We start from the raw sequence: 72089 nt of genomic DNA on the forward strand, positions 1-72089 counted from the left end.
TTCCAAATCCAACACCCACTGGGTCTCTGCCTTATCAGGATTCAGTCTCAGTTTGTTGGCCCTCATTCAGCTCATGACTGCACCCAGACCCTGGCTTAAATCATGCATAGCATCTCCTGATTCAGTTATTACTGAGAAAGAAAGCTGGGGGACATCAGCAAGCTGCTGGCACCCACCTATGAACACAGTGGGAAGCTGGAACACAGGAAAGTGAGCAGAACCAAATAGGAAAAGGTGCATGGAGTATGAACAAGTTTCGTGCAGACCCATTGAACCAATGCGTATTTCCACACACTACAGCAGGGATGGGGATCTTGTGGCCCTCCAGATGTTGGACTCCCAACTCCTCTCAGCCAGAATGGCCAATGGTCAGGGATGATGGGAACTGTAATTCAATGACATTTGGAAAGGCACATGTCTCCCACTGCTTGCATAAGGATATGAGAGAGAAAAACATGAAAATGTCACTCTAAAAATGTAATCAAGTCACCAGCACAAGCTCTTTGGAAACAAAATGGGGATGCTGATCCTTTACTACATAGCTGCTTATTATTCATTAGCCTGAAAAGTGCATTTGCTAAGCATACCAACCTCTGTCCTTGCATTAGCCTCTTCCTGATGTGTGTATGTGAGGCCCAAGACCATATAAATCAACTCATTCACGATAGGGAAAGATGAGTCATTTCTGAAGCTGTTCTCAAGTAAAGTATTAAAGTGGCTTTCCAACACTTGGGGTCTTGTTTCTGTTAGATATCAGTTTTCCACTTGAACATGAATACAGTATACAGTAGGGCCCCGCTTTACGGCGCTTTGCTAATGCGGCGGTCTCAATTAGGCGCAATTAGACTAAAGCCCCACTCATATGGCGCTTGTTCCACTTTTACAGCAGTTTTCAGGCATCGCACGCCATTCAATGAGTTCCGCTTTACGGCGGTTTTTGCTTTTCGGCAGGGGTCCAGAACATAACCCACTGTATGAGTGAGGCCCTACTGTATCTCATTTAAATATAGAACTGGTGATTGTTAGAATATGGAGTGTACTCTAGAGTTGCTTTTCCTCATCTTGTAGAGAGATACTACCCATATCTTTAAATAAGACATATAACGTGCCACCTATCTCTTTTCTCCATTGGACTCCTTGACCATGCTTTTTCCCTGCCTCTTGTAAGTATTGCTAACCACAGCATGAAAAAAGGTGATTGGAGAAAGGTGACTATGAAGAAGCAACTTAAGATTCCTGTGTGAGAAGAGAACCACTAAGGGAAGAGAATGAAAGGACCGGTAGCCTGCAGGTGGTGGTAGACTTCGAGATTCTCAGAGCATCTATTGATATTTGAAGTTCTCAGAGCATCTCTTGATACTGAAGGACTGCCTTGTCCATTATACACTGGCCAGATCACTTCGATCATCTGGAGGAGCCCTCCTGACTGCCCCATTGTTATTTGCATATAGTTTCTACACAAACCAAGCCTTTTAGTGTAAATGGCTCCAGTACATTGGAACACTGTTCCCACTGAAATTGAACAGGTAGCCACAATTCTGATATTTCACCTCCTGTTGAAAATGTTTGTTTTACGAAGCATTTTTAGACAGTTTGATTCAGTGTTGGGGCAGTATTCAATTACCGCATCCTGTCATGGCAAGGATTTCCACTTGCACATCTGGACTTCCCCATTTCTCCCCCTGAATGCCCTCAGGACCCTTCTCAAATCTGCTCCAGAGGGTTGGGGGAACCTCTAGAACAGATTTAGGGGTAAGCAGGAGGAGGAAAGGGGGAGAACATTCTGTTGCACAAGGAGAAATCCTTGTGCTGATGGAACAAGATACATTTGTTTTGTATTTATGATTCTCTAATGTAATGATGTTTCAGTGATTTTATTGTACACCACCATTTTTGAATGAACTGATGGATGAGAAATATTCTTATAAACATATTGTCATGTACACTCCAATCTGCTCAGTAAGAGATCCCAGGGATCTCAGCGCATACCTTGGGTTTGGTCTCCTTAGCCGAAGCGTCACTGGATGCTTGTGGTATGCCATTGTGATATACAGTTTTATTTATACGTAGATATAGGCTAAGCATAAGACAGAAGGTTCACAGTGTTAACACTCCCCACAGATCCTGCTTCGCATTAGGTTTCTTGGGGGGCTACCAAAGCCATAGCACAAAACACAAAATCAGGTTTGTCTCTCTTTCCAGTTCCAGTCCAAGACTGCCAGTTCTTTGTCCTCCTGCATGGACACACAGACATCACACACATGACTCTGTCTTTAGCCAAGGGAGCCATGAAGGCATACCCCTCCTCTGTCCATTTTCAGTTAATAGGTTCTCTGAGAACTGGTCACTCTTTAGTTATGCAAAGTGATACTTAACTGACTAGCCAGGGCAATTTACATAAGGAAGAAACTGGTCTGACCTCTTTTAATGGGCTCCCTTTCAGCAGGATCTAATTTCACACCTACAAGATAACAGGGTTGAAGGGATCCTTCAGAGGACATCCAGGCTGACCACCAAACCTATATTATAAAAGTCAGAAACAGAACCCATAACACAATAAATACCCTAAATCAGAGGTGAGGAAACTTTTAAAGCCCTTTTCAGACCCTTTTGGGCAACCTTCCAGGGCCCACATGCTACTGCTGGGTGGGGCCTACAGTTAAAGTGGGCAAAGCAACAAATGTTAATGTTACCTTTGTACAGTAGGCTAGTTTCTACACACTCACACACCCTCTCTAGAGGCATGATCAGAGTTCAAAGACACATTCTGGCCAGGCAAAAACAATCAAAGAGGGTGCAAAGTAGGGCTGGTGAAGGACATAGCCTGGGGAAAGGGTTTGGTCTGAGAAGAGTCCCAAGGGCCAAACAGAGAAGTCTGAAAAGCTGCATTTGGCCTCCAGGCCTGAGTTCCCTATGCTTACTCTGAATGATCTGGATACTCTGGATGTTGAATTAGGATCTGGAAGATCAGGGTTCAAATCCCCACTTGGCCATGAAATGGTGACCTTGGATCAGTCACCATCTCTCAGTTTAACCTAGCTCACAGGGTTGTGAGTATAAAATGGGAAATGGAGAACCATATAGAGTACCTTGAGCTCCTTGTGGGAAAGGTGGGTTATGTTATTATTATCATTATTAAACAATAACAACAGAAACTTATAAAAATGAGAAATCTCTCCAGAATGGGTCACCAACCTTTTTGGACCAGTGGGCACCAGTCACAAAGTTTTACAAATTTTGAGAAAGTGCTATGGGCACCAGTCACAAAATGGCTGCCATGGGAGGCATGGCATAACACAAAACTAGAGAATACAGTTATTGCTTCTGCCCCCTTCCATAGGCATGCTTGCTGTGGGAAGTCACCTATGTGTTGTTGGTCTTGATTGTGGAGATCACACAGTATTGATTTACACATGTATATAAAATGATGCTGTTGCTGTCTAATTATAGTGAGTATTCCACAGTACCAAGAGAAATATAAAAGATGTCCATACCACACTCACACACACAGCACATGTGTACATTCCACATAAACATAGAGCACAGACACACATGCATCTCTCATAAGCATACATTTCACATATACAGTCACACATACATCTCTTTCTCACACAGACCACACATACAAACAGAACAGTCCACTTCCACACATCTCCCTCCCTCTCTCACATACACCACACATGCATCTCTTCCACTCTTGCTCTCTGTCCAAGTGCATCTCTGTCTCTCATACACACACAGCATACTTGAACACCCCCCCATGGGTGAAGGAAGAGTCTGCCATTTAAATAACAAATTGACTCCCTGAAAAAACACAAAAAACATTTTTCCCACAAAAAAATCCCCCAAAATACATGAGGGCCATTTACCTGGCACCCATAGGTACCAGGTTGGCAATCCCTGCCCCAGAAGGTTGTTCAAAGATTGTTGGGGGATTGTTCAAAACCACAATAACAGAAGCTCAGCTAGAATGTATATCGCAGATTAGGAAAGGTACCAGCAGAGCCAAGAGGATGCCAATGTGGTTAACTAGCAGAGTCAAGGGAGATATCAGAGGCAAGAAGACTTTCAGAAAATAGAAGTCTTGTGCAAATGAGAATGGAAAGGAATACAAAGGGGGTGAAGTGCAAGCATAATAAGAGATGCCAAAAAAGGGGAGGTTGAAGAGCACATTGCCAAACACATAAAGACCACCACCAACATCTTTAAATACTTACCAGCTAGGGAGGTGGTTGGGCATTTGGCTGAAAATGGTGTGTCAAAGGAGGAAAAAAAGATTGCAGAGAAACTGAATGAATTATTTGCATTTGCCTTCACAGTAAGATCCCTGTGCCTGAACTAATTTTCTTGGGAAAGAGGTTTGAGGAACTGAGGCAGACAGTGGTGAAAAGAGACAAAATTGTAGGCCATACTGACAAAGTAAAGACTGACAAATCTCCCGATCTCGATGACACCCCAAAATTCCCAAAGAACTCAAAAGTAAAATTGTTGATTTTCTAATAAAGACGTGTAACTTGTCCCCAAGATCAGCCTCAATACCTGAGGAATGGAAAGTGGACAGTGTAACACCAATTTTTAGAAAGGGATAGAGAGGGAATCTGGAAAATTACAAGTAAAATTGATGGAAAGCATTATTACAGAATTAGCAAGCATATAGAAGAACAAGTCCTGCTTTCTCATTTTTTTTAATAGCACTTAAAAAATGTCAAGAAGCATATAGACAGAAGCGATCCTGTTGACATTCAGTACTTACACTTTCAAAAAGGGTTCGAGAAATTACTTCACCAAAGCTTTCTGAGTAAACTTTAGTAGTCATGGACTAATGTAAATGTACTGCCTTCAAGTCAATTCTGACTTATGGTGACCCTATGAATAGGGTTTTCATGAGGCTGAGAGGCAGTGACCAGGGCTGTGGAGTCGGAGTCATGGAGTCAGAAGCAATTTTGGGTGGAGTCGGAGTCGGTAGAAATGTACCGACTCTGACTCCTTCATAAATGGCAAATGTATATTAACTAGTAATAACAAATTTACTGTAGTAAAATGGTAGCACAAGGCATTTCATCACCACCACGTGAATCCAGAGCTTGGAAAAGTTACTTTTTTAAACTACAACTTCCATCAGCCCCAGGGATTGGGCGCGCGCATGCACACACACACACACACACACACGGATTCCCAACCCTCCCCAGAGATGGACGAATGGACACCTACCAGGCGATCCCAAACACATACACAGGGACACCTAAACACCCACAGACAACTCCCCAGATAGCCCTCCACCCTGCAAGCAAATGGCCCCCCACCCCACAGGGATAGGGTCCCATGCAATCATGGTTGAAATGGACTGCCTTCAAGTCGATTCTGACTTATGGTGACCCTATGAACAGGGTTTTCATGGTAAACGGTATTCTGACGGGGTTTACCATTGCCTTCCTCTGAGGCTGAGAGGCAGTGACTGGCCCAAAGTCACCCAGTGAGCTTCATGGCTATGTGGGGATTCAAACCCTGGTCTCCCAGGTCGTAGTCCAACACCTTAACCACTACACCACACTGGCGGTTATTTTCAATTGATTATCCTGCTGCTCCATAAAGTAAAGTCAGGGGTTACTTATTTTCTACCCGCTCCACTTTCAGTTCTTAACCCTTCATAACAGCTTCTTTCATACCACCTTTCCCCTGGTGCAATACTATAATTGAGTTTAACTCAATAAACATATGGATGATGTTGTGCACATCCCAGTCTGAGTGGGGAGAGACCCTGCACTTACCCAGGGTTTGGTTTCCTTGGAATGAAGGTTGGAATGTGCTATCTTTATGAGATATGGTTTATTTACACATATACAAAACCTGAGCTTAAGATGGAGGGGTTCACAGCATTAACTGTCCATCAGATCTTTCCCCCAAAACCCATAGCATACAGACAGCAAGCCAGCCTCTCCATACGTTTTCAGCTCCCAGCCTTTCCTCAGACTATACACAGACACACAAACTACTTCCTTGCTGGGGGGGGGGGGAGAGAGAGGTCTTTCTCCTGAAAGAATTCTTATGGCCCACATTGCTTGATCCTTACACATGGTAATGAGGGCACTTGATAGACTTGGCTGAATCCATTAACTTATGAATGGAACTAGTATGACCAGCAGAGTAGGTTTCTTCCTTTGCAGTCCTCAAATCAGAAGCTGGAAAGGGCATTCATAGAATTCATCCCTCTCAACCCTCAATCCCATAACAATAATTTCCTAACTCAACGAATATATGGATAATTTCCTAATTCATTCAAGAAGCATGTATTAAAAACAAAAACAGACAAGAAAGCATATAGTCTTTCAAATTGTTGTTGTTGTTATGTGCCTTCACGTCGATTACAACTTATGGTGACCCCATGAGTCCGCAACTTTCTGTAGCATCTGTCATCATGAGCCACCCTGGTCAGATTCTTTCAAATAACATGAGAAAAATCCTAAGCTATAACCACTTTACAAAGATTTAACTTCCCTTTAGGTCTTATATATATTATAGAAATCTATCCACCTTCTTGGAATTCAAATAATTCTATAAGAATGAAACAAGTTCATTGATCGAGTATGAAAAGGGAGAAAAAAACTTAGGTTGCAATCCAATAAATCTACTCAGAAGTAAATTCTATTGGGTTCAATGGGACTTACTCCCAGGTAAGTGTGTACTGGATTGCAGCCTTAGTTCAGTTCTGCTTTAGGGTCAGTTCAATCAGCTGCTTTGAAAAGCCTCTTCTATTAGCAAAACAATACAGAGAGCTGCCTTTCATTAAGGTTATCTGTCACATTGCTTTCAGCTCAGTAAATTTAAGGTGACTTCTCATAATTGATCGTCTCTGGATGTCTTCTTTTAATCACACCAGCAGTTTCCCCCGTTCTTTCCTCAACAAACAAGAAAAATATGAAAGGGTTCCTCCCAGCACCAAGCTGCAAAAGTTAGCTCTTCTTATCAAGCCGTTTGCCCGTGGATCTTTCAGTAATTCAGTCATTTTCAGAAACACGAGCAAGGTCCACTCCGCTTTCTCCACAGCAGGCAATTTCAGATAGTTTAACAATTGTCTCATCTACTTTCCTCGCTCACATCAGATTTAGGCGGGATCTGTGTCTCATTAACTCTCGCAATGCTGTCCACAAAACAGCTCGGATGTCAGATCATTCGCTGCTAGACCAAAAAGGCAAAATTCAATAGTGTCTCCTCTTGCTCAGTCGCCCGAGAATTTAACGGGAAAACCCGAGGATTCTTCCCACCTCCTCTTCCTTCGTCTTTGCCTCGGCTCCACCCGCTCCTAAAAGAAGACAAGTCCGTCCAGCCCTGCAGGGAGTTTGGAAAAGCAGCGGCTGACAGAACTTGCCAAGCAATCAACTCTTGCCGCGATAAATTGACGCTCCTCCTAAGTTGCAGTTCTCCGGCCAGCCGGAGAGCGGCATTGTGATCCCGTGAGGCGCCTGAGGCCTACCTGTCCCTCAGCCTCTCAACCTTCCCCAACTCCCGTTCGGAAACCGCCGCGGCGGAGACAACACTGGGGCGGAGGAATAAAGTGGCTACCGCCGTGACTACAGCTCTACCAACGCGAGCTGAAGGGAGAGAGGCTGGCAATTGGCTGGCCAGCTGGCCTAGGTGAGAGAGAGAGAGGAACCTGGTCGCGGCTTTTGTCTGGTCAGCCACTCCACAGTCACCTGGAGCGAACTATGGGGCCTTATTCCGCCCGCTTTAGAGGTTGGGCAGGGAAATACATAAACAAACAACGAATAGGACTGACGGTTTCTTCTCCCGTTTAGTTTTATCAGGCTCGTGAGCTCTCTTCATTCAGAGCGGGCTTCGTGGTTTTTGTTCCCCCTTTCTAGATGTAGGAGCAAGCCTTGCTTCAGACTGTGGCTCCCTTGGGCCCGGAACTTGTTTTTAGCGCCGTAGCTCAGCGCTGGGGCACACGGGATAATTGAGAAACGTCTCTGAGGATGGCCAGGATTTCTGTGCCTTCACGCCTGAATAACTATAGATCGACCGACCGACCGAAACCTGAGGTGCAGGGCTTCCATATTTAAATGAGATGGGTGGCTTCCAGGCAGGCGGTTTAAAAAAAAAAGGAGTGTACAGTAGAAAGGCGGAATGTTTATGTCCCTTTTCCTCCCCAGCATCGTGCTGAGACGTATTCTTGTTTTTCTTCTTCTTTCTTTTATATTCTGGTGTTTAGATTTCACAGCGTAAGCACTTCATAAATAAGTCTGCAATTCTGTACGTTTACTTATCTAGGAGTAAGACCTATTGAACTCGGTGAGTTTTATTTCTGAGTAGACATATATAGCGCTTGCATTGTAAGAGCGGTAAACAAAACAATAGTGTCAGACTCAATGAGTATAAAGTAGAAGGTGGGGGTACCAGAACTAAGAGAAATGGGGGGGGACTAAGGATGTAGCCCTAAGTACACCTACTAGAGAGCATGTCTCATTGAGTTCAGTAGAGCTTTCTTCTGAATAATCATGGTTACACTGAATTAGTGTGTTAAAAAACAACCCAACAACACAAACATGCAACCCCTGTCAGTAACGAAGTCTGGAAAGTAGAAGAGATGGACAAATGCTGCAGTATTTAGTTGTTGTTTATGTGTTTTGTAGAAAGTTTTTTGGCTTGTTTGGATCACTTTTGATTCCAATTGGTTCAGTTCAAGATACTTGAAGCTGTCATCCTAGATTTGTGTACACACCATAGGGGTAGTTTCTGCATGTCCCTTGTATAGAAGAGGGGGGCTCTTCTCCCTTGATAGATTCTTTCTTCCTCTATCCTTTGCTTAGGACACATCCAGATAGCCCTAATTTTGTGAATCTGGCATGCTGGTCTAACCAAAGTTGTGCCACTTGAATTTTTGCCACATCCATTTGTCCTGGGTGAGGGCTGAAAGAATCCCAGCCCCCAATCTGGATGGAAGAAAAACTATTGATTTTGGAGCTGCTGGGGGGGAAATGGTTAAGAAACAGCTTAGAAGGATATTGGGGCGTTGGGACAGTATGAGCATACCTTTTCCCCATCTGCTCAGCTTGCAGATTTGTAAATCAACAGTCAATTACAAAATACGCCATATGCCTCCAGTCTATACTCTTCATAAGGAAAGTGACCCTGGAAAGGTTTTGTTGCTGGGGAACGTGGTAAGTATCAACAGTGTTTTAAGTTCATGCTGCTTGCTTAGCGACTAAAGAAAAGGTTCTAACTAAAGATGTAAAATGTCTTGTAATTCTGAAGCCAAGATTTAAAAAAAATCTTGTATTTATTTTGAGAAGAATTGAAATATATACATTGCTTACTTTCTTATAAATTCTAATCTTGCCTTGTATGTTTAAATCATAAAATGTATCATGTATATCTTAGTACTTAAAACTGTATTTAGTATATTTAAGACATTTAGAAGTGTTAATATCTTATTTTTAGTCAAACAATAATTATAAACACTCCTAGTGTTGCAAGCTGCTGTAGCCTAAGGTACAGTGCAACCTTATCCTATCTTCTCAGAAGTAAATCCCACTGAGTATAGCAAGATATATTCCCAGTTAACTATATTTTAGATTAAAGCCTAAGTATATCTTAGGTTTTTGTCATTTCAGAAAATAGGAAAAAGAGTAAAATAAAAGTTGAAAACTACATCTTCAGTACAACTGGTATTGATGTTCTTGTTTGTTGGGTGTAAATATTGTTATAGGAGTGGGGGGTTGGTTTGGATGAAATTTTTGGGTCCCCTCCAAGCCTGTGATTTTGTATATGTAAGATGGTAGCATGTAGTAGAAGTAACTGCTTAATAATCTCTTTATTAAGTTAATGGCCCTAGCTGACCCTCTTAAGTGTCCTTTTTACATGTCTAAAGAGTTGGTTTAGTATAGATGTGTTCAGGAGAAACAACTAACTAGTGATGTCTCCAGAAGGAAGGGATGGGCTTCCCTCCACACCTGTAGATGCCACATCATCTTAGGGCATGGGGTGGGGAGCTTCCGCCCTGGGGCCAAACTTGGCATGCCAGACCTCCCCATTTGGCCCACCAGGTAGGGAACAGGTAAGAGGAACAATTGGGAGTTTAAAGTGGGCGCCTGATTGTTCCTTTGTTGGAGCAAGGCACGCTCCCAATCACCCATCAGCTGATGGGCAGTAGGAATGTGCCTTGCTGGGGGGGGGCGGGTGAAGCAGATTCTGTTCAATGGGAAGTGCTTTTCCCTCCCATGGTAGTCTGTGAAGCCACCCCATGTGGCTTCTTTCCACCTCCAACATAGGAGGTGGAAAGGAGTGTTGGATATGTGTGTACGTGCGTATGTGCCTCACATGAGTGGAAGAGCAAAAACTGTAGTTATGGGGTTAATCCAGCCAGGGTGAGCACCAAGGACGTTGGCAGGCAGCTGTGCCCAGCAAGGCCAGTCTTATCTACAAAAGGCTGGAGAGAAACCGAAAGAAGCTCTGTGGGGGAAGAAGTTCTTGCTAGGGAGGTGTTGTAATTGTGAAGGGAAGAGAAAAGCCTTGTATGCTGTTTTGCTACTTTAATGTCCAAAGTAAAGGGCTCTTAAACAAGTTCTCTGTCTGTGCTTGGATTTCTTGAACGTCTTGCTGTTCACCTGTAAAGACCCGGACATGCAATTCCACACGCACCAACAAGAAGTTGCGATCCTCCCTGCTGTTCACCTTTGCATCTCCAGCATCAGAGATGGAGGGAGGTTTACAAAGCCTCTTCCCGTGCTCCCCCCTTCAACCTCCAATGACCCAGGTTGAAAGGGGGAGCATGGGATGGGCTTTGTAAGCCTTTCCGTGCTCCCCCTTTAAGCCTTCGATGTTGGAATTTTGACAGGTGGGAGGGTCAACCCACTTGTCAATCATGTGACATAGGTTTCCCTACAGAGTGGGCTGGCCCCAGAGCCCAAAAGGTTCCACACCCCTGTCCTGGGGTAGAAGAACAATAGGCTGGGGCTAGTCTCATCTGGAGCTGGGAAGAGGTATCGCCTTCCTGGAAACCTAACAGGGAGCAAGATCTGTTGGAGTGTTAATCCTGTGAGTTCTTCCATCATATTCTCACTCTGTATCAGTCTATCTAAAATGAAATATACTAGGGGCTTTGCCCTGAGCTCTTCATGCAGCAATCTCACATACATATACACATAAGGACTCCCAAACACACACAGGGACTCCCAGTCACACACACATAGGGACTCCCAAACACACACACACACACACACACGGATTCCCAACCCTCCCCAGAGACGGACGAATGGACACATTCACATACCAGGCGCTCCCAAACACATACACAGGGACACCTAAACACCCACAGACAACTCCCCAGATAGCCCTCCACCCTGCAAGAAAATGGGCCCCCACCCTACAGGCAACTCCCAAAATGCTCCCCTGGCACTTGCTGCCATCCTGTTCAGGCAGCTTACTGGCCTCCTGCCTGTCCAGGCTGCTGTTGCTGCCCTGCCTGAGCTGCTTACCTGCCTCCCATGATGTTGCTGCTGCCTGCTCACTCACCCCCTATTTGCTTACCCCTCACCTGCCATCCTTGCTTCCCTCACTGACACCTTGTTTGCCTGCTGTCCTGCCACTGTGCCCCACCCCCATATGTGATAGTTTACAAAAATATTACTGTACAGTAGGGCCCCGCTTACTGGCGTTCTGTTTTTCGGTCCTTTCCGCTCATGCGGCGGCTTTCAATTCAGGGAAATTCCCCGTTTTAAAGCTGATTTTGCGCTTTTACGGTGTTTTGCGACATTTTCGCGTCATTTTTGCGTGACGCGGCCCATTATAGTCAATGGGTTCCGCTTTATGGGGATTTCTGCTTTACGGCGGGGGCCTGGTCCCTAACCCGCCGTATTAGCGTGGCCCTACTGTATAAGGTTAGATTAGATCAGTGATTCTCAAACGGTGCGCCGGGGCACACTGGTGGCGCTGCAAGAGGTGGCTAGGTGTGCCGCGAATATTATGAAAGTATGTTATTATTAAGTTATTTTTATTCATAGTTTAAAATATATTAATATATTTTTAATTTTGTACATGAAGTGCGCCAGAATTTTTTTTATATATTTTACAGTGCACCGCGAACCAAAAAAGTTTGAGAACCACTGGATTAGATAGATTAACCCAAGGATGTTATGCTGCAATTCACTTGGCTGCCAGCAGGTGGTGCTGTGAACTACTGTGTGATGATGGACTTCTGAGAGCTAATGGGCCAGCAGAGGAGGAAGACAGACAGGCTTTGGTGAGGGGAGTTGGTGGGGTAGGCAGGGTTGATAAGTGAAGGGTGTGTAAATGAAATCATATTGCAAAGACACTGCAATCTGCAGTGACCTTCATTTCAAGGAAAATGAAACCGAGGTATGTTCTTGAACCCCTGAAATCTTTCACTGCTTGGAGATTGGGACTTTGTGTATATATACAGAGAACAGGAAAAATTCTGTATGTTGCCTTCTAATGAAGTAGCTTCACAATTTTTTCTTCTAAAAATTGGCAAGATGATAGTGAGCTTGTTTGTATTCAAGTACCTGCCTGAAAAATTTGTTTGTGGTTGAAAAACAATTACAAAGAAAGAAAGCTATTTCATAAACAAAGCAAGCTGCCTTAGGTCAGACCATTGGTTCATCTAGCTCAGTGTAGTCACTACACTGGGTGGCAGCTGTTCTCCTGGGATTCAGTGAGGAGGTGGTTTTCTCAGCCCTTCTTGCAGATGCCAGGCTTTTATATGCAAAGGATATGCTCTACCATTGTGCTAGGGCCTCAGTGGTGGAACCTATCCTTTAATAATTTAACTTTATTAAATTTTCTTTAAATGTTGTGCAAAGAACAAACATTGTAGTCTATGTTGGGAAGACAGTATTTAATATTATAACTGATTTGCCAGGTTATAGACCTTTGAACCCAAATGAGTGTGTTATTGAAAATTTATACCCCACCTGCTGTCAAGCTGGTTTATAGAAATATCACAAACATATCACAGTTCTGTTTTTAAAACTTTGTAAGGTGCATCTACGTTATTCTAAACCAGCATGAATAAGTAAATAGACTGCAGGCCAAACCAGAACATAGAATACCATGGAGATCATAACCCTAAAAAATGTAAATGTACTGCATTCAAGTTGATTTTGACTTATGGTGACCCTATGAATAGGGGTTTCATGAAGCTGAGAGGCAGTGACTGACCCAAGGTCACCCAGTGAGCTTCATGGCTATGTGGGGATTCGAACCCTGGTCTCCCAGGTCGTAGTCCAACATCTTAACCACTACACCACCACTCATTAAAAAAAAGAACTCTTTGCCAGTAAGCTGGCCTGGTAGGCCTGTCTTGATGGGTTTTTGTAAATTCAGTTGTTTCTGAAAAAAAGTCATGCCCCGCTCAGGGATTTTTGTCTTAAACCAAATAAATAGTCCACCAGTCTTGATGAGATTAGAGTCTATGTAGATAATTTGTGACATAGATGTAATACAGTAGGGCCACGCTTACCGGCGCTCCGCTTACCGGCGCTCCGCTAATGTGGCGCCTTTCTTCCCCTGTTTTAAAGCCGATTTTGCCACGTTTGCGGCATTTTTGCGCAATGCGCCCCATTAAAGTCCATGGGATTCCACTTTACGGCGATTTCCGCTTTACGGCAGGGGTCCGGAACAGAACCCGCCGTATAAGCGGGGCCCTACTGTAAGGGGTTGTCATAGTTTTCTTCCATTTCTTTTTTCAGATTGAGTTAGAAGCTACCTTTCAACAACAACAGAATCAACTGTACCATTTTAGGAACATACTAGATTTTAGCAGATATATTACTTTTGCACCTTTCCAAACTATTTATTAATATATCATGAAGTGTAAAAAAACCCCAGAAATATAGTGGCAGTCACCAAAATCATTCCTGGACGTCCTATGTTCTGTTGCATTCACTGTCTGCCCGTGGCTGGACATATTTCCCTTCCCCACTGCTGATTAGGACTCCCCACAGCAAAGGATTGGGCCAGTCACTGTGTCTGCCTCAGCGTTTTCATTGGATACACCTAGAGTGGAAATGGGGTTGATGGCCAATCACTTCTGAAGTCTGTATGAAGCTGACTTCAAGGTAAACTGTGCTGGAGCTGTAACTTCCAAGTTTTTGGAATAAAAAGGGGCAGAGTTTGACTAGCATTGTATATCCCCACATTGAGAAAATGGAAGTGGAGGCACACTGAAGCCAGCAGGACTGCAAGTGTGTCTCTAGAGTCTGTCTATCCCAGGTTGCATGTGGCTTGGCTCTTTTCCATGAGCCATCTGAATCTGTTTGCTAATCAGATCCCTCTCTGCAAGTAGAATCACTTTTAATTTAATTAAGAGATTTTAAGCCAGGCTTTCTGGACTCACTGCCATCACAAGATAGTTTACAAAACTCTAAAACTCATAAAAATACAATTACAAAAACCAAAAAAATAGCAGCAGCTAAAGATTTTTTCAGGTACAGCACAATTTAGCCATTGGATAAATGTGTCTGCAAAGTTTTTTTTAAAAGACCAGCAGTGATGAGACCATGCATATCTACCTGCAAAGGGAGTTCCAAAGCTGTTGGGCCACCACTAAGAAGGTCCTGTTCAAAGTACCCACTAGCCTAATATCTCTCAGTAGAGAGCAGGGCTTCTGATGCTCATCTTAATGCTTGGGCAGGCTTATACAGGTAGGTGTAGGTGGTCTTTCAGATAATATGATCTCAATCTGTTTTGTCTTTAAAGACCAAAACCAGTACCATGAATTGGGCCCACAAATGAATAGGCTGCTAGCGTACATGATACAGAATAGATATGATATGATATGAGTGCCCAGCTCTCACCAAGTATTCTAGCTCCTGCAATTTTCATGCCTCTCCAAAGCTTTACCTATCAGAGGTTATGGTGAGCTTAAAATGCCCCTTTTACTCTGTGGAAGGGCTGAATGCCATTGCAAAAAGCAGTAACAGAGCATCTTGAATGAGAATGTTAGGCCAAGGAGAAATATGACTGTAGTTATCAAAGAATGCATAAAAACAATAAATATAAGATGGTAGGAAGATTTACATTCCACTGCTGAAAGTAAACAACTGATAATCATCTTTATCTACAACTAAGATACCCAGAACTGAACTGGCAATGACAGCACACATTCTAGACCCTGGCAAGTAAAAAAATAAAATACAAATCCACCTCTGTATATTCCAGTATACTCTGACTTTACTTGCATCTGAATTCTGAGTCTGTTGCTGATTTTTCTTTTTCTAGGTTAATGAACCCATCATGAAGATGATCAAAGGGTGCAGCAGACTCTGGACTGGGTGATGCACAGATGATGCAAACAGAGGTGTGGGCTAATGTAGCTACCAAAGTTCTTAGCAGTCTGTATCTGGTGTCAAGTTTGTTTTGGCCTTTAAGTCACCAGAAACAGATGAAGTGTAGAAATAGGGGACCAGATGAATCTTTCTTTTTCCAAGTTATAAGCATGCTCCTGAAAGTGAGTAAATATTTGCATCTTTAAAACTTTTATGTTTGGCTTTCACAAAATTTGTGTTTAATTCCTAAAGCACCAAATGTTGTATTTGTTTGGCCGTCCTATCTTCTGTGTACCCTGTACTAAATAGTATGTGCTTTAGTATAGATATTTGTTGTTGCAGCCACTGATGTTGTGAATAATCCTGAGAAGTTGACAGTTTTATGAATGCTTTATAAAACCTGGATTTAAAATAACTGCAATACAACTCAAAATTTGGGCACTACTGAATTTTGTAAAGTTTGTGTTTATTATGACTTGTGACAACTTGATAGGATGAAGAGTGTAACAACCTTTGCCAATGAAAACAGAGGATAACAAAATGGACAGCAAGTGAGAGGCTTGAGTGTCCTCCCTTCCTTTCTGGTGCAGCTGGAATGAGGAGATTAGAAGCATCTGCTTACTGCTTTAAATTAACCATAATTGCTGGTTTGGCTGTAAACATGTTTGATCATCATTTATTTCAATAAACTATAGCTTTAACTAACCAGTTTGGCCTGGTTCAGCCACAACAACAACATGCAGGTAGTTTAAAGCAAGAAACAGATGCTTCCCTTCTCCTCCTTGCAGCTGCATTGGGAGGTAAGAAAGAGAATGTCCAAGCCCGTGGCTGAAATAGACTCATTCCTATAATGCTAAACTATGGTTTAATGTTACAATCTGACCTGGACCACTGAGATTTAAGGTAGAACAAGTTATTTTTTGCTCATTCCTCCTCCAATTCCATATTGCTTTGTACAAATTCTTTTAATTTTTTTCTTAGTCTGTGTGTCCTGTAAGGTTTACTATTTCTTATAGCACAAGCCTATACATAGTTCAATGGGCATACTCCTAGGTAAATGAGTATATGGGGTTATGGTCTTAGAGATCTTTTTCTACCTTGGATCAAATTATTTAGACTGGAAGCACAGTTGAGCAAAAAAATTCATAATGTAAGTGAGAAGGTGTGGAAAAGAATGTGCCTTTTAAGAAAGCTGGCGAACCTTTGTTAGGCACTTTAAGATTCTATGAAATTTTTTAAAAATCTAAATGGAGACTGGTGGCATTTTCTTTGAGCCTTGAAACAATAATTGCAAGAAGAGAAGAGCAGTTTTAGCATTGTTCAAAATCATGGCAAACTTTAGAGAAATTTGTGCAGATTAAAGGCTTCTGCATTTGGAATATAAAATGATCAAAATATAGTATTGAAACTTCGGCATTGAAGAGACACTTTTTATTAGGAAAGGAAATTTCTTCTGAGAAGAGAGCTTTTGAACCCATCTATGGAAAATAAAAAATAGTTCATTATGAACAGGTAGTGACATTATTTCAGTAAAAATTAGGAGGGGTGGGAACTATTGGCAGTAACAGTTAACATCTTATTACTCATGAACACTAAGGGGTTTTCTTTTTAGCAGTTTCAAATGGGAACTTTTAGTAGAAAGCCTCAATTTGGTACAATTAATCACAATGTAGGTGGAATAGCTGCCAAGCTAATATGTTCTAACTCTAGCTATAGAACCTTTCAGACTCCACTTTAAATCTTTGCTGCTTCTCCTCTCTCTCTGCCCCCCCCACCCAGTTCTTGCAATTGCAGTGACTCCTGGAAAATCATCCGCGAGAAATTTACTAGAGAAAGATCTACTGTATATTTTGCATCTGGTGACATAACAGGAAACAAACGTGTTACTTGGAAATCAGCTGCTGCCTCTTGATAACAGTAGCATAAAGAGTTTAAAATATTTTATTCTGAGTATCATGTGATTTTTTGTGTGGCATTCATGCTCCATTTATCCCATACTTTCATGTCTTTTCTTCTGTGGTTTGCCTTCACCATTTGTTCAGATCTGCTTTGTTTCTAATATCTGTCTTTCTCTATATGTCTGAGATCACTTTACTTTGCGTACAATACAGGTAATTTCTAAGGTCTCTATATTTCTATTGTACATGGTCATGAGTATAAAAACATAGTTGCTGCTCATGAGTGCAGTTTACCAGGAACTGCTGCTGCACAACATTAATTGCAATGAAGTTTGTGTAGGGTGTTGTCTGTTAATATCTGATGTTGCACAAGTGGATCTCCAGTGATATATTGGGAATTTGGACTCCCACTTACATGTGAGGTAGGCCAGGCAGGAAGAGGCAGGGAAACCTCTATTAAGAACCTGAAGGAAACATCCTATTTGTCCTTTTTGTCCATGTGAAAGCTTAAACTGTTTTTAATGAGAGGTATGCTATTTTCCTATGAGATCAAGTCTAATTTTCAGCGGTAAACTGTTTAGAAATCATGAAGCTGCTTTTCACAGAGCTCTGACACATCAGTACTGATTTCCACGGGTAAGGGAGGATGACTGTCATTATTTTTATTATTTACATACAGTTTTAATGTAAAGAGTAGTGTACGGTACTTACCTCACAGATCTTGTGAGGTTGGTCATGCTGTTATCCATTTTACAGATACAGATCTGAGATTGAGTGAGTTTTTCCAAGATCACAGAGCAATTTGAGCACAAGTTCCCATTATCCAGATTAAGCAGTTTATCCACCGTGGCCCAAACATTGTCTTTTCTTAAAAATATCAGTCATGTTTTTCACTTACAATTTAGAACTAGCTTTTGGAGTTTAACAAATTAAGGTAAGGATTTCAAATCTTTTATGTATACCAAAGTGTTTGAAAAAAGATGACTCAATTGCATGTTTTAAAATGTTTGTCTCCATTCTAGGTTTGCTCTTTTTGATCTGGGTATGTTGTCTGTACAAATGATATCCTGCTGTTTGTGACATACTCAGCATTATGTCGACAAAATAAAACACAAAGGAAAATTTATTTAGGAGAAAAATGCCAAAGAAAAAGAAAAATCTTGGTGTGAGCCCATCAAGAAAGAGCATAAACTCAGAGACAACGGCTGCTATGGCTGCAGACTTGGTACCTTCTTCAGTAGATCTAACAATGTTGCAAGCACCACATGGGACTGATAAAGAAGAACTCTTCAGCAGTCTTTCAGAAATGTTTTCTGACTTGGATCCCACTGTCATTTACATGGTGCTTTCTGAATGTGATTTCAGAGGTAAATCAGATTCTGTTAATTTTGTCAACATTTGTGTTTACTTCAGTGATAATGATTTTCCAGCTTTTTTCTTCAGTAACTGTACATGGTGTATGAATACTTCAAAGTTTTTCCAATAGTCAAAAGCATTTGAACTCAGCTATATCTGTTTAGGAAAAAAATTAAATGAAGCACACATATAGTATAATCTTATAGAATCAGAATGTTTATTGTGGTCAAAGACCCATACAGAGTACATAAAATACAGATATAAGACAATGTACAATAAAATGAAAGTTAAAATCTGGATAGAATAAAACAACAAATAAAATCTGGATTAAGATTTTCAATGACAGGATTTTAACCGTTTGAGTTGAGCTGCGTGAACAAATTTAGCAACTAAGATTGTACGGGACCTATTTGAGCCTGTCAGAAGACAGGATAACAAACCCTCCAGAGATTTATTAGGAAATTTTTTAGTGATCGGAAATATATATTTATAGCGTTCAGACGAATATAGTGGGCAGGTAAAGAAAACATGTGAAAGCGTTTCTATGCTACCCACCTTACAGGGACAGATACGTTGGTTATATACTGTTCCCTGATATCTCCCTTCCAGCATCACCAATTATGCCACCTGACAAGATCAGCCACACAAGACCTTCTCTCGGTCCCACCAGTTAAACTAGCTAGGCTGGTGCGGACTAGAGAGAGGGCATTCTCGATCGTGGCTCCCACCCTCTGGAATTCCCTCCCGTTCGACCTTCGCCATGCCCCCTCCCTGTCAAGTTTCCGCCGGACCTTGAAGACCTGGTTGTTCAGACAGACCTATGGGATTGCTGGGGTGGGTTAGTCTTTTAACTCTGTTACCAACTGGTGTTTTATTTATTACTGATTATGGTCCTTCTTGGTTTTTATATTGTATTTTATGGTATTGTATTTTGTATGTCGCCTAGAGTGGCTGTTCACTCGGCCAGATAGGCAACTCAAAAATAAAATTTTATTATTATTATTATTAGCACTGCTGAGGTTAAGCAATTGAATTTAGCCTTAGCGAATGCTTGTCGATATTTGGGAACAGTTATATATATCTACTCATGCAGAATTTAATGGGGCTTACTCCCAGGTAAGTGAGTATAGGTTTGCAGCCTTAGAGAACAATCCTAAGTGGGAGGGGTGGGATATGAAGTGGCAGACAATCATCACTTGCTGGCTTATGTTAACCAGGGCAAGAGGGGCCAGGGTGGACTTGCCTTCTTTCCCCCTACTGAGTGGTTCTTCTCCAATTTCCATGTAATCCATGTTCTCCATGACACTGTCAGCACTCTTGTAATTTTTCTTGTTTGTATATAGGCTTTTTCTCTCAACCATAATTTATTTTCCTGTTTCTTCTTTGTGATCATATTGATTAAATATTCAGGGTTGTATCCAATGGTGGTTTTGCCTTTGTGGAAACTACTTTTGATTGCACAAGTGGAGACATCCAAATGTTGTAGGTCTTCCCCCCAGGATGGGATACAGTGCTGAGGGCTGCAGTACACAGGAGGAACCAGTGCAGATCAACTTCTCAGATTTGTGCTGGCAGAAGGCCTTTCTGCTAAGGCAAAGTTATCATTGAATACTTACTCATTTTCCATTTAATCAGTAGATGGTGCATTAGCATTTACACTCTTTATGCTCTAGAGTTGGATTTAGGTTGCTATAGTAGAATCTCTTAATGGTTATCTTTAGGCTCAGAGCTTGGAAAAGTTACTTTTCCAAGCTCTGTTTCGGCTTTGATGTCCGGTATAGAAAAGTTTAGAGAAAGCATAGCGTCAGTGCATTTGCTGATGTTTGTTGGTTTGATTTATTTATAGTGCATGCTTTGAATCTAGCATGCAGTTCTGCATGCATGTATGACTTCCATTGATACCAATGCAAGCTCATATAATCCTGTGTTTAAGTACCAAAAAAAGTGAGAGGACACCCCCCCTTCCTGCTGAAGACTGAGCATGACCGGTAAGCATGGAATCCTGACCCCTGCAGAAGAAAGAGGGGGAATAACATGGGTATCCTGGATGAAAGTATAGCTGATTGGTTGAAATCCTAAATAGCAGGAGCGCTCCATACTGCAACTTTTTGTTGCAGGACTAACTTCTTTATAATAGGTCCTCAAGTAAACAAACTGCTTCCTTATAGTTACTGCAGTTAGGTCAAGGCACTGCTCTTTGGTTCTTCTTCTTGCAGATGTACTTACCTAGTCATGGTGCTAATTATGTTACCCATAATGCCAACATCAGGCATTACATCTTGGGGAAATCTAACATGGTGGCTACTACCACAGAACAAAACAACACAGTGCATGGCTCCCATAATTAGTGCCACTGCTGGGTACAAGTCTGAAGGGAGGAGAGGGTGAGTGAGTGTTGGCAGAGGTATTATGCTACAGTTCTGATGGCAGTAGGGGCAGCAATGGGCCCTTCTGAGTTCCTGGGCACTTGGAAGGTGCCTAACTGTGCTGGCTCCTGATGGTGACACTGGAACTGGGAACTGTCAGGATGTCTGAAGAACCAGGTAACCTTCAGTGGAATATTAAATTCCATGTCTATTTCTACAATGACTGATATTTTTCCATAGTTTAGAATTAGATTTGTATTGTTTCCACTGACTGTGTTTTTTCCTTATTTTATAGTGGAAGATACTATGGATTATCTACTAGAACTATCTACAGCTGCTAAGAATATAATATCTTCATCAAAAGTCGCAGGTTTTGATTCCATATCTGCATCACTAGTTGGTGAAAATCAGCCAAGCTCTGTTACTACTGAAACAGAGTGCCAAAGCTCTGCTGCAATACAAATTGACAAGCTTAACAAAGAATTTAAAAAGTCCTTGTCATCTGAAGAACTGGTTTTGTTGCAACATAATTCTTCTGAGAAAAAAAATCTAAATAGTGAAATGAAGGATTCAAAAAATAAGCATATCTCAGGTAATCTGTCTCTGACTTCAAACCACGGTAGTTCTGATCATGTTAAGGAGTTATCTGAGTGTGCAAATTCCAGTTTGGGCTATAATGCTGTGCTTTCCTCACAAATAATGGAAACAGACAGTGAAAAATTAGAAACTTTCTTCACATCATTTAATCCAGGTTATGACAAACCCTGTGCAGTAGGTTTTGGAAAATCAGGTATTCAAACAAAGGATAACCCATTAGATGATGTGAATATCTTTGCACAGATCCCAGAGAATTGTAATTTACCTGAAGTTGTACTTGACAGTGGTGCAGTTCCAGAAGTCATTTCGCTAGCCAGCATGGAATTGTCTTGTATTGACTCCTGTAAAATACAAAATGTTGTTTTGGACCTTACAACACTAAATGACATGCCTGCTCAACGCTGCCAGGGGATTACTGAATTTCAAACAAGTGCATTTGACAATTCTAGTTCTTGTTCTCACAATAATAAAAAACAAGGAAGTTCAGTGACTGTGTCTAATCAAAAAAATACTTCTGTACCTGACCTATGCGCAGAGTCCACTTTCAAATTGGCATCGTTTACAAATGTTGACCAGTCTCAGCAGCAGTGGAATTCACAATTTTCTGTGCTTCAGAAACATTCTCAGGAATGTACCTGGAATCTAATGTCTCCTGCCTTTTATCCTCAAAGCACAAGTCATAGCTTTGTAACTCCAGTTGCAATCAGCCCAGGAAAGTGGAGGCCTGCTTCAAACTATAGGAGTCTTGGGAAAAAATACTCCTCTCAAGCAACATCACAGTCCTGGGACAACAATTCTCTGCCAAAGGCATGGGGAAATGTGGCTGGGAGCCAAAAAAATGACTTTTCTCAAGTATGCCAGCTCCCTGTTTGTCACATGATGAGAAGAAAAACTCCTCTCACAGGCCATGTGCTGCTGCTTCTTAGAGGGGTTCCAGGATCAGGGAAATCATATTTGGCAAGGTAGATTATTAAAATGTATATTTTAAAAACATTTCTTGCATTTGTGCATGTGCATTAACTGTCCACAGACAGAAGCCAGGTTCCCTCATAATCATAATTTGGAAATGTGCTTCAGACAAGGGTTTCATCCTCTACGTATTGGGGAGCCACTGTGTGGTGTCAGTGTCTGTGTAATACAAAACCATGGTTGACTCTAGGAAGGGGAAGAGGATTGATCTGGATAGGGGAGTGTAAGGGAACATTCATTTCCATGGCTGATTTCCCAGTTTTCATGGTTTCTATGGAGCCCAGGCTCCTGATTGTATGCTTTAACACTAAAACTTGCAGCCATCATTATGCTGGGTTATGAGAATAATGTGCACTCTTTTACTTTATTGAGATCAGAAGGGCAGAAATAATGTTTAAAACTTTCCCCAAGATTTAGCTACTTTTCAAAGCTAGAATGTTATGTGCCACAAAGATAGCGCAAGCCCTGATTTAGAATGGCTTATTTGTGATACTACAATTGTAGAAACTTAAATCATAGCAATAATATCCTCTCTTTTAGCTGAGGCTCAAAATGCGTACATTTAAAAAGAAATTGCTAGTTGGCGGGATACAATTGATTTAACTTTTTTTTGTGATTTTTCACAGGGCTTTGCTTGAGGATAACCCTGGTGGTATCATTCTTAGTACAGATGATTATTTTTACCAAAAAAACGGACAGTACCAATTTAATGCTGATTGCTTAGCACAAGCACATGAGTGGAACCAGAAACGTGGTATGTGCTAGATAAAGTAAAACAATGCTTAAGAATACTGAAGTCTATAAACAGAAGACTTTCCTGGAGTTCTTGTGCCAGGATTGGTGCTTGCTGTCTTGCCTATATTTTATTTGTTCGTTTTATTTATTTTAATTACATTTATATCCCACATTTCCTCCTGAGGAGCTCAAGGTGGTGTACAAACCTCCCCACTTTATCCTCACAACAACGCTGTGGGTTTGTTAGGCTAAAAGACAGTGACTGGCCCAAGGCCACCCAGTGAACTTCAGGTTCTACTCCAACACTCTAACCACTATGCCATGCATATGTTAAACAGTAACTAACTGTTTAGCGCACTGGTGGGAAACAGGATCAGGGCAGTGGGCCATATCCTGAGCCAACCTGCATGGGCCATTTGACAGGTAGACAGGGCAGCCTACCTGTCAATCACCTGATGTCACCATGACAGTGACCTAATTTCAAAGGAAAGAATTGGCAGTGCACTCAAGAGCGCTCTTGATTCCTTCCTTTCTTCCTTTGCATCCTGGCTTGAACTTGAGTCAGGTTGCAAAGGAAGATTCCTGCCAAAAGCAGGACCCCTGCTGGGCCTAATTAGGCCCCCCAGGCCAGAGGTTCCCCATTGTTGTGTTGGACCTATAGTCTCATTCTCTGGTTACTTTGAGGTCACTAACTAATGTGGCTAGAAAACATCTGTAGAACCACAACATTACTGTCAGAGGTCTGGGAAGGGGAAAAAAGAGTACATTAAACACAATTATCAAAAATATAATATGTACTATAATATATGGACCAATGTTGACAACTGTAGGTTGCAAGATACATCCTAAGGTTCAGACATTAGCAAAACAATAGGCCATATTGAAAGACATCTTACATAGACTAATGAAAAATGCCATAAAAACAAATAATAGAACTATAATAAGTTTTAAGTAATATTTTTATTTATGATTTTGTTTAGCTTGTGGAATTCACCTTTTAGTATCATCTGCTTTTTGTACATTCTTTTATGTATGACGTAAGTACTTTGATTTCCCAACATCCTATCACACTGGTGTGGCAGAGCCTAGAAAGAGGCTTTGTAAATGGAAGAGTTTGGGCTATGCAGATAAGAGTAAGCTTGTGTCTCAGCTCCTGAGGAGGTTACTGGGAGGAGGGATGTCACCCAGGCAGGAAGCAGATTTACCAGGAGAGTGCTGGACTGAACCCCATTTATTTCATCCATGCAAAGTGACTCATTTATTAAAACAGATGCAGTGCCTTTTGATTTGTTTATGGACAGAATTCAAAGTACTAGTGATGACCTCTAATGCTCTAAATTGTTTAGGACCAGGGTGTCTAAAGAACCTCCCACAGAAGCCTGCCTGCCATCTTCAGAGGCCTTGCTGTGTGTCCCAATGTTCCCTTGGTTGGAACCAGGAACAGAGCCTTATCTGTGGCTGCACTTAAGCACTGTCTTGCCCCTTTTTAATTGCTTTCTGGAAGCTAGTAAAAACTTTACTCTTTGAAAAGGCTTTTGGTTAGTAGATGATTGTTTTATTTTACTGGCTTTAATATGGTGATTTGGAATAACCTTTACTTCTGCCATTGATCTATGATTTTTTTAAGTGTTTGTAATATATTTAATGTTTTAGTAACTTGTGTTTTAAATTTCTAAATTATGGTTTGGCTTCGTTAGCTGCCTTGAGCTTTTTAGGAGAAAAGGTGGGGTTTAAATGTTCCATATACATGTATACACATGTCAATTATGGGCATTTTGTTAATATTGCATAATGAACACTTGAACATTGGTTCATATCTTTTAGTACATATGACAACTTTAGGCATTCGAAGTGTTGCATTCTATATAGTTCTCCAACAGTTGCTTTGTAGTGGTTCTTCAGTGCTTTGCTTCTTTACCTTTCTTTTAACCAAGTTAACCTAAAAATGCTAACTTCATTAAAATGAAATTTAGTTTTTAATTTACTGGTATATTTTTCAGCCAAAGAAGCATTTGAAAAAAGGATCACTCCAATAATAATAGACAACACAAACACACAGGCTTGGGAAATGAAGCCTTATGTTGCTTTGGTTAGTATTCCATAATTTGTTATTCTTGAATTGAAAGCCCATTAACTTTTTCTCTACGTATTTGTAGATAGCATTGTGGTATTTGAGCAAATGCTCTCTATAGGCCTGTTGAGATGATATCTAGGGGGAGAACTGAGGATGACTTAATGTTTGCATGCTCACTCAGTGCAATGAGAATGGAGCAAGCAGAACATGAGCTCAAGACTCATGTTCAGTCTGCCCTGGTCATAATTGCAGGAGAAAGGGTCAACTGAATGGATTTAAAATGTTAGACATTTGGAAAAGCCGTCAGCACTGTCTTGCGTATGTTTACTCAGAAGTAAGTCCCATTGAGTTTAATAGAGCTTATTACCAAGTAAGTGTGCTTAGGATTGCAACCTGTGGTTAGGTTCTGAAAGCAGTTGACAGGATGTGAGGCATGTTCTGTGAACTTCAGTCATAGAAAGCTTATGTTTGCATAATATGTTTCTTATAAGAGTTCTTGTGTTGTACAGTTTTGTGAAAGATTTCATTGTTTGTGACCAGCAATGATGGTGGGTGGGATGCATTTTGAATTAGGACTTGCTTCACTTTTTAACGCTATTCTTAACCTGCTATTTTTTGGAGTGTGAAGTTAGGATAACGTATCTCAAGTGTTTTTACGCTTTTATTCAGTCCCAGGAACACAAATATAAAGTTATATTTCGTGAACCGGATACCTGGTGGAAGTTTAAACCCAAAGAACTAGAAAGGTAAAAAATAAATTCTGTTATACAAATTTGAAAGAAATAATAATATACTTTTGGCTAGAAAGGAGACAGTATGGGTAAGGACAGCTTTTACTGAGCCTCAGTATGCCATTTCAAATTATAGAGACCGCTACTTCAAAAATACTCTGTGGCTGTCAAGAAGAGATTCCTTCAAAGAGCCTCAAGAGTAGATACCATCATTCTGGGGCTGCTTTTGCATTTGAACATTCCAAGGCTTTTGACATCTGAGACCTGATGCACCTTCTTCATTCTATCTCAATCCCATAGCCTTTATTGGTTAAGGTTAGGGAGATGGAATGCTGTGACTGATCAGGTACAACTGGTCTTCCACGTATGAGTGGTGAGCAAAGTACTGCTTGATGCCAGGAGCTTACTTTGTCTCTATTCCCTTTCTGATTTCTAGGTATGATCCTTGCTTCTTTCACTGGTCCATTGCTAATAAGTTAAATCTGACATAGGTTAAAAATATCTGAGCAAATCTACTCTTCCTTGCCATTAATTTTTTCCAAAGCTGTAAGAAAAGTGGTTTAAAATGTCATGGTTCATAACAGTGGGCTTTTCCACATATAGCAAGCTGTCACTAACCAGTCAAGTAGAAACTGAAAGTAAAGGTGCTAAAATCTCCTTTAACTAATTTGGAACTCTGCCTACCTAATTTTTAAAAAGTATTAGAATTGTAATTTGATATTGGGGTGTAGGTTTTCAAGCTGCACAAACCTCCTCATTTGTTTGTTATATATACCATCAACAGTAGGGAAAATACTCGGTACCTGCTCTTGAATTGCGATATCACAGGAAGCAGCTTCTGATTAATAAATGTTTAATAGGTGTCTCAAATGTATTCAGGAAAAGCTGGAATAGGCTCTTTATTGTGGTATTCAATCTCAGATATTGTTCTTTTTAATCTTTAGACGAAATGTTCATGGTGTATCAAAAGAAAAGATCAAAAGAATGTTGGAACGGTATGAACGGTGCTTGACTGTCAGTTCAGTTTTCAATTCTTCAGTCCCAGATGAATTGAAGAGTGCTACCTGTGATGAAGTTCTCCTTCAGGAAAAGGGACAGGGGTAATATTAAAGTGTCTCCTCTCAAAATGTAAAATGTAAAGCAGGTGTTAAGTGTGAAAATGGATGTCAGCAATGCCCAGCTTAGACCATTTGTTGCATAGCGTTCCCAACAACTACAGCTCATGAAAAGCTTAGTGTTTGGGAAGGGGGGAAACATAGGAGGTGCCTAATCCTTTTACAAATGACAAAGACTAACAAATATGATTATTTAATACTTAATTTCACACCCTTCCTCCAAAAGGAGTCCAGAACAGCTTATACAGGAATAACAATAGAGCAGGCAGCCAGTGGTTGGACTTTAAAACTCTTTTCCAGTTATGTGTGACTGTTTTGTAAGCTACTTTGAGAGCCTTTCAAGGCTATAAAGCAGAATATATCTATTCTAAATAAAGTTTTAAAAATATGTTCTGAAAGCCTGAATAAAAAGATGGCGTTTTTAAGATGCCACAATATTCTTAGTTGTGTTTGCTGCTACAGATTACCGTGGGTATACCCCTCTAGAATTAATCTTTGTACTCTAATTATCTGTATCTTTAACCTTTTTCTTTGCTGTAGTATTTTAAATTGTAAACCATCTTGAGTATATAGCAGAAATGCAATATAGAAACAAACTTCTATTAAAGATAGATTACATTCTTAGGTTCCTTGGTTAATACTCACTATGGAAAGAATTCCTTAAAATTTGAAAATTATTTCAGTTGCTTTTCAAGAGTGTTCTTTTTCAGAATAGAATGGAATGGTGCTATGGTTTAAATGAACATATTTTTCTGAAGCAGTTTTTTTAAAGATATATTTTACCTATCTTTGGCGTATGTTACAAAAATTGTATTATTTAAAATATTTATATACTATTTTTCAACAAAAAGTTCTCAAAGAGTGGTTTATAAACATGTTTCAATAACATTCTTTACAACCTCAGAATGGACAGGCTTCCACTCTTGAACAAAGGAACAGACCACCCACCTTATGCTTAATTGTCTGCACAGGTTCTGGCTGCCTTGGAGAGCATAATGTCCCTGGAAGCTTCCATTCTTCCCTCTTCCACCAGGCCAAATTCTGGAACAGCTCAGATCATGTTCAGGCAAGGAGGAAAGGGCTGCTCTTGTCATACAGTTCATTTTCTTGACAGCTGACTTGATGGCAGTTGGGAACCTTACTTGATGGAGATGCCATCCTCCCTTGCTGTTGTCAGTAGCAGCTCTGACTGTTTTGGCCTTGGCAAAGGACATGCCCTCCCTGGAATCATCTCTCCCCAATTGGATCCAGGATCAGAGCAGATAGCAATGGCTAGGACAAGAGGAAAGAGTTGCACCTGCCACACAGTTCTTTCCACAGACAACTAACGTGAGGGCTTGTGAAGGTAGCCCTTATGCCACCCTTTTATGTTCTATGCTGTATCTTGTTATGTGCCTTCAAGTCGACTACGACTTATGGCAACTCTATGAATCAGCGACCTTCAATAGCATCTGTCATGAACCACCCATGTTCAGATCTTGTAAATTCAGGTCTGTGGCTTCCTGTATGGAATCAATCCATCTCTTGTTTGGTGTTCCTCTTTTTCTACTCCCTTCTGTTTTTCCCAGCATTGTGGTCTTTTCTAGTGAATCATGTCTTCTCATTATGTGTCCAAAGTATGATAACCTCAGTTTCATCATTTTAACTTCTAGTGATAGTTCTGGTTTAATTTGTTTTAAACCCAATTATTTGTCTTTTTTGCAGTCCATGGTATGTGCAAAGCTCTTTTCCAACACCACATTTCAAGTGAGTTGATTTTTCTCTTACCCGCTTTTTTCTCTGTCCAACTTTCACATCCATACATAGAGATCGGGAATACCATGGTCTGAATGATCCTGACTTCAGTGTTCAGTGATACATCTTTGCATTTGAGGACATTTTCTAGTTCTCTCATAGCTGCCCTCCCCAGTCCTAGCCTTCTTCTGATTTCTTGACTATTGTCTCCATTTTGGTTAATGACTGTGCCAAGGTATTGATAATCCTTGACAAGTTCAATGACCTCATAGTCAAGTTTAAAGTTACATAACTCTTCTGTTGTCATTACTTTAGTTTTTTTGACATTCAGGTATAGCCCTGCTTTTGTGCTTTCCTCTTTAACTTCATCAGCATTTGTTTCAGATCATTACTGGTTGTCTGCATATCTTAAATTATTGGTATTTCTCCCTCCAGTTTTCACACCACCTCCATCTTGGTCCAATCCCACTTTCCGTATGATATGTTCTGCATATAGATTAAACAAATAGGATGATAAAATACACCCCAGTCTCACACCCTTTCCCATGGGGAACCAATTGGTTTCTCCATATTTTGTCCTTATAGTAGCCTCTTGTCCAGAGTATAGGTTGTGCATCAGGACAATCAGATGCTATGACACCCCCATTTCTTTTAAAGCATTCCATAGTTTTTCATGATCCACACTGTCAAAGGCTTTGCTGTAATCTATAAAGCACAGGGTGATTTCCTTCTGAAATTCCTTGGTCTGTTCCATTATCCAACATATGTTTGCGATATGATCTCTGGTGCCTCTTCCCTTTCTAAATCCAGCTTGGACGTCTGGCATTTCTCACTTCATATATGGTAAGAGCCTTTGTTGTAAAATCTTGAGCGTTACTTTACTTCCATGGGATATTAAGGCAATAGTCTGATAATTACTGCATTCTCTGGGATCCCCTTTCTTTGGAATTGGGATGTATATTGAACGCTTCCAGTCTGTGGGCCATTGTTTTGTTTATTGTTGACAAATTTTTGTCAAAATGTGGACAGATTCAGTTTGTAGTAACTCTATTGGTATGCCATGTGTTCCTGGTGATTTGTTTCTTCCAAGTATTTTAAGAGCAGCTTTCACCTCACATTCTAAAATTTCTGGTTCTTCATCATACGGTTCCTCCATGAATGAATCTGGCATCCTGGCATCTCTTTTATAGAGTTCTTCAGTGTATCTTCCTTTTATTTCATCTCAGTCAGTCAGTGTGTTCCCCTGTTGATTATTCAACATCCGTGCTCTTGGTTTAAAGTTCCCTTTCATTTCTCTAATCTTTTGGAATAGGGCTCTTGTTCTACCCTTTTTGTTGTCCTCTTCTATTTCTGTACAATAACTATTGTAATAGTTCTCTTTGTCCCTACGTACTAGTTGCTTTATTGTTGCATTTAGGGTTCTAACCGTGTTTCTGTCTCCTTTTGCTTTTGCTTTCCTTCTCTCTTTAACCATTTTAAGAATTTATTCAGTCATTCATTGAAGTCTTTCTCTCTTTTTAACTAGAGGTATTGTCTTTTTGCATTCTTCCCTGATAATGTCTCTGACTTCATAGTCCTTCTGGTTCTCTGTCAACTTAGTTTAAAGCCTCAAATCTGTTATTTATTTGACCTTTATATTCTTCTGGGATGTTATTTAAATTGTACTTTGGCATTATGATTGTTTTGTTGTTGTTCTTTATCTTTACTCTGATTTTCGATATTGCCAGTCATGATCTGTACCGCAATCTGCTCCTGGTCTTGTTTTCGCAGAAAGTATAGACCTTCTCAATCTTCTGCTACCAATTATATAATCAATTTGATTCCTATATTGACCATTTGATGGTGTACAGTCATCTTGTATCTTAACTGAAAATTACATATTTTAATAAGAACAAATAATGCTTCAAAAAACAAGTATATAATGGTGTGAACAATGCCCATGCTTCATGAGCTACTGGAAGTGTTCGGTGAGTGATAGGAAAGCTACCCACCTGCTGTTCCTTTCAGGAACAGGAACTCTGATATTCATTTGTGTGGACTTCCCTCTTTATTTCAATTGTGCGAGCAGATCCACATGGGCAGCCCTCCCTTTAAACAGGTTTCATGAACAGTACAATTTTATAAGCTTCAGGACGAGAATGGAACTTCATGTTGTATATATCCCTCTTCATGTTGTATATATCCCTCTTCATGTACTATATATCCCTCTAATAGTCTCCACTTTCTCTGACCCCTTCCCTTCAGCATCCAGTTGTTGTTTCAACAACAATAATCTCAGTTATGTCTAAGAGGTGTGGTATTGATTTGTTAGCCAGTCCTTTTAAAATTTTTGATCCTGACCCTTTTGTCTTTCCAGAAATACATACCTAAATACATCAGCGTGACTTAGAAGAAGAGATTATGTACTTAAATCTTTTAGCAGAAGTACAGATGGTTGAGGTGTGCATCTTTATTTTTCTGTTTAAAGAGAAAACCCTATCCCATTGTTTGATTTACAGGAAGGAAGAGATGACTCCTTATGGGAAGAACAAGGAACTTTTTGCTTCACCTTCGAAAAGTATAGAATTAAATATGGATGATAAGCGTCTGCTGCAGAAAGTTACACTGGAAAACCCAACTCTCCTGAATAAAAATAGAGAACCAGAGTATCAGGTACAAGAGTGTACTACTAAATGTAGTATCTCTCCAGAAGACTTGGATATTTATACATCAAAAAGGAGAGACAAAATTGATTCTGCTCTTGAAACAGAAATAATTAAGACTGACTTAGCAAAATCTGAGGAAAGTGAACTCTCACATTTCGGTATCAGTGAAAATATTCAGAAGTACAGCAATAAGGAAGCAAAAGCTCAAATTGAAGCAAATCAGTGTACTGAAGTACTAACAGCAGCAGTGTTAAAACAGAGAAAAAACATGAATGAGGGAGATGAGAGCTCAGTAGGGCCAGAGATAGTAAACTTTGTGGGAGACTGGCCAGTAGAACAAACTATGGGGCAGAGAGTGAAAAGAACTAGAAGGCTAGAAAAATTTACTATAAAAAATGACAAAGAGGATAAAGGTGTAAGCATGCCAAATGTTGATGCATTAAAGATTCTAGATGAAGATGAAAAAGTGGACCTGATTAATTTTCATAAGGAGCTGCCACTTTCTGGAAATAAGCAGGAAGCAACCAAACAATCATCTGCCTTTATGTGTGGTGATGATACAGAAGATACATTAGGACAGCTGATGATAGGAGACTGGCCTTTCCAAAACTCTTTAGAGCAAAGACAACACAAAATGAAAAGAATACTGAAGAAAAGCCTTAGTGAATCGGAAGAGATTAGAAGTAGTCAATGTGATATCAACAAAAGTGCTCTGAATGCAGATGTTCTTCCTAGAACACCTGCAGCAACTGGAGAGCTACATGTCTCATCAAAGAAGGAAAGTTTTCTGGCACTTGAAATCTCTGCTTCTGAAACTGTTAGTCAGAAAAGGCCTGTGCAGAACAAGAGAACACGCAAGCATCATAAATTAGCCCTAACATTTACCAACAATTTGCCCCTCAATAAACCAGAGGAAGAACTATCTCTGTCAAATTTGCTGGAAGAGAAACCTGAAGAATGTATCAGGACAGACGCCAGTAAGTATTCACAGACAGAGCCCCAAGATTTTGCTCTTCTGTGGAGGCTTGAAAGGAAAATTATTGTTTCCGAGGATACCAAAGTGTTACATGGGAAACTAGATGGATTCATACCAAAAGGAGTTCATGCTGTTTCAGATTGTCCAGAAAAAATACCCTATAAAGTAAGCTATGAGAAAAGCACTTATGTAGAAGACAGTGAACTTGTCACTATTGATGAAGCAGAGAATCTAAATATTTTGTGTACACTCTTTGGGTCCTTTTCATTTGATGCACTAAAAGACTTGTATGAAAGATGTAATAGGGACATTGATTGGGCTACAGGGATCTTGTTAGATTCTGATGAGAAGTTGTGCAAAGATGATGAGGTTGGATGCTTGCAGGAAGCAGGAGTTCAGCCCCCTGGCAAGACTCTTGACTTCAAGGAAAATTCTGGTTGTGGAGAGAGACATACAGACTCTGAAAAAGCCACTCAAGTAGTTGTGACGTCTAGAATTAGTCAAGATTCAGAAATAATGAATCTCTCCATTGATGATGGAGGTAATGGAATTTCTAGAATAAAAGAGGAAGTACCCAACTTTTTAACTGCTCCCCTGGCAAAAAGCAAAAATGCCACGCAGTGTGCTCTGAGAGCTCATGTAAAAGAATCAGGAAATAAGAAACCTCTCTTAGATACCACACATACAGAAGAGATGAACTCTGTTACACTATCAGAAAATGAGCAGCAGAACCTGGCATCGCATATTGAAATGGACTTAAGTGTTCCTATAACCATACCTGATGATTTTAATGGCAGACCTAACACTTTGAAACCTATTTTTGATGTGAAAATAGACAACGGATCTTCAGAGGAACATCAAGAGTGTTCAGTAATAGAAGATGTAGCTGTGCAGGAGCTACCAGCTGATCTAATACTTACAAAGGCCTCTGCAAGCAAGGGAGACAAATTTGAGGTCTACAGAGAAATGAACTGTGAGCCAATGTTTTTAATTGCAGCAAAAAATGAAGAAAACAGGATACCTAATCAAGATGATGATAAAAATAAATTAGTGAGCCCCACCCCTGTATCACAGTCTGTGAACATAGATTGCCTAGAGCTGGTCTTGCCTCCTGAACTAGCCATTCAACTAAGTGAAATATTTGGACCTGTTGGCATTGATTCAGGTAATAAAACCACAATTTTTAAAAATTGCTGTATGTCTTACAGACGAGGAACTGATGAGTTGATATAGTTCACACCTTGTAGGAGGAGTTCAAAAACTTGGAAGATTTAGTTATTTGAAACAACAATAGTTACTATATGTTAGAAAAGAGACTTATTGCACATATATCCCGGGCCATATTGATGGGGGTTAGGCCAGTTACTGTTAGTGGCAAAGGGCAGTTTTTGTCCCCCCTTCAGTATTTCCAAATGCAAGGCTTTGTTTCCACCCATATGAGTGAATGGTTACCATTTACTTAATATGAAGAAAAGTAAAATAAAAGTTTAAATTTGGGGATACCATAAGGGTAGAGATTTAAGATGATTCTGTTAAGTCCATTGTCTAGAACAGGGATGTGCCATAGCTTGCTGGTAGAATATCTGATTTGTATGCAGAAGGACCTGGATTCAATCCCCAATATCACTAGGTAGAGCTGGGAGAGAATCCTGGAGAGCTTCTGCCACTCTGTGTAGACAATACTGAGTTAGATAGACCAAGTGTCTGACTTAGTATGAGGCAGCTTCCTTTGTTCTTATGCTTCTATGATGGGAAACCTGTGGCCCTCCAGATATTGTTGTTATTGGACTCTAGCTCCTGTTAGCCTCAACTAGCATGGCCAATTGTCAGGAATGATGAAAGATGTAATCCAGTAACATCTGGAGGGCAACAGGGTCTCATCAGTGGTCAGTGTTTGCCCTCTCAGATGAGATTATTGACACTGGGACACTAGCTGAGCTGTACAGTGCCAATCTGATTAGCTTCACCATCTGCATACCCTGTTTCTTAGTGAAATTTAGAACTAGCTTTTCTATAATTCAAACAGAATGTTTATGTTAAAATAGTCCTTTGAGTTAATTTACTTGATTTCCTATTCCACGTTAGAATTCTAGTTTATAAATTAAGCTTGGTTTCAAAATGCTGTTATGTCCATTTAGTTTGGGAAAGGTTCTTTGAATTATTTCAGGAACTGATTCTGCATCTTACAAAAAAACAAGATACTTGATTAAGGACAAGCCTCGCTGGATTAAATTTAATTTGTGCAGTGGTTTTTATTTCTGTGTTTTTTATTCAATAAGGATCTCTAACTACTGAAGATTGTGTGGTTCATATTGATCTGAATTTGGCCAGAGAAATTCATGAAAAATGGAAAGCATCTATTACGGTTAGTCAGCTTTTTTTCTAAAGACTGATCTGTGGTATCTTACGTGGTTCACATAAATTTGCACTGGTATTTATATGTTTGCTGACCTCTGATTAAATCTGTTCCATAATTTATAGAACATTTAGGTCATATCTACTGCAAATCAAATCTCTTAAATATACAAATGAAATTATGAGGTGACTAATTTTTGAAGACCAGTATCATAACTGTGAAACAATAAAGGTCTGGTCTTTAATAAAGCACATATTACTGTGCTTGAGAGCCAGTGTGGTGTAGTGGTTGGAGTGTTGGACTACAACCTGGGAGACTAGGGTTCAAATCCCCACACAGCCATGAAGCTCCCTTGGTGACCTTGGGCCAGTCACTGCCTCTCAGCCTAAGAGGAAGGCAATGGTGAACCACCTCTGAATACTACTTACCATGCAAACCTTATTCATAGGGTCTCCATAAGTCGGGATTGACTTGAAGGCAGTCCATTTCAATTTTTTTTATTGTGCTTAAGGAGGAGAAGATATACAGTGCCTTGCAAAAGTAATCAGACCCTTGACCAATGCTCTCATATTACTGAATTACAAATGGTATATTGTAATTTTGTTCTGTATGATATTTTGTTTTGAAACACTGAAACTCAAAATCAATTATTGTAAGGTGACACTGGTTTCATGTTGAGAAATGTTTGTAAGAAACATAAAAAAACCCTGAAACATGTTGCTTGCATAAGTATTCAACCCCTGTGGTGTGGAAGCTCCCAGTTTACACAGATGAAAGAAATTGCCTTATCGAGGACACAATTACCTTACCATTGGTCTTCACCTGTGAACCATTAAAGTTGCTGTCACATTGTCAGAAAACCCACACACACACTGTTGAAGGATCATTGGTCAGGCTGTGGATCTGAAGGAAAATGAAGATCAAAGAGCATTCTACAGAAGTGAGAGATAATTCATTAATAGGCAAAAAACCCCTTGCAGTTTAAGAATGTACTTACAGCCAACAGATATTTCTATCAAACTTTAAAAAACAGGGAAATTGGGCAGCTATAGTGAATGTACCAGGGGAGCAGGAGACCTGACCTCCTCTCTGAGATATTGTACTGCCCTACAAATTTGTCAAAATGCAAACACAATTTGGGTTGGTCTTTCACAGTCCAATCCACTTCCTATGCAGCTTGGAAGAATTTGGTAATGTGCAACTTCTGTTTTTATGGTAAGAATGATTTTCTTAAAGAGAATTCCATTATGTAGTCTTATTTTCATATAACTAGTAGAATTCAGCATTTTATCATTGAGGACACTTATTCTAGCTTGCTGATCTTGTTTCTTTAAAAATGAAATTCAGTTTCCAGTGTGTGTTTGCATGCAGTCTGAACCTATCTTAAACCAAGTACAGTTGTCTAAACACATTTTATCAAACCTTTCTTTAACTAGAAACTAATTTGAGATTCATTAAAATATAAGTATGTGATTCATTAAGCTTAAAATGTTTTAATTTAGAAGCGACAGAGGAGAGAAGAGGAACTGAACAAGCTTCTTGAAGAAGGTAAGTTTGCGCTGCTATCTTTAACTACTCTTGGCCTTCCATTATTTAGAGTGGATGTATTAGATGTGCATCTACATTCAAACTTTGCATATTCATGAATAGAGCAAGAATGGCAAAAGCCGTTCAGTCTTTGACGTTCTTCTATTTAAAACAAATATAAAAATACATTTGTATCTTTCCTTGGAGAAAAGGTATATGTTGGGTTGTCCCATTTTATCCTTAAGAGGATGGTTATGGTCACTGATAGCAACTTTCCTCAGGTCACCCAGTGAGTTTCAGAACTGAGCAAAGTGTTTCTTTGCATATAGCCCAAGCTAGGGCAAAATTAGTCTTTCTTTCTATCTCTCTTCCCCCCCCTCCCCCAATTAGGGTTTGTTTGCTTGAAGAGTGCTATCATATCTCCCCTCAGTCTTCTCGAGGCTAAACATGCCCATTTCTTTCAGCCTCTCCTCATAGGGCTTTGTATCCAGTCCTTTGATCGTCTTTGTTGCTCTCCTCTGAACCTGTTCCAGTTTGTCTGCATCCTTCTTAAAATGTGTCCAAAACTGGACACAGTACTCAAGATGAGTAACCAATGCCGAATAGAGGGGAACTAGTACTTCATATGTTTTGGAAACTACACTTCTGTTAATGCAACCTAAAATAGCATTTGCCTTATTTGCAGCCACATCACACTGTTGGCTCATATTCAGCTTGTGATCATAAACAATTCCAAGATCTTTCTTGCATGTAGTTTTGTTGAACCAAATATTCCCCATATTATAAATGTACATATGGTTTATTTTTTGTATATTTTGCACTTATTACTGTTAAATTTCATTCTGTTGTTTTCAGCCCAATGCTCCAACCTATCAAGATCACTGTGAATTTTGTTTCTGTTCTCCAGGATATTAGCTATCCCTCCCAATTTTGTGTCATGCGCAAATTTGATAAGCATTCCCTACACCACCTCATCTAAGTCATTAATAAAATGCTGAAGAGCATTGAGCCCAAGACTGAGCTCTGCGTTACCCCGCTCGTTACGTCCCGCCAGTTTGAGAAGGAAAACCTAAGTATAATCCACTTCTCACGCCCATAGGACCACAATCTGTGATTCAAGCCACTATTTTATTAGATTAAGTACCCTGAAAGGAGGCGGAGGAGGCGTGTGAGAACAGTCATGTTTTTCAGGAGAACAGGTGCATCATGGAGTTAGTAGATATTGCACCCTTTCAGAATAAGAGATATTTCTAAAATTAATACTAAAATGCCATCAGTGTGCATGATATTTCATAATTAAGCTATTTTATTTTCCTGTGTTTTTCTGAAGGGGTGATAGTCTGTTTATATTGGTGTGGTTTCTTAATATCAGTGCCTCCTTTAAAAATGCAGAAAAATACATGTATTCGAATTACCTATATTTGAAATTGTTCCTTTTAAAAATATTTCATCACCTTCTGTTTTTGATACTTCTGAAGATCCCATGCTGTTTGAGCAATTCTGTCTAGATGAGCTGGACAGCGTCCTTTCTCAACATACGAACTGTCAAGTACAAAAGTCTGAAAAACTACCTGTCAACGTACTGTCTGAAAACTCGGCACCTTCAGAAGTTTTTCCTTTCATGGATCACTGGAATGTCCAGACACAGAAAGTGTCACTCCGCAAGATCATGTCGGAAGAAATTGCCTTACAAGAAAAAGAGGACCTGGTAGGAATGTTGCCTCCTACTATTATGTGTTTCCTGTTTTACTCTCATCATGAGATGAAGTATTCAGCAAGGCGTAAGATGAGTCACCAGGTTCCCAGCATATCCTTTTCTCTTGTTCCAGTTGCCAGATCTGGCCCACCCACCGCACCTCCCTATGCTGGAAGAGTAGTCACTTTGCATACGCTGTTAACATTCCATGTGCAATGCAGCTGCACTGCCTAGAATGTTGGTTATTTTTTTAGGGCAGGGAGCAGGGTGGCAAGGCAACTAGGGCTGCTTTCTGGCACACAAGGGCTAGAAGGGTAGCTCCATCACCTTGCTCCAACATAACTTTGTACCAGCAATAGGGGAGAATCTAGAACTTGTAAATATAACGTGGTGCACAGCTGTGCAGTTCTGGTATGTTTCTGAAGCTGAAGCATCAAATAGGATTGGGCTGAAATATGATTTAACTTAAAGGCTAAAATTAGAAACTTGTTTTTACTTCTAAAGTCTTGGTCTAGTTATCTCTCAAAATTTGAAATGGAAATAAAATAATTTACAAATGAATTAATTGGCACCAATGGGAGCTTGTTTTCTGTGGTCAATAGCGTGTGGGCAGAATTTCTATTGGAATTGCAGTTAGGGAGGGAAGAGTTAAATCTTTCCTCGTTGCACATTGGTCATGACAAAAACAACCCCACTTGGTCTAGAATATGTGATAATGTAAAAAACTGATCTAGTTGCCAAAGACACATTTAGCATCACATATAGTTTGACAGTTACGCAATGATATACGGAGCCAATATAAAGTTTTATATGTAAGACATTACCCCCCTGTTTTGTGTACTCTTGATCAAGGGTGCAGTTGTCTGGGGTCTTAGGGAGTCTTAGATCTCTTACTTTTTTGTGAGCAGGGTCCCAGCAGGATTCCTATGTCTCCAGCAAACTGTGAGCCAATCAGCATGAAAGAGGAGTGTGTTAGCCACTTGAGAGGAGACTTCTAACATGCTTCCTTGTCCTGTCCTGCTGAGAAGACTCTTTTCAGTAGCTAACTCTCCTCTTTCATGCTTAGTGGCTCCTAGGGATGTCTGTTGTTGTAGGAGAAGGCATTAACAAGGATCTCATTCTCAACCCCGCAGCAAAAAGGTGGGAGGGTGTGTGGCTGTGACGGACATGAAGGGACCTTGCACTTCTGAATTTGCTATTACCCTGCTGCTCTTGATGGCCAAAAATATGGGTTAGAGGTAATTCTGCTATTAATATGCATATGGGTGCTATGCTTTAACTCAGAAACTGAAATTATTAGTAGTATCCCTCATGGATCATCTAGATTTATACTTTCTAATTAAGTTCAGCTTATAGCTACCACATTGTGGTAGTTTATGTATATTAAGAATATTTACAGCATCGCTGAAATTACTGCATATTGAAACTATAGTAGGTCATTATAAAGTACTATTCTCCCAAACCAAGCAGTCTCTTTAAGACAGTTTTGCAAGCAGCCTTTTTGGTCATAAATTTCAGGTGTCTGAAGCTAGAAAATGTCTCGTTGCAAACAATATCGCCAACCCTAAATAAACTGGAATTGCAAAGAGTGATTTCCATCATTGTATGAGTAGTAGTAGCAGGACTTCCCTTTCCCCTACTCTCTCATCTGCAGCCCCCTGCGCCCCCAAGGTCTGCTCTGGAGGTTTCCCCAGCCCTGCAGAGCAGATTTGAGGGTTTCACAACGGGAAGGAGAAAAAGCAGAAATCCCATTCCACGAGCAGGCAGATATAATTGGATGTCACCCAAAAATGTGGAAGGTTGTGTGACTTAAAATTTTATTTTTCTTTATTAGATCCATTTTCTATAAAAGTTTTTCTAATATAATTATAATGTAAACTTGTTTTCTGGATTAGAAACGTTTTCTATTTATGGCTAGAAAAGACTGTGCTGCCAAACTGAAAGAGAAGCAACTCCTGGAAATATTCCCAACCATTAACCCAAACGTCTTAATGGACATTTTCAAGGACCACAAGTGAGTACTTGCTTGTTAATCATAGAATCTAATATGATGCATATCAGTGGAATAGAAGTTATTCTGTCAGAAGTCCTAAATGGCTTGGATTTGGATACCTTAACTGCTTTCTGCTGCGTGAATCTGTTTGAGTACTAAGATTATGGTACCACCCCAATTTCAGTGATTACGGGCAGAGGGAAATATAGCCATGGGGAGGTGGTGAATTACCATAGAAGGAGAAGGCAAGGCTATCTGCGCCTTGTTCCTTGCTGCCACTCCTCTCATGGATGGGTTCCTCGTTGCTCATCTGCTGCGCCCACTGGTGTGTGTTGTTGTTTAACACCAGATCGGTACATAATAAGATCACTCTCATCCATTACTTGATTGTGGATGAAGGTGCCAATTTGGTGTGCATTACCGAGACCTGGGTGGGTGAGCTTGGAGGAGTTGATCTGACCCAACTTTGCCCACCTGGATACTCAGTGCAGCACGAGCTGCACCACGGGGGGGAGGAGTTGCTGTGGTCTACAGAACTTCCATCTCTGTCACCAGGAAACCACTCTGTCTTGGAGCTGGCTGTGAGGGCCTGCACCTGGTGTTGGGCCGAGGAGACAGTAAACTAGGTTTGCTGCTGGTGTACCGTCCACCCTGCTGCCCGGCAGCTTCTCTGACTGAGCTGGTGGAGGTCATCTCAGCTGTGGCGTTGGAGGAGCCCAGAACGATAGTGCTGGGTGATTTCAATGTCCATGCTGAGGCTGCCTCTAGTGTTCCGGCTCGGGACTTCATGGCCTCCATGACGACCATGGGGCTATCTCAAGTTGTTATTGGCCCAACACATAGGGCAGGGCACCCTCGACTTGTTTTTTGCTCCAGATGGAGGAAAGGGTGGTCTGGAGATAGGAGGTGGTGGATGTCACCCCATTGTCATGGTCAGATCACTTCCTGGTGAAGTTTAGACTTATGGCTCTGATCCTTCCCTGCAGGGGGTAGTGGACCACCCCTGGAGCCTAGTGGAATCCACTGGATTCCTGAATGCCCTGGGGGAGTTCCCAGTAGATAGAACAGGTGACCCTGTTGAAGCCCTTGTCACACTGTGGAACAGCGAGGTGCGTCAGGCTCTCGACATGGTTGCCCCCGAGCGCCCTCTCCGGCACTGTGGAGCTTGCACTTTGGTACACCAGTGAGTTAAGGGCAATGAAACAGGCTGGATGACGGCTAAAGAGCAAGTGGCAAAAGATGTGCTGTGAGGCTGATCGGGCATGAGTAAAACATCATAACCGTGACTACTGTATGGCAGTGAGGGCGGTGAAGAAGGCCCACTTCTCTGCCTCTGCCTCCTCAAGTAGCCATCCTGTGGACCTTTTCCATATTGTCAGGAGTCTGCTGACATCAACTCCAGGAAATGGAGTCTTAGACCCTTTGGAGGTCCACTGTGAATTGTTTGCAAGGCACTTTAAGGGTAAAGTTGCTCGCCTCCGTAGCAGTCTTGATGCCCCATCCACATCTACTGTAGTCCCCAATGAGGTATCCAATGCAGCATGTGCTGCAACTTCTTGGGAACAGTTTCAGTTGATGCGGCCTGATGATGTGGACAAGGTGCTTGCGATGATGTGGCCAGCAATGTGTCCTCTCAACCCTTGCACTTCTTGGGTTATTAAAGCTTGCCGAGGGGGTCTGACCGAGTGGATCCAGGGTGTGGTCAATGCATCATTGCAGGAGGGAGTGGTTCCAGGTGCCTTGAAAGAGGTGGTGATCCGACCACTCCTAAAAGAACGCCCACTCTGGACCCATTGGTTTGTGACAACTACCGACCAGTTGCAAATACCCCCTTCTTAGGGAAGGTGATTGAGAGGGTTGTGGCACAGCAACTGCAAGTACTCTTGGATGAAACAGATTATCTTGACCCATCCCAGTCTGGGTTCAGGCCTGGTTATGGGACTGAATTGGCCTTGGTCGCCCTGATGGATGACCTTTATCGAGAGAAGGACAGGGGGAGTGCAACCCTGTTATTCTTACTTGATCTCTCAGCGGCTTTTTTTTTTTTTTTTTACAATAATTTTTATTCAGATTTTCATAAAACATACATAACAAAACCATAAAACATTCAAAGACAAAAAACAAAATCAAAAATAGTTAGACAAAAAAAAATAAAAAGTAAAATATTGACTTCCCATTTGTCACAGATCAAATCAGTTATAGGTCTACAATATATAACAATCCTGTCTCTTAAATCATATTATAAAATCACTTTCCTCCAGTAGTTATCTTACTTAATCATCAAATCTCATAAACATTACTTTATTCTTTCCACAAAAAGTCAAAGAGAGGTTTCAATTCTTTAAGAAATATATCTATCAATTTTTCTCCAGAAAAGCATGTCGATTAATCCATCTCATTAATAATTATAATAATCTTATTGTCATAACCATAGTCAAAATAAACATTTCGATTAATCCATCTCATCAGAATCTGTTAGGTTCAATAATTTCAATAGCCATTATTCTATTATCCCTATTAGTTCCATCTTCCATCTTCAATAGTCTTGTTAAGTCCAGTAATTTCAGTGTCCAATCTTCCATTATCAGTATTCCGTAATAATCTTGCTGTCATAACCATAGAAATATTAACTTCCCATTTGTCACAGATCAAATCAGTTATAGGTCTACAATGTATAACAATCCTGTCTCTTAAATCATATTATAAAATCACTTTCCTCCAGTAGTTATCTTACTTAATCATCAAATCTCATAAACATTACTTTATTCTTTCCACAAAAAGTCAAAGAGAGGTTTCAATTCTTTAAGAAATATATCTATCAATTTTTCTCCAGATAAGCATGTCGATTAATCCATCTCATTAATAATTATAATAATCTTATTGTCATAACCATAGTCAAAATAAACATTTCGATTAATCCATCTCATCAGAATCTGTTAGGTTCAATAATTTCAATAGCCATTATTCTATTATCCCTATTAGTTCCATCTTCCATCTTCCATCTTCAATAGTCTTGTTAACTCCAGTAATTTCAGTGTCCAATCTTCCATTATCAGTATTCCGTAATAATCTTGCTGTCATAACCATAGTCATATAGTAAGAGTCTAATGGGAATTTCCTCTATCCCAAATATTTTCTTGCCATCCATTCTGAATAGGTTGCTGGAATACTGCAGTAAAATCATATCTCTGTTCTTTTTTACAAAATGTACTGGCTCATCTCTTGAAAGTTTTTCCCTTGTCACATGGCTGCAGTTAATTCCATAGGTTTTCTCTATATTAGGCTCCATCACATCATTCCAGTCCAGAAGATTGTCCATGCCATTGATAACTTTATCTCTAATATCTTCATTAATTTCTTCAGAGATAACATTGAATTCCAAACAGTAGATTTTATTTCTAAAATCCATAAATTCCAAATCTTTTTCCTGTTCCACGTTTGTTCCAGGCTCCAGGGTCTCCTCTCTCACAGGGACCCCTATTTCTTTAAACTCCTGGATCATTTTGCACAATTCAATTTTCAGCTCCTTACAACCCTGTCGCAGGGTTCGTTTCGTTATCTCAATCTCATCCATTATTTTCTGAAACCTAGTTACTTCCAGATTCTCAGCCACTTTCTTGATTGCCATTTTAAAAGAAAAATATAAGAGAACCACTTCTTATTTCAGCAACAATTGGGTTAATACTCCAAACTTGATGACATCACAGTATAAACAGAGCAGCCAGCCTTATCTCACTATGCTTAGGAAAACAAAATGTAGTTCCCAGGATCGAAACAATTAATGGCGTCGTCAGGAAACAGATTCGTCAAAATAAAATAAACCAAAAAGAGAGTAGTCTCAGACAATATAATATTCTTCAGAATAGAAATCAGGAATAGAAATCTCTCTTCTGTGTATATCTTTAGAATGCAAATCCAGGACAGCTTTTTGCAACAAAAACAGAGATAAGCTGTTAATTAGTGCATAGCAGAGAAGAGTTATAGCTCACCGGAAAGATGTCCAAAGCCGATCAATCTGGCAAATCTCCTTTTACTGCAACAGTTTAAGTCAAGTAAAAAAAATATAGAAAGAAGGGTGCTTGCCTGTTAGTCCGTTCTCTCTCTAAAGAAAAGATGAACGTGTCGCTTTATCAGATAGAGCTTGTTGAAAATCCGTCCTCCTTTGTCGGCTGGACCACGTCTCATAAATCAATGAAATCTAGTCCTCCCAACAAAAATAGGCTTTGAGGTTAATCTCTTCGTTTCTCCCTGCCCGGGAGAAGTTTCATCAGTCAAAAAAAAAAGTTTTGACTGATTTATATCTGAATAAGCTTCTTTTGCAGCGGGAGCCCGTCCCAAAAGCAGGCACAGGCTAAGTCACCCTTCCCGGAAGAGCGATCTCTCAGCGGCTTTTGATACCATCGACCATGGTATCCTTCTGGGCCGACTTGGTGAGATGGGTATTGGAGGCACTGTTTTACAGTGGTTCTGATCCTATCTCCAGGGTCACTCTCAGATAACAGCATTGGGTGACTGTCTTTTGGCCCCCTGGCAGTTGTGCTGTGGGGTGCCGCAGGGAACCATCTTGTCCCCCATGCTGTTTAACATCTATATGAAGCCCTTGGGAGCCGTCATCAGGAGATTTAGGACCAGGTGTCAGCAGTATGCTGATGATACCCAGCTCTATTTCTCCGTAACATCTGAATCAGGAGAGGCCCTGCAAGCCCTGGACCGCTGCCCGGACTTGGTGGTGGGCTGGATGAGGGCCAGTAAACTGAGTCTGAATCATAGCAAGACGGAGGCACTGTGGGTTGGTGGTTCCCAAGTTTGGTTAATTGGTCAGTTGCCTGCTTGGACGGGGTCATACTCCCTCTGAACAAACAGGTCCGAGGCCTGGGGGTACTCCTGGATCCATCTTTGTCGCTAGAGGCCCAGGTGACCTCCGTGGCTAGGAGTGCCTTTTACTAGCTTCGGCTGGTGAGACAGCTGCGGCTGTTTCTGGACCAGGATAGCCTGACCACTGTTGTCCACTCACTGGTAACCTCCAGGGCTGGATTACCGTAATGCGCTCTATGTGGGGCTGCCCTTGAGGTTAGTTCGGAAGCTGCAGCTGGTGCAAAATGCAGTGGCAAGACTGCTCGCTGGGGCAGGGTATTGCCAACATGTCACCCAACTGCTGAAAGAATTGCACTGGCTGCCCATTTTCTACCGGGCCAAGTTCAAGGTTCTAGTTTTGGCGTACAAAGCCCTATACAGGTTGGGACCAGGATACCTGAAAGACTGTATTATCCCTTATATACCCAGTCGATCACTGTGCTCTGCAGGTGAGGGCCTCCTGCAGATACCATCTTATCAAGAGGTTCGTTCTGCACAACAGAGGAAGCAGACCTTTAGTGCAGTGGCACCTACCCGGTGGAATTCCCTCCCTTTAAATATTAGGCAGGCGCCATCTCTGCTATCTTTTCGGCGCCTTTTGAAGACTTTTCCTCTTTCAACAAGCCTTTTAGGTTGAGACCTGTCCCAGTCTGCATCTGTGTTGGAATTGCTTAATATGTTTTTTAATAATGTTTTTAACCCTTTTTAAAGTTGTTTTTTTTAAATGTTTTTAACACTGATTTGTTTTATTGTATTTTAAGATCTGTTTTTCTGATGTTTTAAAGTGTTTTTAGCAGTTTGTTTGCCACCCTGGGCTCCTGCTGGGAGGATGGGCAGGATACAAATTATATAATAAATAAATAAATTATCCAGGGCCCCCTGCTGTCTGAGAAAGGGCTAGTACTGACCAGAGATAGAACCTTCTTGGTTGTGATGCCCTGCCTGTGGAATTCTCTCACCAAGGAAGCTTGTCTGGTGCCACAATTTCATCTGAAATATTAAATATGAAGTATTAAAATGGAGGTTTCTCTCATTCTTTTGCTTTTTCCTTTCTTGTTCATCTATGTTTTGCTATTTTATTCTGTGATAGATCTCAAATTATTCATTGTGCTGCTGCTGCTTTTTTTTGGCTCAGTTATTCTTTGGAACAAACTGTCCAGTTTCTGAATAGCATTCTGGAGGCAGATCCAGTAAAAACAGTTGTAGCCACAGAAGCTTCTCAGGGTGCCACACGCTCTTCTTGCAATACTTCAATGTTACGAGAGAAAAAGGTAATTACCTTTTTGTACACTTGTTACAAATAAATTTTCTAAAATGTTGTAGTGTGATATGGCTCCTCAAAATTTTTAATATTTACATGGAAAGATCTTTATAAATAAAAATAAAGGTCAATTTCAGTAATATATGATTGCTTCTCATTGGCTGTTCTGAACTGAGGAAACAGAAGATGTCTTTGGTGATTGCTCCACACTACGGAGTTGGCTTACTTAAAAAAGCTTTGTACCATGTCCTAAGTGTAAAACTTATGCATTATAGGCCAAAATGTCCAAGGAGCCAGAAGACATTCTCAGTGAGAAGATGTTCCAAGACTTTGAATATCCAGGATATGATGACTTCAGGGCCGAGGCTTTTCTTCACCAGCAGCATAGGCAAGAGTGCCTGAGAAAAGCTGGAGAGGCATATCGCATGGGAATGAAGCCTGTAGCAGCATTTTATGTGCAACAGGTACATTCATTTTAACCAATAAATTGTGAATCCAAAGAGCTACATGAAATGCACCTGAGTGTTTGGGCATCCCCAGTAGAAAGGTTGACGTTTTCCTTTTTTGAGGGATAGGCTTCCATGCCATATCCCAAATTACTATTGAATCTTCCCTCCATTTCAAAATAGGTATGCCATGGAACTATTTGCACAGTTTTTGGATCCAAGCCTATATTGTGTATTCCTACAGGTTGGATAGTGTTTTTAAAACATAATCTTTTGTACTGAAACCTTCACATATGATTCTCTTAGCATGATAAGGCAGAATTGGTTGATTTCTACAAACAGAAGGTTTGTGTAAAATAAGCAATCACAAAGCTTGCTTCTCTTTTCTTTCCTACCTTTCTGATCTCTGTTCCTACATCACACAATCTCATTGACTTGCATCTTCCTGAAAACCATCTGATCAGGCCTTGCTTGATCTACTCTACTCTGGGCTCCTACTGGGAGAAAGGGTGGGATATAAATCTAATAAATAAATAATTCAGTTTAAATGTACAGCTTATTGTTCTGAGACATTACAACTCCCTGCTGCTGGTGATGTTTTCAATCCTGATACCCAGTGCTGTATTTGGGTTGCCCTTCATGATTTGACTGCTGATGCGTCTTTGAATAAAGGGTCGCCTTCATGAGAAGAAGATGAAAGAAGCTAACCACGATGCCGCTGTGCAAATCTTTGAGAAAGTGAATGTCTCAAAGCTGCCTGAAAACCTTTTGGACCTACATGGTCTTCATGTGGATGAAGCTTTGGATCATTTATGTAGAGTACTGCAGGAGAAAACAGAAGGTACAAGAATGTTTCTTTGTATACAGAAGTTACTCTGGGCTAAAATAAATGTGTTAAATTGTCTTATTCCTTTTCATGATGACAGAGGGAAAATGTCATGGCAGTCATCATTGGCGATGTTGAAGGGACCAGTCTTACTGGATATAAGATATTTTTTGAATGTCGCACTTTTAAGGTTTAATGTCTAGCATCTAGTAAAAAAGATCATGGATAGAAGTACTGGCTTAGATTCCAGCAAAGCACACCTGGCTAGATGGATCAGATGGTCTAACCTGGTATAAGGCAACTTCATGTTTCAAAATTACCAAGTTGAAAGTTCTTGGCCATATTCATTAAAAAAATCTGTTAAACACTGAGTTTGTAAAGAGAGAATATTGTGACTGTTATCTTTCTCGTGTAACAGAGTACAACCTGGCTGGTGGTAAGCCATATCTCTATGTGATCACAGGAAGGGGAAACCATAGCCAGGGAGGGGTTGCTCGCATCAAACCAGCAGTTATGAAATACCTCGCAAGCCACAAGTTCAGGTGAGCTAAACGTGCCGTTACTGAAAACTTGCAATCTACATTTAACCAATTAAAAACTGGTGGTTATTTTACTAGAAAAAGTAGCAGACTGGATGGTTTCTACGAAGCTCCTCCAACGTACATATTGCTAGGTCTACAGTATGAAGCTTCTATATAGGATCCTAGGGGCTTGAGCAAGAGCCAACTCTTATGTGAAACTCCACCAGTCCTTTCCTATATAATGGTATCTGTTGGTCAGTCCAGCCTCAGTTGGTGGTGATGGCTTTCTTTTTGCTTGTCTGTGGAAGGTGAACATGGAAGCAAGTGAGGAAATAGACTGGAGAAGGAGCTGCAGTAAAGCTTCGCCCTGCAGGTGAAGCCATAAGTGGAGACTTAGAAGAATGGGACTAGGAGGGAATTCATGCATAACAGAAAGTGATTTTGTGCATTGTTTTTCACTCCCACAGCTCTCTGAGCTAGCTCAAATACCCTGCTTTGTGCTCTGCCATGTTTCTGTCTTTTCAACATCTCACTTTAGGTCTGAAAGAACAGCTGCTTCATTTGCCAGGTAACAACTTCAAGTGTGCACAAGGGCTTGGGCAGTGACAGTAGATTTTTTTCTTCTTGGATCAGTGAACCCCCCTTTGCTGTATCACAATCTGCTTTTGAAATGACTTGTGGGCTGCTGCTCAGTTAACTCAAGCTCCAGGGCATCCTTGGGCACATGGAACAATCTCATTTTGGCCCTTTTTTTCCTGGACTTTCTATTTGGCTTATTCTTCTCTTAATTTATTTTCTTTCATCCAGCGTAAAAGCTGGGTTAATTCCATACTTGCCTTTCTGTATGCAGAATATGTCTTCTACTCACAAAAAGCCTGTTTTAGATCTTGCGTGGCTTAAGCCTTGTATGGGAAAAGTGAAACTCATATATGTATTTCCACCTGCATATGCAGACGCATGAGAAATGTAGAATTTGTCTCTTACATTGCTGTGTGAACTCTTACGCAAGCAGTTGTGGAACAGTGCTAGTGGCTATTTTGGTTTTGCTCATAGGTTTTTAGGTTTGGCCCTACATGGCTGCTCATAATGTTATCCTGATTCACAGGTTCACAGAAATAAAGCCAGGCTGCTTGAAACTCATGCTGACGTAAGAGAATGTCACCAAGAGGACTGTGAAAGCTGGCATTACTGAGATACAAGCAACTTCTAAATATATTGTGGTTACTATACTACTTTAAAAAAATATTTTATTGGAAATATTTTAACATTTTTAGCAGGTGTGTTTTTGTCAGCATGTTTTTCCCATCAAAACTGAATGGAATTTTTGCTTTTAAGGGAAATAGTTTTATAGGTCTTTTGCTATTAAGAAGAACTGTACATGTTGAATAGCGCTTCTGTACGAGAACTGAACTTTCAAAGGGAAGGGAAGGCTCCATTTAAAGAACATCCATGAATATTTCAAGCATGGTATTTTTTTAATACTTGCCTTCCTTTGGAAGACGTGTAGCCAATCTAGTGCCCTTCAGTTGTTTTTGACTACAATTCCCATCATCCATGGCTACTGGCCATGCTGGGTGGGGCTGATGGAAGTTTTAGTCTACAACATCTGGAGGCCACTGTGTTGGCTACCCCTGCTCTGTAAGCATTCATTTTTAAGACTTAGAGCTAAGATTGCTTCAGATGCTTTGAAATAATTTAAAACGTTTTGAGTAAAAAAGAGTTACAATGGGTCGAAGTGATAAGAACTAACAATTGTTTATATTCCAGTGTTTTTCATGAGGGTTCCTTTGCCCATACTCTTATAGGCAAGAGGAAATGTGTTCTTTGTTACATTTCTCTGGGCTTAACAGGAATACAATGTCTGGTATCTCAGTGAACGATCTCAGATTTCTGCATCTTTGCTCCATTCGTTCTTTACTCTCTTAATATATTGAAAGTGTTGATAATACCGCCTGATGATATGGTAGTGCTTTATTGTGAAAGGACATGGGTACCTGAGGATCTTGACCTTTATCTAAGTAATGAAGAATCATTTCTGCCCTATTTATACGATTGCCACTAGAATCAGTGAAATTTTAAAACATCCGGTTGTTCTGATAAAATAATTATAATAATATAATAATAATAATAAATTTTATTTTTCAGCCGCCTATCTGTCCGGGTTAGCGACACTCTAGGCAACGAACAACAAGAATAAAAACAATACATATAGATCAACATAATCAAATTTTAAGCTAAAAAACCATTCATTAATTCAATTATAACATAAGTTAATCTGTCCCAATCTTGTAGGCCTGCCTGAACAGCCAGGTCTTCAAGGCTCGGCGATAGCTGGACAGGGAGGCAGCATGTCTGACATCGAAAGGGAGAGTATGCTGTTTGCCCCATTGATTCTGATCCTGAGCTCTGTGGAGCTCAGTATGAAAAGGGTCTTTCTTGTTCTCTTAAAATGTTAGGATCTGCCCCATGAGCGCAATGAGAGTGTGTACAGAGAACTGCTAACTGAAGTGCATAGAGATGCTTGCAGTGAAGCTCTTTTAGTGCATTGTAACTCCTATATGTACAACAAAGCCATTGGACTGGATCTGTTTCCAGTTCTTCAGAGTGGGGGAGACTATAAAGAAACTTCATATTCTCCATTCGCTCTGCAGAAAAATTATATATAGATCTGTTAGAAAAGACACCAGTGGGTTGACACTATGTAAGAGCTTGCCAACTCCAGGCATGCCAATATGCCATTAACAGCCATACAGAAAGAAGGATTTCTGAATGGCACGACTCCCATCACAATACTAGGCTCATGAAGAGAGTTACATCTACTGAAGTTCTCATGTTTCTCCTGCTGTTGCAGCTGCTATTGCTGTTAAAACATACAAGGTTTCCTTCAGATCAGGAAGCACAAATGTGTGTCTCAATGTTAGGAATGCAATTTCATTTGAAAATCTTTCATTGTTGTTGACAATGTATTTTGTGTGGATTATTAAATGTTAATTTATGGCTAAGAATAAGTGGTTATTAACTTGAAGGTGTTTTAAAAACATTTTAATAGCAAAACAGGATGATACTAATGATAAATTTAATAGGACTGACTCTCTCCTATGATATTCAGTGCCTCTGTACTTAACAAATTACTACATATAGAAATATTTTTAGAACAAGGTGAAATTTATTTTAATGAAGAAAACTGAACATGCAATTAATGTGTGTGTGTGTGTGTATATATATATATATATATATATATATCTTCTTTCAAAGTGGAGATGCAAGTGCTGTTTAGAATTTTTTCCTTTTATAATTATGGACCTTTGAAAACAATCGAGGATTACATGTGAGCCATTATGCAACCACTGATGGAGACTTTCCATGGAGGCTTCCATCATTGGAAAGAGGAAGGAGGCAATTTTTACAATTTTCCCCCTTCCCTCTTGCAGCACCACCTCCTATGCTGATCTGAAGGATGTTCTTATCCTCTGGAGCATATTGGAGGATGCAAGGAACTGTATGTAGTAGGAAGAATCTGTGGAAATTGCCTCCCTCCCCACTCCACTGATGAAAGCCTCTGCTGAATCAAAGTTCCTTCCATCAGTGGAGGAACTACTATTGGTACAACACTTCATATCCTCAAGGTGCCATTTCAGTAAAAAATTTGAAGGAGTTTGTTTCTTTTACATACAGTACAGCTGAATTTACACATGTATGTTGTGTACACCAATTAAACTGAGACATTTTAGTACATGTGCAACTATTTAAAAGATAAGCTACATCAACCTACAGTTGTTCTGATCCTTCCAAAGAGATCTATTAATGGAAACAACCTTTTGCACACTGCAGGGAGAAAAGAAACTGATCTGGTCCTTAGTGTGTTACCAGACTTGTGTACCACCTGGCAGACATAGTTTTCTAGATCAGAGCTTCAAAATATCTGTTCTACCACAGTGACATCTTAGCTTAATAATGAACTTCTTAAAAGATCTTTTTTCTCTATTTAAAAAATTACGATGATTAATGTCAAGTGTGTCTGAATAGAAATCAAATTGCCTTTGTGTATGGAATTATGGGAGAAAAGCAAATCCCTTTTCTGTTTTTATAGATCAAACATTTTAAATATGTGAGTTGCTTGATTGCTAGATAATTCTTCTTTTCTTTTTTACATGGACTGCCCTATAGCCAAAGAAATTACTTCTGCTGTCCCCATTGAAATAATTGGCATTTTCAAACTTTCAGCTTTCTGTTTTACCAGAATGTGTGTGTGTTCATCCAAATACTTATTAAAGAATCTAATGTAAATAAGAAATGCCTCATGAATTACTGTTATGGTATAAATATGTCTGTGTGGTTAGGACATCTGTTTTGCTTTATGTACACATGATGCGAAAATCACTGTTGGCTGTGATTGCCCACTTCATGTCCAATTAGCTTGAACAGATGTATAGTGTTGATTGCACAGGATGGAGTACACACTTCTTTCCTACATAGAAGAGGTATCCATGTAGAAAAACCATTACATGAAAAGCCCCAGATTACTTACTCTTAATACCCAGATTTTGATGTCATATTTTTCTTTTCAGATGGTGATACAAATTGTGTTTTTTTACTATACTATTTAGAAAATTTAAAACATAATAGGTCAGATCCAGTGTTTTCCTTCTGGAAGGGACTGTGATGCAGCAGAAGCTCCTGTTAGAGGAAGGGAGAGGCATTTTTTTAATGATTTCTCCCATGCCTTCTCCTATACTGCTCCAGAGGGTCACCCATCTCTGAGGAATAGCTTTTCAGAGGGTACAGGAGGAAGAAGGCATGTCCCATGAACAGAGTTCTGCTCACAGGAACTTTGGATCCAAGCGATTGTGGCTTTGTACAAAACACCCTCCTCCCAATAGAACCTGCCAAGTGGAAATGGCTGCTGGATTATAGCCTCCAGTTCCCTCTCCCCCAAAATGTTTTAGCAGGTTATTATTTAAAAAAAATCCCTGTGTAATATATCTATATATTTTCAGAGGAAAAAATACAGTTGAAGAAACTGAAACTGTATCTGAAAGTACCTGTAAAGATGCTAACTGTTCTCTTAAATGTCTCAGAAAGACTTCCATCATTGTTTTGTTTCTTTTAGTATTTTACTGTGTTTAATTAAAAACAAGTCAAGACTTCTTAAGCTTGGGAAGAATTATAATTTCTGTGTACCCATTTTTTATTATTATTAAAGTTGTCACATTAATTTCCCAAGAAGATATACTGAGCATATTAGGGTCATTGCTTATGATGCAAAAAAATATATAAATGTTTTATTGAAAAGAGATTTAAAAGTACTCAGGGCAGTGGTTTCTGTGAAAGTGCCTATGGAAACGAAAGCCTTCCAGTGTCAAAACATTTTCAAAAGATATTATTGTGGATAGATATTTTAAATATTAACCTTATGTCTGCAATTCAGGTTTCAAAACATTACCTATTCTTTCTTCATTGACTGAAAAGAACGTTCCACATGCTATATAAACTTCAACATGCTGTGGTAAAATATTAAAGACTGGTGTGTGTATGTGTGTATACACATATATACACACACATTTACTACTTTTGCAAGGATGAACAAACACGTGAAATAGGTGATCATATATATTGCTTTCTATAATTACTGCAGTCACAGCAGCTCTCTTTCTGGCCATGACAATTATGGAAAATGCTGCTAGTCATATGTGAGTGTATAGCTCACATAAACATTTTTCTATGTAAACCTGTACCTGAGGATGGGTGGAAAGGTTTGCGTTGAGAAAATTTTACTCTTTTCAAAAGAAAAAAATGGAGTCTCAACTACTGAACAAGGGATTATATTACTCTACCCTCAAAGTGTATACAGATGAAAAATTCAGCATTGTACCTTCCAGTTGTCACAAGAATATGGCCAGTATGTGGGTGAATTTCTTTATTTTTAATTTTTGTAAGTGTTCTGATATCTTGTCTTTTTTGTAATATTTGGTTGTTAGAACATAGAATTTCTTATTGGAAGAATTTCAAATAAAATCCAGTTTAATAAAGAAATGGTATGATGCCAATCTTTTTTTTAAAAAACCTTTCATTATTGAATGTTTGAATTAAAAATGAAATGAAACTGACATTTTGCATCAGAGCATATGTTTTCCTATGGAAGGAAATCATCAAAATACAACAGTAACATCATAAACCGTCTTCATGAACTGTGGAACAACCTGATTTTTCAGAGACCAAGGCCTTGTTCTAACTGAGATAATAAAACTGTGTCTGGACTGTACTACTTTGGATTCCAAGTGGTGGAAACATCATGTGGTTGCTATTTCAACCTACAAAGAAAAAAGAAAAATGTCTCCACACAGAAAACTAGAAGTTGAGGTAAAAAGTTATAACTTAGTGGTCTCCTTGATATGCTAGTTTTCTATGTGGGCTTTGTTCATTTTATATAGAGGAGAAGTCTATTGTATTAGGACCGCTCCTGCAGTCTGAAGTGGTATGGCCCAGAAACAGGTTCAGCACTTCACTAAGAAAGGGGAAGGGCCATGGATCAGTGATAAAGCAGTTGCTTTGCAGGCAGAACCAGGTTGAGTCCCCAGCATCTCCAGGTAAGGCTGGGGGAGAATTCTGCCTGAAATTCTGGAGAGCCGCTGTCAGTCAATGTAGACCAGTGGTTCCCTTTTCCCCCAACAGATCATTTGAAAATTGCTGAGGGTCTTGACAGACCACTTAATGATTTATCTGCATGTTGTAGCAATTGTAATGTGCTGTGCTAGATGCTGCATTCCTTAGAATTAAAAGTGTAATGCAATAAAATGCAATATAAGAAATAAAAAGCAATAAAATATAATTAATCAATATGAATATTTAATCTGGATATGCCACAGACAACCTGAATGAAGCTTGTGAACAACTGGTGGTCAGTGGACCAGTTTGAGAACCCCTGGTATAGACAGTACTGAGCTCTAGATAGGCTAATGGTTTGACTCAATATAAGGCAGCTTCCTGTGCTCCTAAGTAGTACTCTGCTTCTCTGAAAATAAAGCATCAGTGAGACATTTGGTACTTCTCAGTTTCTGAATGCTTTCCCAAGAACTAACAAGAGTGCTTTCTCCTCCTCGTTTATGACTAAATACTAGTGATAAACTTGCAATTTGGGGGAGGGGGTGAGACATGAAGAGATTTGGATTGTGTATGGAAAGCTTGTTCCAATATAATTCTCCAACCTCACAAACTTGGGGTTCCCAGGCAATGGGCAGAGTCCTAAAGAGGATATTTTCACAGAAGGGAAAAAGAAAAGCACTGCAGGACTTCAATGATGCACACAGAGTGAATGGCTTTAAGACAAAACAACAGAGGAGGGTATAAATGTGTGCTTGTTACTGAGAGTGTCTGTGTATCCCTAACTCCTCTCACTCTCTGCATGTGTGATTGTGGTTGAATGCCAGTCCCACTGTCTTCACAATTAAGAACTCTGCCAACTGTGGACTGTTTCCTCTGCTTGCACAAATTAGGGGTAACCCTTGGTATTTGTGGATTTTCACTTCCTTAAAAATTGTGTGTTGTTGTTTTCATTGTGGCCTGGCCAAGAACTGAAATTAGAATCTCATGTGTAGACTCAAAACAGTTTTCTCTTGAACTTACAGAGCTTATGTTTGTGAAACGTCTTTTCATTCTATCTGCTTTGCAAGTCAAATTGTGCAATTTGTTTAAAGCGCAACAAGGGTTTGCAGAAGCTGGTTGCAAACAAAGGCATGGTTTATTAGGAAAATGTAGAGTTTCAGAATGGCCCAGGCTGGGACCCTGTACATACTTACATGGTAGTAAATGCAATTAAATTCATTGGAATTTGCATCAAGTAAACACAAGCTCTGCTCTATGTGGATCTGGCTTAGATACATGATGAAATCTTATCTTGGCTCCAGAAGAAGATTCAGAATTTCCCTTGTATTTAAAAATAATCAAAAAGAGTTGCATGTCTTTACCACCACTAGAGGTTGCAAGTGATACTATACAACAGTCTGCTGAGCCTAAATATCTATGCCTTTTGATCTCTTCTGCATTTGTGTTAACTTTGGTGTGGCTTGTTATGCTGAGATGGACAGTAACTCAAGAAAGAGTGTATGCCTGGAAAAAAACACTGATTTTGCTGCATATATTGGTTTTCTGTGTTGGACTCCTCTAAGATTTTTTAAAAGTCAAGATAAAGCCTACACACCATCTATCTGATTGATACAGCAACTTGGTACATGTCCTTTCTCTCCACATAGAGCAGAGATGGGCAGGTAATGATGCTAGCCCATTTCTGAAACAAACTGGGGAGGAGAGGATGACTTGGCTTAACCAATGCCTCCTTGTAGTAAAATAAGGCCACCAATGGCTACTAGCCACAATGGCTAAGTTCTACCACCACTGTTGAAGGCAGTATGCCTCTGAATATCAGTTGCTGGGAATCACAAGTGAATGCTGTTGACGTCAGTTCCTGCTTGTGGACTTCCTTGTGAGGATGCTGTACTAGATGGGTCTTTGCCCTCATCCAGCAGGGATCTTACGTAGCTCATAGACAAGTAGAGATTTGGCCCAGTTCTTCCAGTTCCAGGGCCACCCACTACATCACCTGGCTTCCTTTAATAAAATGAGATGTAAAAAAGTGAAAGCGCATCCTCAAAATATCCTGCTAGATCAGACCAAAGGTACTTCTAGTCCAGCATCTTGTTTTCTACAGTGGCTAAATATTTCTGGGAAGCCCGGCAGTAGGATATAGATAACTGTTCTCTGATGTTACCCTGTTGTTCAGGAGTATACTGTCTCTTAGTCTAGAGGATTTTTCAAATTAATTCTTTTGAAACTATGCTGCTTTTCAGCCCTTGAAGGACCCCCCCAACATGGTTTGTAACAAAATTGTTGTCAACAATTTCATGCAGTCGTCGTGACTAAAAGACAAGTCTGCAATCGAGTTGTCTAATCCCCTCTTAAAGCCATTGAATACTGACTGTTGCATCTTACGGAAGTGAATTCCTTAACATGTTCTGTGAAGTACTTTGTTTTCTCTGTCCTGATTTCTATGGCTAATTGCACTGGGTGGCCCCAAGTGAGGAACATAGGAAGCTGTCTTGCACTGAGTCAGACCACTGGTCCATCAGAGGATTCTTTCCTAGCCCTACCTGATGCTGGGGATTGAACTTGGGACCTTCTGTATGCAAGGCAGATGCTCTACCACTAGGCTACAGCCCTTCCCCAAGTTCTAGCAGTAAGTAAAAGGGAGTGGATGTTTACATTTCTCCATACCTATTGTAATTTCATAAACTTCTCTTATAGACCCCATTCATCTTTTCTTTTTTCCTAAACTAAAACACCCCAGACACCTATGCGCAGAGGTAGGGAACCTGTTGCCTACAGGGCAATCTTCACCTGCAAGGGCATTTTTCCCAAACCATGCCCACCCACCCATCACCTGATGCTACTATTGATATCAGTGGATGGGCAAGGGGACAGGTTGAAATTGTGCACTGGCAAAGAAGCAGGTTTAATCTCCACTCATCATCTGATGGGTGAAGATGAGAGCTGCTCAGTTCAAGCAGCCCGGTGTTCCTGTTTGAGCCTCTGGTTTGCAAAAGCACTTTCAAGCAGCCCAGGACAAACAGGAGTGAGGGGCTGTGTGAAAGCCCTTGTCAACAGCAAACAGGGCTTTCAAACAGTGCTGTGCTGCGCTTTAAAGCCCATACAAACTGGACTTCAAAGAGGAACATCACCTGACATCATAGTGATGACAGGTGGTTGACAAGTGGGCAGCTCCATCCAAATTTGGCCCATCAGGGGGTGGGGAGATTATGTGGCTGGAGAGGCACAAAAGGTCCCTCCACCCCCTGCCTTTGCCTTTTCTCAAAGGAATATGTTCAAATCCCATATCATTTTAAGTGTTCTTTTTTCTTTGTATTTTGCAGCTCTACTATATCCTTTTTATGGATGGTGTATGTATGTCCAAAACTGCACAGTATTACAAATACAGCTGTCCTGTAGACATATAAAGGCTTTCTGACAACAGCCCTGTCATTTTCAGTCCCTTTCCTAATGATCTATATTATAACATGGATTTTGCCTTTTTTGCTACTGCTGCAACCTAAGCTGATGCTTCCATTAACCGCAGCTCAAAAATCTCTTTCCTAGCTTGACTTGGTCTAAACATGCAACAGGAGGCAATTATGTTTTTGAATCCCTCTGCAAATAGGGGGAGCAACCCACAAATTTAAAACTAGAACCTCACAGAGATTCTAGGCTAGCCCACTCCCTATTATATTGATTTTCTACTTGCATGGAGAAGTAGAATGTAGAAGACCACAAAAAACTCAACATCCCATATGCAATCTCAAGGGATATAGTCCATTCTACTGCATGTGTAGCTGTCTTAATTACTGCTAGTTAAGGCTCTATTGGTACATGAAATCAGGATTTTTTTTGTTTTTGTACCAAAGTACACTTCATACTAACATTGAGTCTCATTTGTGCCCATTTGAATAGAACCTTTTTCAGCTCTTTGAAGCCTTGTCAGGATATTACCATCCTGAAAGATGGAGTGTTGTCAGCAGGCTTTGCCACCTCACTCCTGATCCTTGCCCTGACTCCAGACCATTTTATGAACAAGTTAAATAGCACCACTCCCAATATGTGGAGGCATCCACTAACTATTTCATTGCAAAAACTAGTAATTTGCACCTGCTATTTCCTGTTCTTTAATCTATCACTGATCCGTAAGAAGACCTGTCCTCTTATCCCAGAACTACTGAATCTGCAAAGGAGCTTTTGGGGAGGGTCTCTATTGAAAGTGACATGGAGCCAAATAGGGGCAGTGCATCCCCAAATGATAATTCTGCCTCCCTATATGAAATTTTCTTTCAGTCTTCAAATTCCTAAGATTTCAATAGCTTAGAATCTCAGCTTTTAGAAATATAGAGTAGGCAGCCAAAGAGAGACGGGAGAGGCAAAGTTAATTGCCTATTATACCAAGGAAATATGAACACAGATAACTCAAGAAGTAAAGGCGTGAAGTATCTTAAATGCCTTTCTTTGCAAGTCAAACTCTGGTTGCATCTACACCATACATTTAAAGCATATGGCTTCCCCAAAAGAATTATGGGAACTGTAGTTTACCCATCGCAGAGTTACAATTCTCAGTACACTTAACAAGCTACAGTTGCCTGGATTCTTTAGGGGAAGCCATGTGCTAGGATGTGACCAAAGAAGAAGAGCAAAAATGTGAAAATTGCAGAGTCAAAATATTGCAGCCTCCACGCCAGCTGTTGTTGCTGACACAAGGGGAGGGGGAGTGCTTGCTACACACCATTGGCACTTCCTTCAGTGCACCTATTTACCTCTTTTATGATGACCTATCCCTCAACTGTCCTGCCTCGCCAAAGTTTGTCTCTGTTCCCCCAATGGCAAATGTCTTGCTGCACACTTGTACATAAAGTCTACTGTAACCCCTCGTCACCTCTTTGTTGACACCTCTTTGAGAATTCCAAAAGGTTAGTGAGGCAGGGGACTTCCTTTTGCAAGGAAACCATGCTGATTCTTCCTCACCGTTACTTGTTCTTCTATATTTTTTGTAATTTTATCTTTAATCCTGCTTACCACCAGTTTATTCGCTATTCAGTAGTGTAGTGGCAAATTCAGAAGTGCAGGGTCCCTTCATGATAGTCACGACATGCCCCCTCAGAGCCACACCCCTCACTCGCTTGCTCTCTGATGTCATCTCCACACTCATCAGTCCTTCCCATGTGTGTCTTCTCCCACAATAGCAGACGTCCTTCAGGAGCCAATCGGTGTGAAAGGGAAAGAGTCTTCTCAGTGGCTGACTCATCTCCTTTCACTCTGATTGGCTCTAATCAGTACAAAAGGATAAGGAGACATGTTAGAAGATTCTTCTCAGTGGCTAACACACTCCCCTGCCATGCTGAACATAGGTCACTGGAGACATAGGGACCTGGATGGGACCTTGCTCCCCCAAAAGTAAGACGTCCCCAAGACCCGGATGACTACATCCCTGCACAACAGATGTTGAACTAGCTGGCTTGTAATTTCCTGCTGATGATGATTTAAAACATTTTTATCCAGTCCTTCACAGGCTTGTAGCCAGCCTAAAAGTTTTAGGAGGGGACCAAAAAAGGGGAGGAGGGAATCTGTAATAAATGTAATTATTTATTTTTGTTAAAAAAAAAAAAGGATACAGAAAAATTAGAGGGTGGGGGGCCCTAGCCCCCCCAGCTACTGCCCTGGCCCTTCAGCCAAAAAAGGCTCCCAGAGTGGCTTATCAGTGTAAATATGAGACAGTCCCTGCCCTCTGGCTTACAGTCTAAAAGCCATGACATGAAAGAAGAAGGGGCTGGGAGGGAAGGGGCATGGACGGGCCCTATTACTTGGTTATAAACTACTGATAATGACCACTGTTTAGAATGGAAAGACATCAAGAAAAAGAAAAGCCAGAAGCTGTTGGTCTTTCAGCAACACTGATGGCAAGGGCTGTAACTGTCTTCCCTCCCTCTCCTGCCACCTGAGAGAAAAGCCCGCTGAAGCAGAGCAGATGAAGTGTCTCTGCAGTCCTGTCTTTCCCCTTCTCTTACAGCCTCATGGAGGCTGTGAGCACACTAGTCACCTATAGCAAAGAGTTTCCATTGGCCACATCTGGAGGGGGAAACGGGTTGATCTGCCAATCAGTTGCAAAATCCCTTTGAAGTGAATTTTTTAAAACTCACTCACGCTGCTCCCACCAGGTTTTACAGTAAAAAGGCGTGGGGTTTGATTAGCATTGTGTGTCCCCATTTTAAGAAAAGAGAAGTGGAGACACACTGGAACTGCCAGAACAGTGAGTGTGTTTCTACCCGGAATGGCTGCTGAAGTGCTGATGGATACCCTGGGCCTCTTTTTAAAGATCAAGGTTGCATAATTCCAGACTTCCCGTAATGAATCTGACTTTGGTGACAAAATGCTTGGGGGAGGGGTCAGGAGATGAACAGTCCCACGCAGAGTTTTTCAAGAACATTCCAGTAGAGTAGGGCCCTGCTTTACAGCGATCTCAATTAGACGCAATTAGACTAAAGCCCCACTCATACGGTGCTTGTTCCGCTTTTTTATGGTGGTTTTTGGGCATCGCGTGCCATTCTAATCAATGGGTTCCACTTTACAGCAGGGGTCCGGAACGTAACCTGCTGTATGAGTGGGGCCCTACTGTATATGCCATCCAGATGCAGAGACTTACTCATGGTAAGAATGTGTTATAATGGGATAAGGATAGGGTTTGCACTTTGGGGTGATTTTTGCAGTCTAGGTATCTTTTATCATTGGAGTTAGTTAATTGTTTATTAGTTAATGTCTAAAAGAGCCTGAGAACTCAAGAAAACAGAAGTAGCAGTTCAGAGAAAATGACAGGAAGGTGATTATCCAGATTGCTCCACTTCCTCATGGTGTTGGTACAGTGAGGTCTCCAGTTAAATCTTTTCAATGAGATAATTTTATTTGCAGCTTAGAACACTGTTGTTTTTCTTGTTTTAAATCAATCAACCAACAAATAAAATCTTGTCCTACCTGATAGATGTCATATAGTGAATGATAATTATTAGTTACATGCCGTTTGCAGAAAATTGCCCCTATGGAAAGCAGGGGGATTTCAATTTCAATTTTATTCTGGTGAGAACAGGCGAGTAGTGTTAACTGCCTGCATGTTTTGCATCCCATAAAATGTTCTACAAGGCTCCTTTCCCAGACTAGCTGTAGCCTTGGACTGGAGTCAGATGCACCATTATGTTGTGGGGGTGCCTTGCTTATTTATTTATGTCTTCAAAAATATATATATCACTTTTCAACATTTTACAAAACTCACAAAGCAACTAACAACATATACAAATAATTAATGAAGCAACAATAAAATACTAATTGGAACAACAAAAACCGATATATAAATATTGGCAAAAGCAGAATCAGTATCAATGAAACCCAATTAAAATAGTAGTAAAGTGCAAATGTTGTGGCCAGTAATAATTAAAAACTTGGGAAATAAGGAAGGTCTTTAGTTAGCCCTAAAAACCTAGAAGGCCAGGCACCCGTTGACTGTTTCTACAGGGAGCATTCTATAACTGTAGCTCAGGAATTAGAAACCTATGCCCTTCCAGATGTTGCTGGACTGCAGCTCCCATCATCCCCAACCATTCACCATACTGTCTTGCTGGGGCTGATGGAAGTTCTGGTCCAGCAACATCTGGAAGGCCACAATTGCCCTATCCCTGCTAGAGGGCTATTATGGATAAGGCCCTGTCTCTAGTCAACATCTGCTTCACCTCCAAAGGCATGGGCACTTGGAGAAGGCAAATCTTAAAAGACACACATTTGTTTAATTATTACACTGATCACCCTTCCTCTAAGGAGCTCAAGGTAGTATACATCCAGGATGCCCTTCAAATGCTTTTTGGACTCCAGTTCCCATCAATCCCAGCGAGCAAGTCAGGGATGATGGGAGTTGTAGTCTAATAACATCTGGAGGGCACCACATTGATTACCCCCACTATATGTGGTTCTCTTGCCCCCCCCATTTATCTTCACAGCAACTCTGACGTAGGTTAGACTAGCAGATAATGAGGTTTATTGCTGAGCAGGGATTTGAACCCAGGTCTCCCTCATCCTAATCCAACATTCTAACATCTACTGCAAAGACAGCGAACCTATGGTCTTCAGGATGTTGATAGCTCTTATCAGCTCCAGCCAGCATAGTCAGTGGGTAGGTATGATAGACGGAGTCCAACAACATCTGGATGGCTATAATTTCCCCATCCCTGCACAACAGCTTGCTGGCTCATGGCTCACATGGGATCGGGCAGTCCTTCAGATGCTTTGGTTCCAAGTTTAAAAGGGTATTGTAGAACCAATACCTGAAATTGTACCAGAAGTTGATCCATAAATAGTGATTTAATACTGGTGAGATGTGGCACCACCATCTCATTTTACTATATACTCTGGTTGTCATATTCTGAAAGTCTTCAAAGGCAGCCCCATGCATGGCAGTAATAAATTCTGGATATTTTTTTTAGGGCATTGGTAACTATTGTAAGTCTCTCTCTGTTTAGGTGCAGTTGTAGCAGGCACACCAGTCTAAACTGGTGAAAGGCACTTTATACCATGGAAGCCACTTGGACTATCAGTGTAAAAGATCAATCTAATACCACCTTCCCCAAGCTGCAAACATGATCCTTAAGGGAGAAGACTGACCTACTAGAAAAGGTTGAACATTGCCATTGCCATCCAGATCCAGTGAATCACCTAGCTATCAACAGTGCCTCTGTCCTAGCTGGATTGAGTTTACCAGCCCACATCCAGTCCATTTTTAACTGCAGGCTAGCTTTGTTGACCGTCCCTCCCCAACACAGTTTGGGACTTTTCAGAATGGAAACTAGAATGTCAAACTATGGGCTAAACCAGGTTGGCACTGGAAAATCTGTGGGGAAAGTGTCATCCCCATTTTTTTTTCAATAGGTAAAAACAGCAATGTGGGAGAATTTGTACTGGGCTATGGCAGTATCTACCTCCTTTATCCAAGAGACATAAATATTAATAGTGATTCTGGAGGTGAACTTTATTAATTCCATCCAGTCACATTCTCAGCCTAATTCTTTCTGCCTATTTTGCACATAAAATCAGCAAATCTCTAATAATTCCATGAGAACAATAAAATAACTAAAAGACCAATAGACTGAGCTAAAGAAGTTCTATATAAGGCTGACTATAGTTACCTAAACTCAGTCAGCAAATGCAGTTATGACTACATGTGCATCCTCTGACTGCATCATTTATAAGTCTTAAAGGCTAGGTTAAATAATTGCAAAGAAGCAGGCAACTGCATAAACTCTGAAAACGTTTACAAAAGTCTAAATTTTACAAATTTTACAAACCAAATGCCTTTTATGGTGTTTGTCAAATTTTTATTTTATTCACAAATCAATCCAGCATTCATCATCCAGAGTGCTGAAGATGTGAACCTCATAGTTGATAGCTTTTATCTGGTTAATTATGCTTCTTAGAAGTCTTGTCAGGTTTGGTCTCCTTGAGGATATCTCCATGTAGCAAACTAAACTATAGAAATATGTATGATTTACAAATTACCGCAACTATGGATAACATGGTTTAATGATTACTGTGCCAGTGTAAGATACCCATAGGGTATGAATTTCTTTTTTTCTTTAACCCTCTTTTGTTATTTATGGTGATTATATTGTTGTATAAGGTTTGCATATAAATAAATATCCATTTAGGAAAAAAGTCTAAATTCTAGGCAACATTTGGGAAAACAATAGAGTTACCAGGTCTCTGGTTTTCGGCTGGAGTCTCTGGTTTTTTGGGGGCCCTCCAACTCTCCGGCTAGCACCTCTTAAACTCCAGACTCTCAGCTTCAATTAAAAAAAAAATTAAGTTTCTAGGTGGTCTGGTTCCCGAGATATACACCAAAACGTCAGCCGCCCCCCCCCCACGACTGTTTAATCTATTTAACTGATACAACGCTGAAGTTGGTTCCTAGTTCCCAGTTCCTTATTTGCTTGAAAGTTCAAAACACTAAAAAAGATGAAGAGTTGACAACTACAGCAACTTCAAACCAAACTTAACATGTCTCTGAACCCCAAAATATATGTTGGGGTACCCTGTATGATATATCACTGTGATCGGGGGACTCTCTCCATCAAGAATAACAATACATTTATGCAATCAAAATCATCAGGCTTCTGATATTATAAATACATAATGATGTCATAAAAGCATAAAAAATAAGTAACTGGGGGTGCCCACCCCAACTCTGCTCTGGGAGAGGACAAATCATATATCCCAGGAAAGGGGAGGGTGTTCTCTACGAGATGCCACTGTGTCCCGCCTGGCCCAGAGCTTCTGCTGGGCGCAGGGCATAGAGGAGGGCATCTATGCAAAATCAAAGCAGGCCAAAACATACCGGAAAAAATAAGTAACTGGGGGTGCCCACCCCAAAATCTGCTCTGGGACAGGAAAAATCATATACCCCAGGAAAGGGGAGGGTGTCCTCTATGAGATGCCACTGCAGGGAAAGGATGAGGGCATCTATGCAGACAGAAAGGGTAGAGAATCTTCTTACTCTTACTCATTTCTCAGACCTCTTTCTGAAGTGAAGGGTCAAATCTGTAAAGAAGTTTGGAGCAGCCACATTAAAAGATAAGGGCAGTGCATTCCAGGCAGGGGGTTGCCAACCCTGCTTGGATATGGATATCTTTGCAGAGGATCCCTAGTCAAGCTTTACCAACAGCACAATCCAAACTATATCTACTCAGAAGTAAGTCCTGTTGAGTTCTATGGGGGCTTAGTCCCTTAGTACGTGTGTTTAGAATTGCAGCCTTCAGGGGCATCCATCTTTACTCCCGAATGCTCCCATCTAACATCTGCACAACACTAGGCTCCCTTCTTCCTACAGTGACCTTCTGGTGACTGGCCCGGCCTGAAGGCACTTAAACCCTTCTTGCTGAAAGCAAGTAGGCTAGATTAAATGTTCCCTACCCAGGCTCCATCTTTTAGCTAAGATGTCTAGCTTAATTTCCAGTCAGATATTTTTTTTAATTGTACACTCCAAGCAACTGTGATTGATGCTTAAGGTATAATGCTTAATGACATCACTGGAGCCCACCCCTAAAATCTCAGGTTTTGGGATGCTTCTGACCTGGCAACTCTAGAAAACAATGTTTTTAAAGATGGCTATACAGGGGACTAAGACTGTGTCAGAAGCAGGCTTGGTAGCTGCCAGCAGAACTGATTAGCTTGCCCAAAGAGAGGGATCCTCCTTCGAGCAAGAATAAAGAGGCAGTGGGTTGCATTCCCAGGGAGGTTCCCAAACCAAGAGACAGAGAGATGGTACAGGTGATAGCTTTGGGGGTGGGGGACCCAGAAAGGTGGAGGGTGGAGACACTGCAAGAGAAAGAGGTCGGGAAGAAGGAAAGCAGGGGACTTAAGACAGGGGGAAATAGAAAAGCTGGTGGGAAGCTTTACCCCAGAGGGAGAGGAACAGAAGTAGCAAGGGTTGGTGAGGACGGCCTGAAGGCCAAGAAACCTCCAGTGGAGAAGGGATCCCATAAGGCGAGGAACCCAGGCTAAGGAAAGGCCAAGGGAGAGTAAGGGGGGGGGAATAAAGTATCTAACAGATGGGATCAGTTACAATCTGAGCACCCAGGCTTGTGAGAGTAAGGTGCTCACCAGGAGTCTGTGAAGTAAGAGTCCCCCTGGGATTCTGACAATCCCTGGGACTGACCAAGGGGGGGCAGCCCTGACAGACAAATTCATGGAGGTCGATCTATCAACAGCTACTAGCTAAATGGAACCTTAATGTTCAGAGGCACTATACCTCTGAATAGCAGATGCTTGGGATGTACATTGGTGGGGGAAGGCACCACTTCATAAAGACAACACTTCATGTCCTGTTTGTGGGCTTCTTGGATTCATCTAGCTGGGGCCGCTAGATGTTGTGCTTGATGTTGTGCTTGATGGATTCTTAGTCTGATGAAACCAAGCTCTCCAGCTTGTATGCTCTTCTTATGTCCTTATGGTTAAAAGCTGTCGCAGTGAAATTAACTTCTGTCTTCTACTACATTTTTAGCCTTAGCCAGCAAAGAGAAAATAAACCAGTGAATTATGCAAAACAAACTTCTCTCAACTTGTATTGTCACGGAACGTCTTGAGCATGTCACACACGCACGATCAAGTGCCTTAACCACAAAATAGAGGGGAAAACAACTTGAGTCTTGGAACTTTATTTCCATCTTACAACACTGACCAAGTTTTTTTTCAAAGCAATGCTAGATTTCCAATGATGTTCAAGCCTAGGACTACTTTCTCTATATCTTCCATTTTACAAAATGGTGGGGCTTGTACATATCCTCCCTCAATGCACAGAATATTTTATATCAAACAATACTTATTAACATAATGTGCATATGTAACTATGTCCTATCCTGGGATCTAAGTGAGTGAGGTGAATGTTAGGTACACAACTGTTGTTTTAGACAAAAGCATTCTATGCATGTTTATGATAATCACATGACCCCAAGGTGCATACCTGTCCCCACAACTTGTAGAACAGGCCAATGGTCAGGGATGATGGGAGCTGTAGTCCAAAAACATCCAGAGGGCCATAGGCTCCCCATCCCTGTTCTAGGTTGTACATACTGAGGTGCAGTATGAGATGACCCTTTGTTTTTGTTTAAACATTGCTCAGTTATTTTCATTGCAGAACTGACACCTGCCTTTACCCTGTCTGAATTCTTTACTGGTTTCTACAGTTCTCAATGTTATGACTCAGACTGGCTTAAAAAAGCAGTAAACATTTTATCCGTTAGTGTTAATTATGCACACTTGAGCCAGATGTTCTTCTCTGTTGCATGTCAACATAGAAAAATAGCATCCAAGAAAAATAGCATCCAAAAATAGCAACATAGAAAAATGGTATCAGATGTAACAAAAACATACACCCAGTCATAGGCTCTGCATTTATCTCAATGTGAATACTACATGTAGAGGTCTAGTGCATTCATGCTGCACCATTTATTTTTGTTTCAATGGAGGCAGCAGATCTGCCCAGGCTAAGGCATGGATGGTCAAACTGTGACCCTTCAGATGTTGTTGGACTCCATCTCTTGTCATCCCTGGCCATTGGCTATGCTGGCTGGGGCTGATGAGAGTTGGAATCAAACAACATCTGGAAGGCCACAGGTTGCCCGCCGCTGTTCTAGATAGTGCAGACATTGCTACTGTGCCACCTTGTAGAATGTGACTAACCAAGAATTGTGGACCTCAACTGGATATTCTTTTCAGTGGTGAGTGATGAATTCCTTCCACCGTAACCACACTATTTTCTGAGCCTCCTTTTTGAAGATGATGTTATTATCATTAATCAGTGACTTTCTACTCCCCACTGTGAAAGTTAAAACACTGAAGTGTTTATCCAAGTTTTTTTTAAAAGATCCACATAGCTCCTCCCCAGAGTGTAACAACTTTGTTAATTTTTTTATTGTAACTTCAGTCTTTGTATATGACCCCTCTCCTTCTGATTTCGAGTATATATCCAGCACTTCCAGGTTTTAAAGGGGTGAGAGCAAGAGCGGGGAATCTGTGGCCCTTCAGATGCTGCTGGACTACAACTCCCATCATCCCTGACGATTGGCTGTGCTGGCTGCAGCTGATGGAAATTGGAATTCAGCAACATCTGGAGGGCCATAGGTTCCCCATCCAGGCTGAGAGTTAAATAGTAATGCAGCTACTGACTGCAGCATCAGTACACCTCCCTGCCCCCATTTTATGTGCAGATAGGATTGCTGGATCTAGGTTTGTGGGGATATTGCACAAATGATAAGATGTTTTGCCTGACCACATGTCAGCAGCCTGAGACAATGGAGGGCCACCGCTAGTCAGTGCAGACTATGGAAAACCATCCCGTGAGCCAAATCATTCCTGCAAAACAAATGTATCTCTCTCCCCACCCACTCTGAAGGCCCAAACAAATTTTAATAACTGTGTGATAAGGATCGAAATAACTATCAATTTTGATTTTCTCTGTTTCTAATTTTTCCAGTCTTAAATGCAGTTCTCCACATTTCTGCTGCAATTTGCCAGTTTTTAAAAAATCCTCATAAAAATTCTCCAGCATTTTAGTGCGAATTTCTCTTAATAAGCATATTTTTGTAGGCAGCTTTAACTAATGTATAAATTTTTGCAAGCAATTTCTCATCATATAATGCATTCATGTATGTTACTTTCACTCACATATTTATTTTTATGCACACATTCCCCCTTAAGTTTTGTAAAAATTGTTTGGTTGGTGAACTGCATTGCAAAATTCGAACCACTGCAAATTTCAGATGGCTGTGTTTCGATTCTCATATCGTTTCAGAAAGTGTGAATTTGGTAGATTTAGCTTCAAATACAAACTGAATTGAATTTCTGACCCATCCCTACTGTGTGACAATGAACCAGGCATCAGGTTGTGTGACTAAGGCTGCTGCCATATTTATATACACTTAATTGAACTTAGTGGGGCTTACTTCTGAGTAGACATGGATAAGTTTGCTCTACAAATATAGGTCTAGTTTTTTTCCTTCCTGAACAATTCTATGGAAAACAGAATGACCACCAGTTTTGTGCTTCTGCATATCTGCTGCTGGGATTTGCAAGTGGGGAGAATGCTGTTGCACTCAGGTCCTACTTGCAAGGTTCCCATCAGCATGTGGTTGGCCACTGTGAGAACAGGATGCTGGACTAGATGGACCTTTTGCCCAATCCAGCTGGGCTCTTCTTATGTTCACCATAGATACAAATGTTGGTCATCCCTGTTCTAGGTAGTTGACCCTAGGCAGGCCACTAAATTCTAAACAGCAGCCACTGATTATAAAAACATAATCATAAATGAAATAACTGGCAATGTACTACTCCTTCATTGCACTTTTATGTGCCATCTGAGAAGGCTTCCTCACTCTGCCTCATAGTTGGGCTGGGGATGGATGTTGGGATGGAGGAAGCAAAAAGGGGAGATGGTGATGGTAGTAGTAGTGCTGGTGAGAAAACAAACTGTCTCAGGCCTGGCAGCCCCTTCCCCCTCTCTTCGTGCAGACTCAACATGCTCAAGTTATCTTGATCTTTATGAGAGAGAGACACACGCTAAACCCACAGCGAAACCCACACAGGCAGAACGAGAAGCCCTCAGGAAACTGACACAAATTCAACTGCTGACTTAATATCTCTCTCTCTCTCTCTCTCTCTCTCTCTCCCCTTCCCATCAGCTTCTCTGCTCTGACCATCAAGGCAGCTGCAAGCTAGTAGGCGCCAGTGGTGCTGATTAGAAAACTAGACTGCTTCATTTGGGTCCTTTTTTGCTACTTCAAATGGCAATCCACTGTGCAACTAGAACTAGCAAGAGAATGGGCAACGCTTTTTCACTGTCACCTTCCTAAGAAAATATTTTGTTGACAAATGACCCTGTTTATCGTCCTGCATCTGGTAAGTTCTTTCTTTCTGCTCTCTTTCCTTGCTGATTCTGTTGAGAGAGTTAAGCACATTCTCAAGCACTGGCGGTGAAATCAATGCAACTTGAAATTGACGAGCTTTGTCTGATTGCATTCTTAATTTTTTTCAATAATGCCTCTTGTGCACAGATGCTTATGTGCTCTGGAGGTAGGTATACAGTTTAGCAGTGGAGATACTCATCTTCATTCAGTAGCCCATACACCTGCTGAGATCTGAGGTGGGTGGGCCTAACTGAAGAGCAGCTGCTTTCACAGGTGCAGATTGTTGTGCTGTAAATCATAGAAACTCAGAGTTGAGGGAGTCATGTAAGCCATCTAATCTGACTCCCTGCTCAGTGCTTTCCTTATCCACTGAGGATCCTCTGTTTTCCTGCTAGTACTGGAATAACATGTTAGGTTGTATGCACAGGGTTGTCTTTTTGGCAGTGAGGTTCATGAGTTTGTATGTAGTTAGCGCCTCTTCTTTGTACAGTACACAACAGTCCCAGTGTTGCACAGCTTTGATTGCTATATTTTAACTTAAAATGTAAGTACTGTACCATGATGTGTATAGTGCTTTACAGAGTAACCAGAAAACTATAGGTTGCGATATGGAGGAGTTTACAATGTAACATTTGCCCATGCTGGGCAACAGAAGAAGGGAGGAAGCAGTAGAGGAGAGTAGAAGGGAGTACAGTATGGTGTCAGTTAAGGCTACATTCCTATACCCCACTTGTGAGTAAGCCCCATTGAGCTCCATGGGACCTATCTCTGAGTAAATGTTTATAGAGTTGCACTGATGGTCATAAATACTTAGGCTTAGTTTCAGGTGGAGATGAAGACAAAAGGGTTGGACCAAATGCTTCAAGGGAAAGGTGGATTTTGAGAAGGGATTTGAAGGAAGAGAGGGCAGGCAGGTGGCATCATCTTGCTAGTTTTGTGGAAAGCAGGTCCAAACAGGAAGAGACAGCAAGGGCAAAGTCATTGGAAGGAGCAGGAGGCCTTCCCGTGGCTTAGGGTGGTGGAGCTAGAGCAGAAGTCCCAGGCATGGCAAATGAGTTTTGTAACCAGTGTGGATTAAAATCTATAACTATTTCAGGATAAAATGTGAATGATATTTCATGAGGCTTATGAAAACTATAACCTTTCTGATACTTTTGAGTGTTATTTGGCTCAGCTTTAAGAATTCCTTGCAGTCCTTCCGTCAGCAAGCAAAGACTTTTTTATTTCAACAAGCCTTTGGAACTGAAAGCTGTTAAGGACAGGACTTGAAGGGTGCTGCATTGCTATTGTCTAATTGTATTATTTTAAACTGAGTTTGAATTATTTTAACTGTGTATATTAATGGTTTTAATACTGTAAATTGTTATAATTTTATTTTAATCTAGACTTTTGTATGTTTTTAATTATATGTGTGCTTTCATCTGGAAGTCGCTGTGAGTTCCAGTTTTGGAAAAAGGGCGGGGTAAAAATAATGATAATAAATAAATATTGACCAGTGATGAACAGAGCCCACCATGTGAAGCTGAATATGCCATCAGTACAGGACACAATCTAGTTTACTGTGTTCTTATCTCAGTGATTTCAATGGGAGATATTTAAGCATATGCTTATTTTTCCATTTGAAATTAAAGGACCACCAAGCTGCTTAACTTTGGTTGGATAATGCACATGCATGCATACAAAAGAAAGAACATCATGAAAACAGTGATTCTAAAACCTGAGAGTATAACTGTGACCTTATCCCGCAGGCAGCAAGAACTAGGGCACTGACATAATAAGGATTCATAATATGTACTTGTCATCTCAAGTTTATACATTCGATGTAGTGGGCTCAACTCTATGGAATGTCCCATTAGAAGTGAGGCAGGCACCGTCTTTGCTACGTTGCAGACACAAGATTAAAATGGCTTTATTTCAGGAGACCTTTGCACCATGAGTGCTGTTCTGATGTTTTATTCTGTGATGATTTAATGTAGGCTGTAAATTTTGTATATTTTTATTTTTGTATGCCACTTTAAGACCCAAAAAATAATATCGAGTTTTTTTTAAAAAAAATACAGACACAATCAGAGATTTTGCCCTAACTTCAGAACATATTCAGAATATGTAC

General features: G+C 40.6%; 2 protein-coding genes and 1 long non-coding RNA gene across 19 annotated transcripts in view; 2 read left to right on the forward strand and 1 right to left on the reverse strand.

The window, feature by feature from the left end:
• The first annotated feature begins 7377 nt into the window (after positions 1-7377).
• On the forward strand, positions 7378-53944 carry N4BP2 (NEDD4 binding protein 2). 13 transcript variants are annotated; one of them, XM_061583105.1, is made up of 21 exons: positions 7380-7632; positions 8207-8286; positions 9047-9155; positions 12068-12235; positions 15235-15463; positions 18202-18546; positions 21197-22460; positions 23094-23221; positions 25203-25291; positions 25946-26022; positions 26952-27107; positions 31355-33642; positions 34757-34842; positions 36336-36381; positions 37839-38068; positions 39952-40070; positions 45994-46174; positions 46440-46628; positions 47283-47451; positions 47855-47978; positions 48496-49056. In XM_061583105.1, the coding sequence occupies exons 6-21, from the start codon at positions 18318-18320 to the stop codon at positions 48527-48529; spliced, it is 5409 nt and encodes a 1802-aa protein (XP_061439089.1). In that variant the 5' UTR covers positions 7380-7632; positions 8207-8286; positions 9047-9155; positions 12068-12235; positions 15235-15463; positions 18202-18317; the 3' UTR covers positions 48530-49056. The 13 variants fall into 13 exon arrangements, with proteins under 13 accessions (XP_061439092.1, XP_061439093.1, XP_061439089.1 ...); XM_061583106.1 differs by lacking the exon at positions 48496-49056 and adding an exon at positions 48425-48493 and having other exon boundaries at positions 7381-7632; XM_061583097.1 differs by lacking the exon at positions 48496-49056 and adding an exon at positions 49063-53944 and having other exon boundaries at positions 7382-7632.
• Positions 18835-35732, reverse strand: LOC133363758 (uncharacterized). Of its 2 annotated transcripts, none has more exons than XR_009757754.1 (3): positions 35643-35732; positions 21764-21839; positions 18835-20119 (listed from the first exon to the last, which is right to left on the reverse strand). It is a non-coding gene; the product is annotated as an uncharacterized LOC133363758 (long non-coding RNA). The 2 variants fall into 2 exon arrangements; XR_009757755.1 differs by lacking the exon at positions 35643-35732 and adding an exon at positions 26811-27084.
• A 15835-nt stretch (positions 53945-69779) lies between the features above and the next one.
• RHOH (ras homolog family member H) overlaps positions 69780-72089 on the forward strand; it is a 25613-nt gene continuing 23303 nt past the window's right edge. For 2 of the 4 annotated variants that reach the window (XM_061585509.1, XM_061585507.1), the window contains exon 1: positions 69780-69971. The gene's annotated coding sequence lies outside the window, so the exon portion shown is untranslated. The remainder of the gene's footprint in view (positions 69972-72089) is intronic. The other 2 variants (XM_061585508.1, XM_061585511.1) reach the window with 1 other exon arrangement.

This window comes from Rhineura floridana, chromosome 9 (assembly GCF_030035675.1).
Source record: "Rhineura floridana isolate rRhiFlo1 chromosome 9, rRhiFlo1.hap2, whole genome shotgun sequence".
Taxonomy (NCBI): Eukaryota; Metazoa; Chordata; class Lepidosauria; order Squamata; family Rhineuridae; genus Rhineura; species Rhineura floridana.

What these genes read in the sequence shown, in the direction of transcription:
- N4BP2 (XM_061583097.1), top strand. Translation starts at nt 18,318, where the DNA reads ATGCCAAAGAAAAAGAAAAATCTTGGTGTGAGCCCATCAAGAAAGAGC. An exon ending in AATGGAAAGCATCTATTACG is followed by an intron (nt 34,843 to 36,335) that starts GTTAGTCAGCTT and finishes GTTTTAATTTAG; the next exon opens with AAGCGACAGAGGAGAGAAGA. An exon ending in GACATTTTCAAGGACCACAA is followed by an intron (nt 40,071 to 45,993) that starts GTGAGTACTTGC and finishes ATTCTGTGATAG; the next exon opens with ATCTCAAATTATTCATTGTG.